Raw genomic sequence first — 72089 nt, forward strand, 5'->3', positions numbered from 1 at the left:
ATGGCTCTCTGAGCCCAACCCTCCAGGACATCTGGGTCGATAGGAGCATTAGACACTTTCGCTAAGAATGCCATTTCAAGAATTTTTGCCAGGGGACCGGAAAGATCAAGAAGCTTATCTTGGCAGGACCTCCAAGCACGGTCAAGTCCGTTTTTGGGATCCCCAGACCATTTTTTCATAAAAGTGACCATAGTAGGGTCAATATCCGGGGTGTCAGTGACCTTACCCTTAAGGTCTGGTCTAGGGCATTCTGCGCGTAACCTGGCTTTCACATCCTTGTGGAATCCGGCCCGGATGTGATCCTGGAGGTATAAAGCTACCTCCGGAGGCGGAGTCCAGCTTGAGGAGCGAGGGTGAATAATATCCTACGGATTAAATGTCAACACCCGAGGGGTCTTGGCGACAGGACTCTTAGCTTTCTCTGTCTTTTTATGTTTGCTTGGGACTGGGCAATCCCGAGGCCCACCTCCGAATAAGAATCAGTGAATGTTTGGAGAAAGAATGGTCAGAGGATTGATCTGTTCCGTAAGCGTCCTGCAATTGCGAGGAGCTATAGCCATGCTCCTTTTGAATGGAAGCAGACAGTTTGTCAAAAATGTCCGAGTGCGCCTACTTCTTGGCCTTCAATTTACCTTTGGAGGTAGAGGGTTGGCTCGTTTGTGCTTCTTCAGAGGGCGTAATGGGAGGAAGCCATCCTTTATGGCACGCAAAGCTCCCAAAATGGTGTGTGAGAGGGCCAAGAGCCTTCGCTAACGCCTTGTTAACTGATAGCTGGACGCTATTATCCAATGCGGCAACCAGGTTTTCTTCAAAAGATGGGGACTCACCCCCAAAATATTAATCCTCCTTATAGGAGTAAGATTGGGCCATGATAATATTGAATACGTCCAAAGGAGCGTAAATTCAGTGGTAGCCAGAGACTACAGTCAGGGGGAGTGCAAAAACCCCAGCAGGCTAAGTACATTTAAATTTAAATATATAAAGTGTGGAGGGAGCAGCCTGCAGCACTCTAGGCAAAGCCTATGCTTATTTTCCGACCCTGAGCCAATCCAGTGGACTCAGGGCGTAAAGGAGCCAAGGTAATGTCAGTACAGGCAAGGGAGGTAGCTTTAACCAGGCAGGAGCACTCGCGCTGGCTCGTTCAGGCTGACCGAACCGTCAAAATGCTCATGAAAGGAGAAAAACAGGCGCCAGAAGAACAAGCGAGCGCGTGTGGATGCTTGTACAACTAGGCTCTACAAAAGAGGCGAAAGCAGCGAAAGCAGCGAAAGCAGCAACGTAACGTGTAAATACGGGCGAAGCCCCGTAAGGAAAAGGCTCCCGCTCCCACTCCACAAATTAAGGAAAGCACGGTCAAACGCAAGGGCTAGCGGCACGACGATCAAGTAAATACAATAGCGGCACAATAAAGTCAATAAAGTATCAGAAAAACAAGAGGCACTTAACTGGCTGCGGAAGCAGCAAAGAAAGAGGAAGTTCATTTGCCTCTGAGGTTTATATCTACTGTATTCTCTATGGTTATACCGGTATTCCCTTGAATGCTGGGATATGTTTCATTTGAATAACATCTTCTCCTATTAGCTGCTGTTGATAATAAAGCATAGAAAGAGAAGCATAATCTGAGCCTCCAGTCCTGACATAGAATTGAGTCTGTTAGCATGTGTGCTTTAACCCTGCAAAGTGTCTCACAAGCATGTGCCTGGTGGGAAATGCATTCTGATGAGATTTTCTAGTCACTGCTATTTGTCACTCCCATGGGTGGTCTCAGCTGACATCAGGTTAGGCACCACTACAGAAGGGGAGTAGTGCACCAGCTCTCTTTGCCCTACACCACCTTTGGGCTCCACGGATGCCAATTGTCACGCATCTCGAGTTAGAATAACACATTTCTGGTTATTTTCCAGAATTACAGCAACGCCTGAGATTGTTACGCAAGTCCTGAAGTGCGGTAAAACCTTCTTGTTGCAGTTTCTCACTTTGCTAGTCAAGCTCCGAGTAGTGTTTATCAAAGGCCACAAGGTGGCGCTGGTGCACGGAAGGTATAGGAGCATGATTTATTAAATATTTATATGGTTCCTTCATGATCATTGCATGATTTTGCTTGCAAGAAATTGTCACTCATAGTCGTTGAATTGTCACTCATAGTTACACTGAAATTATAAAAATGTCACGCATAGCAATCTGAAACCTTGGCAGCTATGCTCTCGTTCACCTCGTGAACTCTTCCTGCCCCCCACGTGAGACGATAACTTCATTGTCCTATTAACATCGTTGTGGGGGCGTCAGTCCTGTTGAGGCCTCTTTCGGAAGGCGTCGGCCCTTGCTCTGAGCTCGCGCCGCTCAGGGCAATGGCGGAGGCGTTCGTGTCTCGCGTTGCCGCAGGTGCGGGGCTGGCGACGGCGCCGAGGTAGTACAAGGCAGACCGGGAAGTCGTTTGCTGCTCCTCCATGTTCCCGTGGGTGTCATAGACCTGGCGGTACCCAGCAGCTACCCTCACTCTGTGCTGTCGGTCGTAGGAGGCAGCCGGGTCTTCAGGTAAGCTCGGCTGGTCAAGGGGCCTCCTGTGGGACCGGACAGGGGCTGCCCCTCTCGGATCTGAACTCCCTGCAGCGGAGAGCATGGCTCCGGGAGGGGGGAGGGGAAAGGGCTGAAAGGGGGAGGAGAGTGAGCGACACTAAAGGAGGAGAGAGGGAGACTCGCCACATTCAAAGTCCCAATAAACAGTTAACCGGACACATTTTTAAAAGAATCCATTTATTTCAATCAAACCATGACACATCCGCTAACAAGTGCTTCTCCGGCTTTTACGAATGGTTCATCTCTGCTATTTTATTTTGGATGTCTCTATTGTAAATGCATTGGCGAAGTCAACAGATCTCGGCAGTGCAAGACCTATTGGCTTTGTCCAATGTGTTTTAGCCATGTTGTGCACCACGTAGTTGCTGTTCAGCATGGCTAAAGGTTTACGGCGTAGAGGACAGTGGAGGGGAACAGAGCCTTGTGGCGTACAGTGGATGGGCATAGAGTGGAGTAAAGTGTAAGGTGTTGTGGAGTGCTGTAGAGTGGCGTTGTGTATAGAGGGACCAAAGTGTCGTACAGTGCAGTGGAGTAGCGTTGAGGGAGTGGAGTAAGTTGTAAATGTATTTAGAGTGGAGAGCCGTAGAGGGGTTTAGAGTAGAGTGAAGTGACAGAGTGGAGCGGCCTAGCGCGGAGTGTCGGAGTAGAGTGCAGTGTTGTGAATTGGAGCTCTATAGAATGGAATAAAGTGTCAGAATAGAGTGGAGTGCTGTGTGGTGGAATGTTGTAGAGTGTCATAGAGTGGGGTGTGTAGAGGGCAGTGGCACAGCGCAGAGTGGAGTTTCTGTAGTGTAGCACACTGCTATTACAGACAACCTATTTTTGGTAGAAATGACCATTATGTTTGGTGAGACATACAGTTTTAGTGAGCAAACTATAGAGCGCATTAACAATATGTAGAAATGGTATCACTAAGTGTATTGAATTGTTTTACTCTTATTAAAATATTTTTCCACCACACTTCAGAATTAAAAAAAATGCTTCATTTGTGCTTTACTAATTCTGAAATATTTGCACAGTTAACTTACAGGCATTTAAATTGTGCTGTGTGCCCCAAAAATATCATTTTACAGTGTTTCCTCTCACATGGGTGCCCAGCATGATTGTCACATAAATCTTCTTACTTTGAAGACGGAGAAAGAAAAGTAAGCATTAAGCTCTGGGAAAGATAGAACCTGATATTTGTCCTGTCTTTTAATGCACAGCAAATGTGACAAGATAAGAACAACATTTAAAGATCTGTTTACAGAAAGCACTTGTGGAAGAATACAAGGAGAGTTGGTGAACAGGCTATGCTCCACAGGATGGACTAAGACGTGGTGGCTGGTGACTGAAAGGAGTGGTGGGGCACAAATACAAGACGGAATTGCACCTTGTGAGAGAGCCTCACTACCCATGTATTTCCATTCACCTACTCACCCACTGCCTTTGGTCACCTACCCATTTGCTCATCCACATTGTCATCCACTGCCATTCACACAACTCTTATACACAGACACCCACATTTTCTCAGCCACTCTGTCAAGCCCTGCAAACACATTCAAACAAACACACATTGCCTCACCCCTCCAGTATCTAGCAGTTTCAGTGCTAAAAGGTACACATTTATTTGAGCTGCAGGTTACATGTTTAATATGACACATCACGTCATTAGTCTGCAGAAGAAATAAAACAATAACTAGCCATGATAAATTACTGGAACCATTACTGCTTTTGAGAGACGAAATCGCCTACAGAGGCAGTGAAAGGAGAGGAGAGCTGAGAGAACAGATTTTTTTCTTATTGTCTGTAAAAAAGATAGAGCTCCAACTTGTGTGCAGGGTTGTCCTAGTCATATTTATGACTTGAGGTCTTCAGGTCACACTCCTGTCTCCCAGAGAGCCCTGGATGGAGTTATTTATTGTATTTATTCCATTTCTCTGCCACAGACTGCTTGTAATGCAGGAAAAGGGGATTTTCTTTGCGCAATGCCACATTCTTTTAATAAAATGTGACCTCTGGTACGTAGACCCTTCTGATCACACCCCACCATTTGAGTAAATAGGAAAGGGTGGAGAATAATATCGGAGTGACATGAAGTTTTCAGAAACCCGGGCTGAACAAAAAACGCTCCAGTCTGTTTACTATCAAGGCTTCTGGTGGAGGAGGAGATAAGCCAGGGACATCACTGCGTTCTGAGAAAACGTAAGGGCTTTGCGTGGGCAAGCCCTGTCAGCCCTACTGTGCAGCTTTCAGCCACATACTGACGCAGGCGCAGTGGGGCTTTTCAAAGTGCACAACTTTCACTCCGAAAATGTGCAGAACATGTTTTACTTTCATCATGTAATTAAATATATGCTAGACTAGAGTGGCCAGAAAAGGCTAGGGGCACAGCCCCTTAGCCCTTGAACACCAGCCGCCCCTGCATGCTGGTCAGCTTAAAACAAATAAAATCAGCAAATAGCAAATGTAAGTTACAAAGCCAAAGGTAAATAATTGGCAGAATACATTCCCAGGGAAGCTTTCAGAATGCCCCCAAGATGTCTTTGCAAACCAGACAGCTGAGCTGTTTGATAGGCTTTGACCTAAAAATGGTTGGCATTCTTATCAGACCAATACATATCCGTTCATGGCTAACAACTGCACCACCACTCCTGCCAGAAACTGCATGCATGATATTCCTGGCCTTCCATAGAGCTCCATTTCTGTTTTTGTTTTTCCTGCTTTTAAGATTGGATAGAAAAAAATAAGATCTAGACAAATTAAAAAATACTCTTCCCATGTTTACGGAAATATATATATATATATATTAAATAGTGGAAATCCAGCTTTAGGATTTTTAAGCGCATTCGGAATTTGAGAAGCCAGAGAAACAGACTGCTTTGTTATATTTGACAAATTACAGATTGCAATTTGATTTCTAGTGGGTGTCCTATAGGGCTCCTGGATCACAATGCTTTTGAAGGCCAGCAGCCAAACAGATTCCTCTGAACATGAGTCACTTTGAAGCTTAACGGATTCACTGAAACATGATGTAGTTACAATAAATATGACTGGCTTCTTTGCAAACAATGAGAATTGTTCCAGGTGCTTTCCTGGACAGCATTGCCGTTTATAAAGACCGTGGGAAGCCCAATGTGAAGGATTTGTTGTTTGGAGTTTTTTTGGGGGGGTGAGGGGGTTACAGCAAGTAGTGAAGCACACGTTTCTGCCATCCTCGCTTTACAGTGAATTATTTCACTGAGCACTGATCAAAGTGGCACACTTTGCTTGGTTTGTTTTACTCCAGCACTGACCTGGCTAACCCCCACCATTATTTACTTTGTAGAAGCAGGAGATTATTTTTCAGGAACGCAGATTGTAAAATAATGTGATACACATGGTAATGCTTTGCCCTCCTCATGGAGAAGTATCACACATAAAAAATGGAAGTGTCACCAAGAAGCCTAGTGCAAACACGGAAATGTCATACTTGGGAAGCTTAAAACTCAGCAGCTATGCCACAGTGTTCCTTGTAGCAAGTCTTAGGCCCTGCACCTCATACACAATCATGACAACTGCCTCTGCGGCTGGTGCAAGGATGCAAGAGAGGTGTGTAAATGTCGGGTAACACACAACATTGCTTCTCAACTTTGGATTTGTAGTGAATATAACCAATCTAACAAACGGGTATGCTGTTGAGTCCACTGTCTCAGTCCAGACTACCACTCATAATCCTGGATATGTTGTAATCCTTGCGGTGTGGGCCAGGGGGTGATCCCGGTCAGTAACTCACCCCCATGACATTTGTGGTCCGATTAACTTTTCAGATGGGAGATTGACGTTTGGTTCAGAGATGTCACGCAAGTTTAGTTCCACTTGCTCCTGAGCTGTCCGGTCTGGCCTCGTAGTGGCCTACCATAATTCTTTATTATCTGGTTTCCTCTCTTATCTTCAGACCTCCATCTCTTGAAGAGGGATACTTTGCATATTATGACTTCATTCTCCGTCTAGGCTGATTCTCATGCCATTCTTCCCTGTAATAAGCCAAGGTTGTTGCTCAAATGGCATCCAAAACTTACTTTCTGCCTTTCGTTTTTGGATTAGGATACGGTCACTTAACTGAATATGGGAATTTCTGGCCAATGGGTGCTCATAAATATTTTCTCAGGGGCCACAAAGTACAGCCTGGGATGTGCTTGAGTGCCACATTGAAGCTGGGCCATCCCCAGGGAGGGATGGGAGATTATCCATACAGTTTTAAAACAACAAAACAAAAAAAAAACTCCTTTTTGAAACTGGGAAATGGGAGATTTAGAAAAACAAAAAAAAACATGGGGTCATGTCTTTTCTCCATAGGCTTATGTTGAAACCGAACCGATTTTAGGTGGGAGATATCTAATCTAACACCATTTTTTACTTCAAAAATCTGAAGCCTCCTGCTTGAATCGGGTCTAAATATAAAAAGGCCAGAACCAGAAAACGAAATTGCTTGGTTAGTAAAAAAAAAATTAAAAAAAGAAGAAGAAAAAAGAAAGGAACAAAATGGAACTCGGGCAGATTTAATTCTCTGCTGGTCTTTCTCGGAAGAATGCCTGCTGGCTGCAAGGGGAGGTCTGCTGGATCATACTTTGAATAACACTGCTCTTGCCCTTCTGGCTTGAAAAGCAGCTTTATTGTTTTTTCTTGTTCCGTATTGGCCGGTTGAGATGACTAACGCAGCACTCAGGATCACATTGGCCACTGGACACTGGGATACCTCAGTTGCTGGCAATCCCCCGCTCGTCATGCAGTGAGGGTGTTCCTGTATGTCCACAAGAATTGGTGGATCTCTGTCTTACTATTTCCCTTATGTTACAAACCACGTTTTTTATGGTTCGCATAAGTCTCTGCACTTTCCCATCAGCCTGCATCCACCTTGAGGTCACTTTCCTGTTGAGTATTCGTAGAGGCTGTAGGTATCGGTGGAATTCCATCCCTTGAAATGGTGACCCTTTGTCAGGCTGGGGCAGTCAAATATTGAAGATGTTTTTTGGTTTCGAACACACATGTTCAGGTAATGGTGCTGCTATTGCTTCAGATACTAGGAATCTGAAATAAGTAAGTGACTCACATCTAGGACGGATCCAAAGACAGCTCTTGCGTCTTTGCCATGGTTTATCACTCTGCTCCTCACTTATAACTGGAGGCAGCGTGTCAGGAGCACTAGTAGTTTGGCAACATTGGCACTATCTTGTCGACTAAGGTATCTGTCGTGGAAACCATGCCTTTTCTCAGAGTTGAACTGCCCCTTGGTGCCCTTGATGTTCTAGGCATGGTACATGGAGGCTTAATTGCCCGGGGTACAAGTGTGTCTCCCTTAAGGATGCCTCTTTCTGTGGCACTATGCACTTTTTGGACTAGCCATAAAACTCTCGGGTTTGTTTGACTTTGCTGTTCTCTTCCATGGAGGTTGGACTTGAAGAATATTCTCTAGTTTGTTTGGGCAGCTAGACATGCTTTTTTTAGGCAGGTGTTTGAGAGAGACCTTTGTTACCTATTCAGAGAGCAGTTCGCTTGGGCAATCTATGGAGACTATTACCTCTACTTACTCTTCAGTCTCCTAGCCCGAACAAGATGCGTTTGGTCACTGGCATGAGAGTGACTTGATATGTTGTGCACTGGGTTGTTGTACTGAGAACTGGTATTTCAGAAGTTGCAGCTTTCACATCTCAATTTGTAGGGGGTGAGTGAGAGAGACTCCCCACGAAGAAGGATAATAGTTGCTTGTGATATGTTGTCACCTAAAGGGGTGTCCATACAGAAATGGAGAACATGGCTGCAGGTCCCCTTTATGGCAAGGGATTCTCTCTTTTTCCGAGAGTACCTTTTTTCGGTGTCAGAGCGGCTCTGCTGTCATACACAATTGATCTTCACTCCTCTCTGTCTTAATGCTGCATCAGAACTGTCCACAGCCTAAAAAGGGCTGTCATCTTCGAATCCTTGAAAGCATTGCAGTAGCCCATTGCTGTGTCATTGAGCATGGATGCTGTGATTTCCCCCCTACGCTAACGCCCAGTTCCATGTCGTGGAGGTTTTTGTGAAAGCCTGTAGCAGTTCCGAGAGGGTAGCTAGGTTTGGGATGAAATTCCCACAGTATGTGGCCATCTCGAAGAAGCTTAGGACTTCTGCACCAACTTGTGGTGTATCAGTGTCTTGGATGGATATTGCAGACATACACCAGAATATTTCCACTCATATTGAGCACCCTAGTTAGTCCTGTTAGTATTTCCTTTTATTGTGTTTTGAAAAATGTATTAAGCTAACTAGATGCCAAAGCTTAAATGTCTTTATCTTCAGAGCCCTACCCGGGCTGAAGATGTGCTTATGTACCTGCGCCTTTTCTCAAATTTGAGCCGGTGTTACCCAGAGTTGAAGTTTAATTTAGAATCTCACTGTGTACTATGAGATCTCATTCAGAGCCTCATCTGTCGCCCACTGATGAAAAATCAAGAACGCAAGGAAGGACACGCTCCAGGAGCGCAGCAACTCTAAGGAACTTTTCTCAGTCATCGGGTTCACAGATTACCCACGCACCCCAAAGCCACCAGCATCACCTCAGTCACAGGACCTCTGCGACAAACTCACCTCCTTTTTCTTCCACAAGACAACTACAGCGGCTTCCTCCTGGAAAATCCTGGCACCAGAACCTGTGACAGACCCCACCCCAGATCCCACCCAGACCATCCACAGCTGGTCCACGCTCTTGACAGACGAAACAGTCAACATCATGAACAGCACACACCCCGGACACCCCTCGGACACCTGCCTGCACCTCATATACATCAGAGCCAGCGCATCCTTTGCCCCCAAGCTCCGTAACGCAATCAACTGCCCCATCAACACTGGCACCTTCCCCAATGACTGGAAACACACCAAAATATGCCCTCTCCTGAAGAAACCTTTGGCCGACGCATCAGAACAAAAGAATTTCCGTCCCATTTCACTGCTACCCTATCCCGCCAAAGTACTGGAGAAAGCAATCAATGCACAACTATGGAATTTCATCGATCCAACAACTCCCTGGACAGCTTCCAGTCTGGCTTCCGCAGCAACCACAGCATGGAGACAGCCTTCTTGGCATCCACCGATGACATCTGATTACTCCTAGACGGCAGCCACACCGCAGCACTCATACTCCTCGACCCTCAGCAGCATTCGACATGGTCTCCCACAGCACTCTGTGCATCAGACTCCACGTCATAGGATTCCTCAGAAGAGCCCTGGAATGGATCCACTCCTTCCTCTCCGGGAGGGCGCAGAGGGTCAGACTCCCACCCTACACTTCCAGACCACAGGAGTCAACTGCGGAGTCCCTCAAGGATCCACACTGAGCCCCTCACTGTTCACGGTATACATGGCCCCTCTTGCTGCCATCGTCAGAAACCACGGTATGAACATCATATGCTGATGACACAAAACTCATAATTTCCCTCACTGAAGCCCCAGACATGGCCAAAAGGAACTTCCATTCAGGAATGGAAGCCGTTGCCACCTGGATGAGAGAAGGCTGCCTCAAGCTCATCTCCGACAAGACTGAGCTCATCATCTTCGGAAACGCCATCCAGCTTGGGATGACTCCTGGTGGCCCACATCCCTCAGCACCCCCCCCCTGCACCGACTGAGCACGCCCGCAACTTAGGAATCATCCTTAACTCCTCCCTATCCATGACCCGCCAGGTAAACTCTGTCGCTTCCTCCTGCTGGCACACACTCCGCAAACTTCAGAAGATCTTCAGATGGATGCCAGCAGACTGTCACAGGACAGTCACCCACACCTTAGTCACTAGTAGGCTCGACTGTGGCAAAGCCCTCTACACCAGCACCCCAACCAGGAACATCAAAAAACTTCAACTCACCCAAAATGCCGCCACCAGACTCATTCTGGACCTCCCTTGCCGAGAACACATCTCCCAACACCTGAGGACCCACCCACTGGCTACCAGTCGAGAAGCAAATCATCTTCAAGCTTCTTACCCACACGTTCAGGGCTATACACAACACAGGACCAGCCTACCTGAACCACCACGTCTCCTTCCACACCCCTGCCAGATCCTCCGCTCTGCCCAGATGCCCCTGGCCACCATCCCTCGCATCTGCAAAACCACCGCCAGAGGACGATCTATCACCTACACTGCAGCAAAGAGCTGGAACAACCTCCCCCTGCACCTCGGACAAAGCCAGTCGCTCACTATCTTCAGGAAGAACCTCAAGATGTGGCTCTTCGGATGAGGCCCCTCTCCTCCCCTCCCCCCAGCGCCTTGAGACCCTCACGAGTGAGTAGCTGCGCTTTACAAATATTGATTGATTGATTAAGATCGTACAGGACTTAAACTCTCAAAGGGCAAAAAATTATTGTTGACAAAAGACAAGCTGACAGAGCACCACAGACTTGCAGCTTTGTATTATTCGGGCACCTGGCTCTTTGTATGGGCCATTTTCAGTGCGGGTTCATGGAAGCACTCAGTCTGGCGTATATCAATTGGTTCCCCTTCTTGCTGACAAACTTTTCCTCATTTTGAGTTTCTCAAAGTCCGGATTCTTTTTCAAGTCAAAATAGTTATTGAGGGTGATAATTACCTGTTTGTAACCGTGGTCATCTGGGGTATTTGAAAGTTTGAAAAAAAAGCTTTAAAAATTAATTGCCAGCTTAGTGGAGGTGAAGGACTTTTTAGTTCTCTACCTGTAACTTTTTTTTTTCTTCAAATAGATGTTGAGGAGAGCTACCCACATATGCTTGCATGGTGCTGCTGTGGCTGGGTCAAAGTCCTCTAGAAGTCAAGAGTGGGTTGGAGTTGTGTGTCACTTACCGTTCTGGCCTAAAGTACTGAGTATTGTTTGTATTGCAAAGGAGCATGGTTGTTGAGGAGCTGGAGCAAATTGTTTCTGCCCTGCAGGGCATGCTGGAGTGTCCTGTTTATCTCCCGTGGTAAGGCCTGGGCAATATTATTTGACCCTACCAAATGAAACCTGCGAGAAGTGTAAAATCTGGAGTGCCTGAATCAAGCTTTTGTACATTCGCAGGCTGTCTGTAATAACCTTGCAGAATTATTTTTTCCAAGGAAAAGATTAGTAAGATTCTGGAGGACATTAGTGACTCGTGACAAGGTATCCCAGTTTAGTCGCCGATGGCCAGGGAGATAGTGCAGGTATAAAGTTATCTTTCTCGAATGAGAATGATATGGCTCTAAATTCATTTTAGACTCATGGGAATAAATTGGAATACTTTTGAACCCTTAATAGAGGACTTCTTCCGAGCTATTGTTATGCCCACCTCCTCTGGCTCACCACTCGATCCCTGTCTCATAGGATCTGAAAAGACCGGCCAGACTAATTATTTCCACCATTATGGAAAATATGTTGTCAATCACTAGAAACTGGCTGTGTACCCCTAGCCTGGAAAAAGGCCATAGTCACCCCTATCCTGAAAAAATCTTCTCTGGATCCAGCGGTCCATAGTAACTATAGGCCAATATCTCTTGCCCTGCCCAGTCTAAATACTGGAGCATTTTGTCATTAAAACACTATTCCAATATGTGGAAGACCACTCAATACTTGAGGAAGAGCAGTTTGGCTGCCGCCCCGGACACGGGCCTGAATCAGCCTTACTCACGGCCATTGACTGACTGATAGTGGTCCATCAGCGGGTCTGATTCTGTTAAATCTGTTGGCTGCATTCGATACTGTCAGCCACAATAAGCTCCTGACTCGACTTGCTTCGGTCAGTGTATGTGGCACGGTATTGGACTCGATGTGCTCCTATCTGTCGGACCGGTGTCGGGTGGTTGCCCTTCCTCCTTTCCGCTCTGACTATCAAATGTGGCATCCTGCAGGGCTCGGCACTTAGCTCAGTTCTATGTAATATCTATATGAGGCCTCTAATCACACTTATTAAATCTCATAATGTTAATCTAATTAACTATGCGGATGACGCCCAGTTTATATTGTCTCTCGAAGGCAACAGCAGGTGACAGTTAACGACTTTAACATCTGTGTGAACAAGATTATCGGCTGGCTGAACTCTAAGGCCCTCATTCAGAGTTTGGCTGGCGGCGGTAGCCACCAGCCAAACGGGAACCGCCACTTGGCCGCTCCGTGGTCAAAAGACCGCGGAGGCCATTCTGGCTTTCCCGCTGGGCCGGCGGGCGCCCGCCGGCCCAGCGGGAAAGGCCCTGCATCAATGAAGCCGGCTCCGAATGGAGCCGGCGGAGTTGCAGGGGTGCGACGGGTGCAGTTGCACCCGTCGCGATTTTCACTGTCTGCAATGCAGACAGTGAAAATCTTTCTGGGGCCCTGTTAGGGGGCCCCACGACACCCGTTCCCGCCATCCTGGTTCTGGCGGTGAAAACCGCCAGAAACAGGCTGGCGGGAAGGGGGCCGGAATCCCCATGGCGGCGCTGCAAGCAGCGCCGCCATGGAGGATTCTCCCAGCCGGGGGTAATCTGGCGGGAAACCGCCGGACCCGGCTGGGCGACCGCGGCTTCACAGCCGCGGTCGGAATACAAAAGGAAGCACCGCCAGCCTGTTGGCGGTGCTTCCGTGGTCGTCGACCAGAATGACCCTCAAGTTCTATGGTGACAAAACAAAGTTTCTGTGCTGCTAAATCTCCTATCCTGCGATCTCCTAATCTCTGGCCGGTACTAACGGATGGAGTAATTTCTCAAACTGAATCGGTCCGTAATTTAGGAGTTACATTTCACAACAAACCTAACTTTGGAGAGTCATGTGAACAAAGCTGCTGGAATCTGTTTTTGCACACTATGGGCTTTCCAGAAGATTCTTCAGTTGTTGCCTTTTACCGCCAGAACGCTGGTTGTACATAGTGTCATTCTAAGCAGGCTGGACTATTGCAACGCCCCCCTGATGGGAGCAGCAGAATTTTTGTCAAACAGACTACACAGAGTCCAAGTCTCGACTGCTGAATTACCACTGAGTAGACCAGGAGAGCTTTAGCTTCTAAGGCACTGAAGGCCCTTCACTGGTTGCTATTGAGACAGAGAATTGTTTTTAAATTACTTCATCGTTTTCAAAGCTCTTCAGGATTACAGCCCATTCCCCTTACAAAATAGGATAAAAAGAAACTTCCCTGGTAGGAGCATTCACTCCTCGAAAGCTAATTTTGCCCATGTTGCTTATTTAGAATAACAAGATAAGGCGGGCAAGCCTTTATAATCAGAGCAGCTCAGCTCTGGAACCAACTGCATGCCTCCCTTTAATGCTTGGCCGATCTACTGCATTTAAGGAAAGCCCTGAAAACCTGGCTGTTTCCTAAACAAGCTCTAGCTCTATTTTAGCACTTTTAGCTGCAGAAGCTAGTCTTTTTTAGGGTCGAGCCTGCGTTGCATGCGCTTGCACATGCGTATCGCAGCGAGGCGCTTTTGTATTTAGAAAAGGGCTCGGAGCCCTGTCAACTTCACGTCAGTGTTTTTTATTGGTTAGTGGGCTTGCCTAGTAAAATCTGCTTGCTTTCATTAGTCGAAGGCAAGCATACGTCATGCTTTTTCCGGTGGCTAGCCCTCCTCGAGCGCAGCGACCAAGTACAGAAAACATGCGAGGCTCGCTGTTTTCCATCGGGCTCGTGGACTTCTTTTTCTCTAATTTACGAGCGCGATCTCGCTTGGCAGAAGTCAAGCGCTTTACATAGTTAATTTCACTTTTTCGGGTTGTGTACACAAAGGCACTTTTGCCCGATAGGTGAAAAGTCGGGTTAGGAGTTTACAACGCGATCAGCTCTAACATGAGCAAACGCGAGACCCGTTGCATTGTAAAAGCTTGTTTTATTCTGGTATTGGTATAGCGCCAGGAAACCAGTTTAGTGGCAGCGCACTTTATAAACGACATAAATAAAAAATGACCACATCTCGTTTCCAGGGTGCTCTGCTTATTTGTGTGTTAGTGTTGCTTTCTGAGTCTTTTGTTCCTGTACTTCAGGTTTGGGGATCTGTTTACTCGCAACTTCTTTGCTCTTACCTCTCATATGTTTCAGGTGTCACATCACCCTTGAGTCCAGATTTCACCGTGCTTGTGGTGGTGGCCTTTCCTTTCACTAGTTGCTCTTTCGCTCTCTCTTGTGGAGTAGCATGATGCTGCATTTGTCAGCACCTAATATCAATGATGGTGAATAGATATACTGCTTCCTAGTGGACAGACGCTGTCACCACTCCTGCTGCAGTAAACTTTTAAAGCAGTAGGAAGGCAGCTTGGAACTGGGGGCTGCTGCACTTCTTCACTGCCTGTCCATTGCTCTCACACTTTGCAGCACCATGGGCCCCTTTCTCGTGGGGCAGTTCAACTGCAGCAGCAGGGCAGCAGTTCAAAGGTGCCTCAATGGCTTTCAACGTATAATAAGTCAGGTGTATGATGCATGCTGAGAGAATGAGGCACAGCTGCGTGGGTTCTCTTCGTTGGCAATGTGAAGAGTGCTCACTTGGACTGATGGCACTTCTACACTGCTTGTACTCGTAACAGTCTCTGGTGTTAAAGCACACCAGGGCATCCATTTATGCACCTCTCCTGACATCCCATCCAACGTCAGGATGCATGAGTTGTATGTGTATTGAGTTAGTCCCGGTGAACATACTATAGCAATTTTGCAACATCTGAAAATGTACAAGGTAGTGTGATAAACCCTATCTGTTATAAAGCCCTAGTCAAAATGAAGTGCTAGTACTTCCTAAAAGCACATGCATGCAGAGAAGCTTCTGGGATTGGGAAACCTGCTCTTGGCATGGAAACGTTTCCTCTCTTACCCTTTTGGAAATGAACCAACTAACTGACATGCCCCAAGTTGCATACTGATCAGCATCTAGTGCTCTAGGCCTAAAATACTGCCCTTGATACCACCCATTTCTTGCAAGGGACTAACTACCATGCCCCCTGCAGATTATATTTCAATATGTGAGAACAAATAAGAGATAGATGTAATTTTTCCTCTCAGTTGCATTGAATTGGATGATTTCTTTGGAGTACAAAATAATGCAATTTTAGTGTAAAAATGGTGGGAAGTAATCTCTCACCAATGTAGGGAGTATCGGCCCAGCTGACATGCTTCCTGGAATGAAGTAACTGTGCTGGAGCCCATCTGTGGACTTTTAACCACGCCCATCACATGCCCATCACTATCACTTGTTCATGGGCTTGCCTTAAAAAAATACTTTACCATTGGTAAATGCTTTATGTTTGTCCTTCCTTGAGGCAGTTTTGTTACCGTCTTGGCCATTGATCCTGTTACATGGATAATTTAATGTTTGCCGATACGTTTGACTGCAAGCAAACTTCTTTATCCTATTGTGTCTCTCCTTCGCACTCACGCTCATGGCGGCAGTGTCGTGTTGAATTAATTTGCTTATGTCAACTGTTATACTTTTCATTTCATTTTTATTTTATGTGGCAAGAAAAGTCCAGTTAGGAATTTACAACACTAATAGCTCTAACTCGAACAAACTCGAGACCCATTGCATTGCAAATGCTTGTTCTCTTTGGGAGCAGGGACTAACTACTGTATAATTGTGCTTTGCCATGTTTATCTGTTCTTTGGGGGACCTTTTTTTTTTTTTTTTTTGTTTTGGTTTCCTGCTCGTGTTCGGCGAAGCTTCCCTTTTCATTTGCAGAGCATTCTTGCTCTCGGCTACCGTAACCCTGTTGTTCCTGCTTACACATGCTTTACTTAATCTAGCATTCTTGGAGTGTTTGCTTTTTCCAGGAGGTTGCTGCTGCTGTTCCCCTTCCCCCCCCCCCCCCCCCCCCCCCCACACACACACACACACACACACACACACACACACACACACACACAAAGACCAGCATATTACTCTTGTCTCCCCTACCTCCTAACCGAAATGCGCACCATAAAACTTTTCGCCAAACAGGCGCCGCACTTCATTTTTCAGCACAACGCCAGAAAGTCATTGGGGATGTGTGGAATTCAAGATTGCAGGTTGCAATACCTTGTGGCCAAAAGAGGTCCCTAGGGACAGCCTGTGGTACCGCACCCTTTCTCTGCTTCATGCACATTAGAACGGTAAATGTTGCAGGATTTTTTCAGCCAGCATACTATAAGTGAAAAGGCTTTAATGTAACCATGTTCTTCCTGGTTACATTTCACTTGCTTTACTTTTTTTTTTTTTTGGTCCATGCTATCCAAAGTGCTCCCACTGTAATTAACACGCTCTATCAATAGATGTCTCAAATGTGGCATTGCACCAAAGCTGCTCCCTTTGTAACTGGGCTACAAGTTTCAAGTATTGGTGTCAGTTCACCATCCCATGATTCCGGGCAATTAACTTAATCTCCCCATGCCCCCCAAAAAATATATCTGCACTTGTGTAATATAATTAGTGCTCCTGTAAAAAGTGCTTTGACGCCTGCTGGTCGAGTTTGTACTATATAAGATTGCAAAATAACTGCTGTGATTTTGGAGAAGATTTTAAGCCATAAGTGAGCCAGCACCAATAATATATACCCTGCCATCCCTTGTGGCATGGAAAGGTGCTTTCAGTCGGGTATTGTGCGGTGTTTGTCAGATTTCACCAGAAATTTTTACACACAGGCAAAAACGCGTCCACACACTCTCCTTCTCTGTGTTTGGAAAGACTTAAAAAATGTTGGTCATTTTACAAAGTAATGTGCTTTATCCCACTTACTACACCTACAAATCCGCATTCCTCTCTTTTTACGATGCCCCTTAGGCCCCTCTTGTGCGCCCTACTTACCATATAATAGTATGTTTTAGCCACTGAAAGCGCGGGATGAAACTTTTTTTTACACGGATTAGCACTTGTCACATGGTTAAAAGACGCCCCTCCAGTTCCAACTTCTTCTTAGTAACAACAGCAAGGAGATGTCAACCATCATGACTCAATTTTGTCCCATGTAAAGCTCCACGTCGGTCGTAAACTCTTTATTGAATGCTTTTCAGGTGAAGAACCATCTTTGTAAGATATACTCCCCCAGCTACAGACAACTGCAGCCTAATCCACTTCCCTACTTGTATAACCACATTTATCATACTTTTGCCCTAGCTCTCCCTGGGGGCATATTAATTTTGAGGGGCCTTGGGCCGCACTTATTTTGGGGGCCCCTGTCCGTAACAGATTTGAATTTATGATCAAGTTCTAACTATTTCTCTCCCTCTTTGGCCAGGTCACTGACAATGCACAGGCACACCCAACCAAGTTATTTGTGTTTACATCTAATATTCAGGCATAGTGATATTTTTTTTCAATACTTGTAAAATAGGAGCAGCTCACTAATATCACTGTAAATAACGTCTGTGACAACCTCCCATTTCTCATGTGCGATGCCCTGTTTTGGTCTTAACCTTTTCTTATGGATGCTTCATGAAAAAAAAACAGCATTTCTCTAAAAATGTCACTAACAGTTCCTCACACATCACCCACATTAAAAATAAATTACAAGAAAACAGTGCTAAAAACTATTTAAGAAATGTTTAAGGTCATCAGGGCAAAACTCTGCAGTAGATGGAAGTACTTTAGTTACATGCAGGGTCACTGGAATCATGTGGCAGAGAGGACCAAATTATGCAGCAGGGTTGACCCAATATATGTGGAAAGAAAAGTCCAGTTACGTTTTTACAACGCCAATAGCTCTAACTTAAGCAAATGCAAGAGCTGTTGCATTGCAAATGCTTGTTTGCATTTGAGAACATGAACGAAAGAACTCTATTAGATATACAATTATCAGATGCATGAACCTTAATATCGTGGTGTATGAAGTTTAATAAGAAAAATAAATTGGCAAAAATTATGTTGTTTCATGATCGTGTACAATAAGATACATTACTCAGCCTAGACAAATTATAAAGAGTGGATAATGATATTGCTTAGGAACACAGTCTTTTTCTCTTACATGTTCCAGACCCAAGAACGCTAGAGGCTCCAGAAGCAATTTCAGTGATACTTAGAATGTTACACATGAGACAATAACCATTAATTGAAATTAATTGTGGCTGTATGGTTCAGAAAGGAAGAGAAGTTTCACTGATATTCCCATTATAAATTATACAAGTCTGCTTTTAATATCACAAAAGGGAGTTGTGAAGGACGCTGCAGTTGTTTCATCGAAGAAACAAAGTGGATAACCAAAATATTGCTCACATTGTAGACTGCATGACAATAAGTTATGGATGTTCATGTAGAATATTGATCCAAAACTTGCTCAATAAATGATTTGATGTATAATTGGGCATTGTTGTGGACAGTTGCATGTATGTTAAATATATTCTCAGAACATGAGTAATGAAGTGAGTAGGTGAATGAAGGGTAAGTAATGGGGATTAACGTATATGGTGGTGGTCAATTCTGATTAATGTATCAATGAAGGTAGTACATTTGAGAAAACATTTTTAAAGGAAAGCCATGAATATGTTTGTTCTCCTTTGCTTGGTAAGAGCTAAGGGTGTAGAATTTTATAAAACATCTACATGGCAAATTGACAGTGTGGTTCCAAAATCTTCTTGTACTGTAGGAACGTTCATTTGTTCCTTTTAGCACCATTCAGAGAGATTATAACAGCATATTCATTATAGAAAGACTCTGATATTATTAGTTTCTATGATTATGCCAGGTTCATGTTATATCGGGGTTTGGATCCCAGCAAGGGTTTGACATTGACGCTTTTCTTCAAGTCTGCCAAGTGAGAACTGAGCAAAATTTCAATATGGAATTCCCTGTTTTCCTGTTGCCGCCCTATCTTGAGCCATGTCACCCAGGGAGCATGTAATGCTCTCCCCTGCTAGACTACAGTCTTCCTGCTCTCCCCCACTCTACCCACAGTCCCCTCTCCTACTCTCTCACCGTGCAACAGCCTCCATGCTCTTAGCAGAGCAATAATGCCCACAGAAAAGTGAATCTCAACAGAAATTACTCCTGGTTGTACCAGATCTACACAGTTGTTCCATAGGGGAAATCTTGTAATTGCATGATACTGTTGGTGTTACCACATGGTACTAGTTTTTAGGAGTACAGAATTACCAACCGGCCAGCATTGTGCAACTCGTTATCTTGACCATTTGAGGGATGAAATTAGGAGGTAAAGAGTTTTTCCAGAATTGAAATACTGCGAGTAAAAACTTGTTAAGGATATTCACTAACTGCTTTCCAATAATTTTCACATTAGAAAGAATTTGGACATTTACTCCTGGCAGGCAGGGGTGTGTTTTTTTTTTTTTTTTTTTTTTTTTTTCATGGCGCAAAAGGAGTATAACGAAAGTAAATGTGCATTTGCTCAGCAGGTTTTTGCCCAAGCAAATATTAGTCTGTACAGTTGCATATGTGAAGTTGGAATAGTTTACTAGATGTACGGTCACCAGGCCTACTTCTGTAAACTCTTAGAATTCCCTAAAGTTGTAAATCTGCCTTCTTACAAGGGCATATACATACTTGCAGGTGCGCTTAGGATAATATTTTTTTTGCTAAATTATTTTTATTCAATTTTCATGTGAACAGCAAACAAAATAAGCACGACAAGCAGAGCAATACGACCAAGCCAGGACCTTATAGCCACATTATTGCCATGATCATTAGAACCATCTCTAGAGTCCCACAAAGTTCCCCAGGTTTAGCGATGTTTATTGGGGCAGCCACGCACTCCGTACACAGGCTCTTCAACCTTTACACACCAGTCTGTTGCCCTGTGTTCAGATCCTGGGGTGAGGCTGAGGTCACGTTCCGGGCTATGTCTCGCTTAGCAAGCAGAGTCCCCAGGCCCACGAGATATCTGTCCGATCTCTTCCCACCCAAATCCTCCAAGAGGCCCAGGAGTGCAATGCGAGACGAGCAGTCCACTGGTCTCCTCAACACATTAAACATAAATCTCAGTATCTGGGAGCTTGACACAACCTGATTACATGATAGAAGTCAGACATCTCCGCCTTGCAGCAATGACAAGCGGACGGCGGGAGCCGACCCGCCTTCCGAAGCTGCAACGGGTTCATGTATGTAGTATGTAGTGTGTAGAAAGTTCATTTGAATTAAGCAAAGTCTGGATGCTATAGCCAGTTTCCTAGGCGGCTTGAGCACTTCCCTCCACTACCCATTTTCTAGGCTACCAACCCAGGATTCTCAGCGTGCAGGTAAGGGGGAGATCAGCCCCGGGGAGTTGATAACCAACGACAGATATGTAGTGGAAACATCACCGTGACCCCATGGGCCCATGAAAAACTTAGCCTCCGTGAGACAGAATTCGGGAACGCACCCCAAGGAAGGTACGATGAGACTACAGGGTGTGCCAGAGCTGCAAGAATTTGAGAACTTGGGAGCGGTTTAGCTGGAAGTAGGCGTGCAGATCCAGAAGGGGCTGCATGTGCGTCCCTTGCCATATGTCACCCAGGCGGGAAATAGCGATAAGGTCCCAATTCCCAAACCAGCTCCTGGGGATAGGAAGGGGGAAATTCAGCAAAATATACACGATTCGTGGCAGAACCATCTGGACGATTTCATTCCAAGACCAGAAGCCACTATTATGCAATGACCTTTTATTGCTGCCCCAACATGCAGCCCTTTAAGGAACATAGTTACATCATAAAACATTATAATGTTCAGTAAAGAATAAACATCCAGCGCAGTCACTGTTCTTCCTCTTTTATTCGCTGCTCCTTAACAGAAGAGTAAATTTTTTACTTTCATGTATAAACCTTGTTGTTCTTGCTTTGTTGTTTTATATATTTCTTAATGCCACTCCGATTTATTGTTGGGCTGGGTGAGTATATATTCTTTTGGCTTACTAACACTTTTTTATCTTTTCTCCACTAACGATCTCTTTTTTGCCAAAAATAGCGAGAGATTCATCTATTTGAATCCTCTTCGGGCTATATCTTGTTTGGAGCTGCTCCTTTGCAGCTCAGGCATTTGTTTGTCATTCCCCCGTAAAGCCGTAATTCAGTGTCCTTTTGAGGATGAGACGCGACAGTGTTTCCCTTGCGCTCGCACTCAATGCCTTTTTAGTGATACCTCAAGTGTTGCTTAATATAAGAGGAAAGGAAACGCTTTGGCATCGTTGCATCTTTAGCAGCATTGCTAGGAGGCCTCCTTTGGTGTTTCAGGCAGCAGAAGCCCTCATTCTTTCCTTTTCAGAAGACGCGTTGACATACGCGTCACCTGGAATTTGTTGCAGTTTGAAAGGACGGGCGGCAGCTTCCGTTGTTGCCTTTTTAACTTTTCGCTGAAAAGGACTACATTTTATCCTGGAGCTCCATCTGCTGACCTTAGATGGCATTTTAACTGCGCATTGCTCAGTTTAGAGCTCATTTTGAAGGCTCATTGTCTACCATTAACGCTCTGAACCTTAAGTTATTTTCAGCCCAGACCCCAGTTTTTTTTTTTTTTCTTAAAAAAAAACAAATAGCTAGATAGAGATAGATAGATATAGATAGGAAGGGCCTAACCCAAGTGGTGACTGACTTTATGGGAGAGTCCATTAAAAAAACCTTTGAAAGAGGAACTTTGGTCCTTTTTAAGAGAGGCAGTGGATGCCGCACTAGCAAAGAGGAAGAGGGGCCTCCACCTTCAGAGGAGAATTATTTTTCCCTGTCAGATGGGGACTCCCCTTCTACATCTGAACCCCGAGGTGGGGGAAGGGTTTCCCATAAGAGGAAACACACTGAGAAGGCGATAAATCACGCCTGTGGCGCAGGTAGCCTTTGCGCTGCAATAGAAAGTGGTGTTACTAGCAGTACAAAAAGAAAGGGCCACCTTGACAAGGTGCAAAGAAAAGTTGCCCTTAGAGGCATGTTGGAAAGAAGTGACATTCATGGCACAAAAGAGTTACGGGACAGTCTAAACTCCACTGTGAATGCCACTGACTTTGATGACATGGACTGGGACGAATATGTTTTTGATCCATAGGAGAGTTGTGATCTGTTGGGAAGCCTGGATGACGACCTTGAAATGGCCTCCACCTACAATGAAGTAAAAGACACCTTTAGGGGAAAAATGTTTAACCCCACTATGATTAAGCATCCACATAGCACGGAGTGGTGGCCAGTGGACCACTTGACTAAATAATTAAAGCTTTGGGTCAGGAAATCTATGGGTTAGGAAACCCAGAATTTACTTTGGGCTGAATATCTTAGACCCTCTACTTAGGATACAATTTGCAATACCCCTAACCTGGACCCGTAACTAATAACGTTTCTTTTTAACTTTGGCAAAGATCATAGGAAGGGTATTAAAAAATGCCTAAAACAGTATAAAGATAAGGTCCTCCTGGGTCTGGTTACACACATCCTTGATATGGCTGTGGAGGCCAGGTTAAAAAATAGTAGAGTTCATATAGGTCTCTTGCGGGGTTGGGTACAGCATGCCATTTGCATGCTAGGAGGTTTCACTGCGAACCTCATAACTGAGAGGAGGAAAGTGGTGCTTATGAGAATGAACTTTAACCTGGCTGGCCTGTCCACTATAGAGGACATGGTAGATTCAAAACGATTCCTCTTTGGGGCTAGTTTTGTGAAGTCCTTGGGGAATTATGTTTCAACATTTACAGCCTTCAGTAAGGCACAACCTAACATAAGGGTCTTCTGCTCCAGGGGAGTTTTTGGACGGGCTGACAGGAGGAGACCAACTGTCAGCCGGGGGTGTCTTCAAGTCCCAATTTTACTCACAAGAACCAATAAACTATGGTGTCTATCGTAGGGGCTACCACTCCAATCCAAATTTCTCTCCTCCTCCCCCCCACCCCCCGCCAGAGAGAGAGAAGATCAAGAGGCCGTGGAGGAAGATACAGATCTGCAGGTTCTGGATCACAAGGTGATTGTTTCTTCCCAACTAAAAGTAGGAGGAAGGTAAAAATATTTTACCCACAATTTGGAAAAAAATTACAAAAGACATTTGTTGGTTTCAAGATAGAATTTTGGGAAAAAGCAGTTCAGGTGAAACAATCCAAATAATTGACTTTAGATGCAGAAAAGATGTCTCTGATATATTCAAAGGCAACTCAAATGTTGCAGAAAGGGGAATTGATTCTTGTTCCAGATCAGGAGGATTTGTGAGAACCGTTTTCCTGGTAAAGAAAAAAAAAAAACAAGGGTTGGCGACCTGTGACAAATTCAAAGGAGCTGAACAAATTCCTGATTTAAATACACTTCAGGATGGAAGGCATCCATCTTTTAAGAGATACATTGCAGACAAAAGATTGGTTAGTGAAGTTAGATCTGAAAGACACCACCCATGGACGAGGCCAGTCAAAAATAATTGTTTCAGCTGGGGGGGCATCTTCTACCATTTCCTTTGCCTAGCTTTTACGCTGTCCTCGGCCCGTGTTGTTTCACCAAGGTGCTACATCCAGTGGTAGCCTTTCTCAGACTGAAGGGAGTTCAATTAATCGCCTACTTGGATGACATTTTACTAATGTCTCATGACTAGCTTTTAGATCATCTTGGTTGGACAAATAAGCTTTTAGAGAGTCTAGGTTTCCTAGAGAATACAGGGAAATCGGTCATAGTTCTACACAGAATCTAGATTTTTTGCGATTTCAGGTAGATATGCTACTATTTCAATTAATTCTTCCTCTGAAGAAGGTAACAAAGATAAAGAAAGACGTGGGATCAGTATTGTCAGAGAGAGAAATATTACTAAGAGTGTCTTGCCCGAGTTCTGGGGCTTCTGTTGTCCTCCATTCAGGCAATTTCTCTTGCCTCTTTACATTACAGGGCCCTCCAGAGATTGGAAGCTTGGGGATTGAGAAAAGGCGTATGGTAGGTTGAGTCTCTTCCCCTGACTATGGATGCTCAAAAAGACCTAGCCTGTTGACTGAGGAATCTTGTGGCTTGAAATGGCAAGACAATTTTTGTAAATGTGCCTGACCTAATTTTAGAATCCGATGCCAGCAGTTTAGGCTGGGGAGCTCGCCTGAACGATTTAGAAACAGGTGGAAAATGGTCCAAAGAAGAACAGACCCTTCATATGAATTGTTTAGATATGTTAGCTGGTTTAAATGCTTTAATGAGCTTAGAGGAATATTTGATTAATTCAGTCACTTTTATTCAATTTAGACATCTTCACAGCTGTATGTCATATAAACCGTTTGGGCAGTTCAAAGGCTTTGGCAGGTTTGGTGAGGAGGATTTGGTATTTGTTTTGGGAGCACAAGATTGTGTTAAGAGCGGAGTTTATTCCAGGACTTCAGAATGTGAGAGCAGATTGGAATTCCAAGTATCTCCAGGATTCGAGCAATTGGAAGTTGAGTCCAGAGATTTTCAAATTGATTCAAGCATTATGGGGTCTGATTAAAGTAGACTTATTTGCTAGCAGGTTGACACATGATGTTCCCAGCTATTTCATCTGGAGGTTGGATCCAGAGGCAATGGGTGCTTTTCTACAAGGTTGGAGAAGGAAAGGGAGTTTATACCTTTTGCCATGATTCAGAAAGTTTTGAGGAAGGTGGAGTCAGAAGGTCACAGCATTATACTGGGAACCCCCTTTGGTAAGTCACAAGTTTGGTTCTTAGGGGTTATGGAATACGCAGTTGCCATACCTCGGTTGCTCCTGGTATTCAAACGGGGAGGAACATCCTTTAGTTTTAGAGGGGAAAATTAACTTTCTTGTCTGGAAGATTTCAGGGGTGCAAACAGATATTCAGGCCTTTCAGGAGAAGCTAAGGAACGACTGGATGAATCTTGGTCCCCGGGAACAAGAAAGAGATAAGCTGTTTGGGAAAAAATGGTGTAGTTGGTGTATGGAAAGGGGATTAGATCCTGTGGAAGTTCCTATGCATGATGTAGCCAACTGTCTAGCTGAATTGTTTAACTCAGGCCTAACATATAGGACAGTTAATAGATCTGCTATTTCCGCAGGTCATGCAATGGTTGATAATTTTGCTATTGGAACTGACCCTTTAATAAGACGAATTATGAAAGGTGTGAGAATAAGGAGACTTCCCAAGGCTTATGTCAGCTTAATTTTAAACTTTTTACTTCTTGGCCGAGTAATAATTGCTTTTCTCTTAAACAAATTTTGTTAACGTGAGCAACCTTACTTTGTTCAATTTCTTTTAGAAAGGTTTCAGACATTAACGCTTTAGCAATATTTAACAAGTTTTATTCCCTAGAAGGAGTAACTTTTGAAATTTGGAAAAAAAACATAAACAATATCTGAATCAGTCTTTCACCCTTTCTTTCGTGATTGTGAAAAGTTATGTGTAGTGCATTGTATGAGACAAAGATTTTGAAGTTAAGAGCGCATGGTGTTGATCAGTTGGAGTTGTCATATATAAGACCTTATAAAGCAATATCTACAGCTGTGTTAGCCAGATGGGTTCATTTGGTTATGAGTGAATCTGGTGGGAATCTTTCATGGTTTGGTGCCCATTCTTCAAAGGGTGCTATGTCTAGCAATGTCTTTTGGGCTGTTGGATCATTACCCGAAATCTTAAAATCAGCAGATAATTATAGCCTTCCATCTTGTAATGAAATGACAATTTCTCCAATTAACATACAGAGAGAATCTTGATTTCATTAACGACAACAGAGGCTAACATTATCCCACCGACCTCACCCTTTGAGGGGGAATAATAAAGGAGTATTTTTAGTTGGACATGAAATATGTGTTTTAAGATTCAAAATTTTAACTCGTTTTATTGATTTTGTTATATTTTATTCTCAATTGATGTTGCTTTTTTCGAATTTTGTTGTGCTTAATAGATTAATTTGAAATCTTATATTTTCAGAAAACTAAATGTAAGGATAGAGAGAAGATGTTTTACTGTTTCTGCGCAGCTTAAAGAGGACGAGGACTAACTGTGTTTGATTGTACTTTATAATGGTCATGACGTAACTATATTCTTTAAAGGGCTGCATGTTGGGGCAGAAATAAAAGGTTATGGCATAATGTTATATACATACGCACAGTACACTGTTCCAGAGAAAAGATGGAAGAAAACATAGGGGTGACCCTACTGTTAGAAGCACAAGCCCTCACACATCTAATTGGATGTCATGCTTCATCATAGGGCATGCTCTTCGTCAGACCAGCGCTGCCCCCACAGTGCCAGAGAGAGGGGATTGGGCCCTTAATGCCCCACAACATTCCAGGGAGCCATGAGCAGGCAGGAGGCAACAAGATAAGTCCGCATTGGCACCCAGGGCTGACTGGGGAAAAGAGCCTCAGTCTGCAGCGAGAGACGAGCTGAACTACCTGCCCACGAACCCACCCGCACTCGCCCCACTAGTCCTCCCCCAGCAGTGACAGATTTAAATATGCAAAGACTGCCGCAGAGGCAGGCCCTACAGGAGATGAGCTCCCACAGTCATAAGAGGTTGGAGCAACAGGGCCCGCTGAGCTGCGCACTCACTGCAGCTGCTCAAGCTGAGCGAACAAACATAGGGGTGGCCTGAATGCCAGGAGGCCCTCCACAGCTTCACCCCCGAGCACTCCGCCAGGCTGCCACAAGTGTCCCCGTGGCAGCCTCTGCATCAGGGATCACACTACCAACGCAGAGGGCTCACAGGGTGGCTGCTATGATAGGTGTGGCCTGCCAGCACAGGTCCAGGCATCTCCACGCCGCCTCAGCGGCTTGTCAGAGAAGCAAAGGTCACCATGGGGCCTCCAGGGTGACAGGAAACTGTATTCTCTCCCCCCCCCCCCCCCCCCAAAGAAGGCAGAAGGTGCCAGAATCCTGGATGGTAGCAGAGTCTTGACTGGCGAGCTGGGAGGTCATGGAGGAACGACAGCCAACTTGACTGATCGCAAGATATTTTTTAAATACTAGCATGCATCACATTGATAAATGATGTCTCAGAAAATGGTATTTAAGGCTACACACTAGTTTATCAAAAAAATGTTATGGAGTTGCTTTAAATTGTACCCCAAAAAAATGCAATCTACAATCGTGCTCATGCTTCTGCATATATATGCAGATAATCGGGGAGCAATCTGGGAGAATTCTAAGTAGCTTCAAATTGTTAAAACGTGTACACTTGCCTGAGTAGCTGACAGTCCTCTTTCGCACATCTGTACTCTGGTATGGCACAGTAAAATGGCAGCCAAAGCGGTTCCTGCCAAAGTGAGAAGAAAAAACCCATAAATACTTGTCCATCAACACAAACAATATGTCCCGGCCATCAGGTGATAGGAATTCCGCACCCCTGAAAAGTGCATGAAATATGACCATAATCTTATTGGTGCCTGTTACTGCCCTTCAGTCCTAAAGCAAGACTATTGTGTGGGTATAATGCTGGTATAAATTATTTGTTGGAAGTTGGGGTCCATAGTGGATGGACGGTGCGTTTCAGTTGGAACACCAGCCCTGGTCATATTGGTTGCCATTAATGTACAGGTACATATAAAAACAAAACAAGATCGTGTCAAGGGTCACAGAGTTTAATATTGCCATTCAGAATTGAGTCACAGCGTGGGTCATCTTGTAAAAGATTGAAATCAGTGTCGCAATTCACAAACAATCATTAATCCAAGACTAAATATACAGCTGTAAATAGTTCTCAACTAGTGGTCTCTATAATTCCTAATATATGTTGGCTCACATGTCATGCCTGGTTGAATATAATGCACTATATTATCTGTAATAATCATTAGTCAATATATAGGTTCAGTAGAATTCATATTCAATATTGATTAGTATCCATAATATATAGTTTCTAATCTTATAGACATGCCCCAGTGGCCTATCTCTAATCCATAGAATACACAATGCATTACTATTATGTATACCACCTACTTTCTTCATGCTCATAAACGCTTGGATTAGCAATCCTCCCATTTATCATGGATAAATATAGCAACAAAGTAACTCATCAAACTGCACACTAATCTTGCAGGTTCTGAAATTACAAATTTTTAGATCTAAATGATTCATTGTCATCACAAACTAACTCCACATAAAAAACTTCTCATAACATCAGTCATCTATCCCGTCTGAAAAAGAACGGAACAGAGCGGGGATACGATTATGTATTAAAATTAACCTATGATTGCAAGACTGGTGATGGGGGAAAAAGAGAGGGAGATGAGAAAACTTACAAGCAATTTGCTAATATGAGCGTACCCGAAGATTATCTTCAGTTGAATCATTTAAAATTTGTTGATTTCTTTAACTGTGAATATTTTGGGATCTGCCCTACATTTTTTGTAATCAACCACGTTAGTAACCTAAGAATAATGGTAGCACCGAGGGTCAAACTCAATGTCTGTTTCATAATACTGCCTCGCAAAGAACAGTGGGAGAGCACCACATGACAAACAGTGTTGCTACTATATGGTCCTATGAGGTAATTTGTGAAATTGGTGGTAATAATCGTTTTCTTATTTAAAAAAAAAAAAAAAAAAAAAAAAAAAGAGGATCTGACACCATATTGCAATGTTTTCCTTTATACCTCTAATACTTTGGCTACTGTGCATTTTGAAGCCTTTTCTGCCCGTGGACAGATTAAACCCAATATTTACCGTTAGTGTTAATTTTACAGTGTAATGCGTTTTTTTTTTTTTTTTTTTTTTTTTTTTTTTTTTGTATCTCACTTCTGGTTTCGCAAATTCGAATCCTACAAATATATATTCGGATAACTGTAAGAAAAAAAACACATCTCAAGGTAAGTAGATCTATCCTTGACACAATAGAGTACACCACTTGGAACCATGACCTATGTGGTTCGCTTTCAACTAAGCTAGTCTTTGAAAATTGTGTTGCAAGCTCTTGCTGAAGAATGTCCACTGATCGCTGGCAGAGAAGTGGCATAGATAAACTACCTGTGTTATTGTCCTACACAATATGGGTTCCAGTTTGCTGCAGGCTGTCTTACGGTGGGGCCACCTACCTTCGTTTTTGTTGTCCTGCAGAATATAGCAGTCTTTGCGCCTATTGAATCTGAACTGCGTCCAAGAATATTTATAATTCTTTTTTCGTTCATGATGAGCACCATGTCACTGAATGTCTGTCATTATGACACAGAGCTTGACCTAATATGCTAGGTTATAGCTGTTGTTGCTTTTAGTATTTGTGCAGGGATACGTTGCACACTTCAGCTGTTTTTTGGTATGAAAGAAGATTGGTAATGATCACTCAAGGGGGAAGCCCAGATGTTAGGTTGCGGCAAATAACCCTCTTTCTATACATAGCGTCTTTTGTATCTTGTACCCCAAGTGTTGAGCATTGGAAAAAAAAGGAAAGTTTCTTTATTAAACTGCATCACTATTTATGTTTTTGTGTTGCAGGTATTGTAAACATGGAGAATTACACCAAGTCTAAGACGGTGGAGAAGCCATTCCCGCTTCCCTTCCCCAGCTTGCCCACAGACATCACCCACATGAAAGTGAAACTAGGCAGCAGGATTCGAAACCTGATGAGTTATGCTATGGCTAAAATGGAGTCTGAGACAGTGCGACAAATCCTTTTCAGTGCTACGGGGAAGGCAGTCGGCAAGGCCATCACCTGTGTTGAGATCATGAAGCGAAGGCTGAAAGGGCTCCATCAGATCACCAAAATTTTCTTCTGGCAGATTGAGGAGATTTGGGAACCTATTGTGCCAGAGGCTGGTCTAGAGAGTTTGACTGTGAAGAGGAACTTGCCAGCCATGTGTGTACTGTTGAGCAAAGAGGACCTGGACCCTCGAGAACCAGGGTATCAGGCACCAGGCTGTTTTGACAGCTTGTGGATTGAAGCATTGAAGGAGGAAGAATCTCAGAGCCAGAAGAGGAGAAAGCAAGGAGGTGGGAGGGGGAGCAGCAAGGGGGGCAAGTATCCCCGTTCAGTAGGAGGACGTGGAGAAGGACAAAAAAGGAAACTTTGATGTCATTGAACATTGGCCTATCACTGCACTAACCTGGGGATGGCATATAAGATAGCACGTAATTCAGCATTTTTCAAAGTGCCTTCATAACATTTGCTGCCAAAAGTTGAATGTAATGTCACCTGTAGATAAAAGAACCAAAAGAGTTGCTTTTCAGTTCCCATCTAAGGGTTGAGGGTGAAAAAAAATGAAAATTACTTCTGGTACCATCATAGTTGCTGAACATCATTTCTGTAAAATAAAACAGTTTTCTGATTCCAAATTCTGCATTCATTGCTCAGTATTTTTATTTTTAAGACCGAAAGTGAACTTATCAAAAACATCGACATTTACAGCCCACCTATTCCTTAGCATTGGTTGACCTAATTGTCACTTATTGGCTTGATTATTAGTCAATGATTTGGCTTGTTCATCTTGTGTTGGCCCCTCCCCTGGAACAAATCCTTTTTGCCATCTCTCTGATTTGCTGGCTTCTTTCTTTCAACTGTGCAGTTTTAGGAAACAACTTTTTTCTGTTTGTTCAAGCTCTCCATGAGAGGGGGTGTGTTTTGCAAATCTCTTCCTTCTTCTGCCAAATATCTGCCCCTATGCGCTCCATGTTGCTGTCTCCCTCCAGTTCCAAATTCGGTCTCGTGAATCCCCCAAGCCAAGCTCCCTACCCCACACTGTTAGTTGCTTTCTTGTATGTGTGCTTTTCCCATCACACCCTATGTTTCTGTCCCTCGTGTGCTGCTTTTAGTCAGTCTTCCCCGCCTGTTGCCACAGCCTTTTTTAAATGTATTTAATATTGTGTATTTTTTTTATTTTTTATGGAGGGACCAGACAACAAATTTATGTTGGCCTCTCAGACTTAAAAAAAAAAACCAGAAACACTTTCACCTGCGCCATCTTGTAGCTAGCGATGCATGTGCGCGCCTATGTCATCACGCAAAGTGCACCTACAAAATGACACCACCATGTCATTGCTCCTTTTTGTGCATTTTTTTTCCTTTGGACTGGATGGCACAGCATCTTGTGGTGCCCACCAGCATTGGCAAAACCACTGAGCCCCAAAGGCGAGACTGATTGGCTTTACTAGTGCTTGTTTTGCAGCTTTCAACATGCATTATTCTGACTGTGACTTTTTTAATAACTTTTTGCAAATCATGTCTTGCCAATATATTTGTTTTTCTATGAATTATTTTTTCTTTAAATGTTTTTTCTACCCCATTGCCGTATCTCTGCCACTTATATGGCTGCAAAAGTTGTAAACTGACAGAAGTTCATCCTGTGTAAAAGTTTCCAAAATATAAAAAAATCTGTATTTAAGAGTAGATTTAAGAGCATATCCGTTTACCAGAGTTTGTGTCACCACATCCTCAAAATATATACTTACATTGGGCTTCAGGGTAGGATTATCTTCTCACGGCATACTATTTTACTGTTTGATGTAACGCTCCACCTCCTGTGGAGTATAATTTTACAGTGCATGAGGGAACGTTTCACATCTTGAAAAGAACTATCATATTAACTATTTTATTTTGCTTATCCTTTCTAAACAGAACAGTGCATTTTGTTGCTTTTAGGTCTGGCATTAGCCAACGACCATTTGATTTTTACAAAAATTACATAGAATATATACTTACAGGGACTTTGAGCCAGCTCTCTTCTATTGGTCTGTTGTATCATTCACATGTTCTTCCGTCCTCTACATCATAAAGTATGGGGCAATGGACCATCCCAGTTCAGCCATTGGCTATGTTCTCCGTGAGTGATGCATTCTGCTCTTTCACAAGCAACACATCTGCACACAAGGTAATTTCCGTTGGTACCTGTTAGTACTATGGAAATAGGTGCTTTCTGAGACCAAAAGATAATTTTACTTTCATCCGATTCTATTTTAATATTGTGGAGGACTCCAAAACTCTCTTCCCCCACACCCCAGCCCCCCACACACTTAAAATGTAACACATACTATGAAAAATAAGCATTGACAAAGTCGAAAGGCTGGCAGTAGACACCAAACCCATTGACTTTGCTAATGCTTGTTTTACATTGTTACCAATACATTAGCATGGAGCTTTATCGCAGTGTGTGTTTGCAGTCAATGGGGGCGCCACTTTAATGCCACCAGGTTTATTCATTTCTCTATTATTTTTAACAGAAATAGTCAATACATTAATTTGAAGACGAAGCCATGTCCTCGGACAGTGTACAACACTGCATGCAAAAGAGTTTAAGCTGTGATCGACCCCATGTATCAGCCTATGGTGTGCACATATTGGCATGAATGGGTTACCCAGCTGGCATCATCTTCTTTAAGCCTTCCCAATGGCAATTGGAATTAGGTGATTTTGCAGTCCTGCTTTTTCCTCATTATTGGGATTTGGTTTCACCACACCCACCACTTAATGCATTATCTGTGCATAAGTTGCAGATTTTAACAAAAAAGCTTATTTTCAAAATTACTAAATAGAAAATTCCTGCTGCTAAAGAATGTGTGGCATCATACTTCTTAGTTTGCAGCATAATTTGGGCCTTCTGTGCTGCATAATTCCAGTGGCCCTACCTAAACTTAATCATTATAATGTTCTTTCCTATTGAGAGTAGGAAATACACCCCTCAGCCACAAGGACCCTGTTTTTTGTGTAGTACTACCTACTGCATGCTTCTGACATGTTGTACTATTAATTATGGCTGTGTTAATTCTGGTTCATTGCTGTAGCGTTGACAATGAATATATATTCCAGGTAGTTATTGCCGAGTATTATGCATTATATAACACAAGGGAGCCTGAAATTCCTGTATAAAGGCCCTTCTCTTAATTTCCTTATCACACGTCGCCTGTAATAAAAGAAAAATGACGTTGCAGCACAGTTGTAAGAAGTTATTACAGTTGGCCTCTGATGTCACAATGCCTGCTGGCTCTAGCCGAGTGGAAGACAGGTTATAAGTTAATTGCTGCGGTTTAAATAAGGAAAAAGGGAACTTCCTTTTTCATCTCATTATGTTTTTCTAAAGTGCAAAGCAAGCATCAGAGAGCAGATGTTCATGGCAACATGTTCATTTTTTGAACAGCATAGATCATTACAACAAACAAAATCTCTGCATTTTTCAACACAATCTGAGCCACAGCATTTTTTAAATTGTATGTGCATTAAACTGATCATAATATCTTTGTGCAAAAATTACTGCCAGCTGCTTTTTGCTGTGTTTAATTTTGCATACAGATTTTTGTTTTTAATTCTTCAGGATTGCAGTGAACATGAAGGAACAAGACACCAAGGATTTAAGCGGGATAGTGTGAACACGTACTATAAGGAATAAAGTACCCTCTGCCATACATTATAATGATATTGAAAGTCACCTCTGAGTTTCATGACTTTATACAGCAACTCAGCCTTTGGTCTTTTCCTCTATTGCAAGTTACTTAGGAGCTCCATGACCATATAACCTTATAACGTACCGGAGGAGGCATTTTATCTCGTATATTATAGTACATTTCAAAAATACATTTATGTACTGAATCAAATTGAGACGTGGGGCAAAGAAAAAATGATGAGGGTCGTAGGAGGGACCTTCAAGAGTAGATGATGTTAAAGGCCTCCAAGATGCTAGAAATGTGCAGTAGGATTCATCTTTGGATTGCATGCTTGTGCTCTTGGTAATGGGTGGCTTTGTTTTGACCTTCAAAGAGTTTTAGCTGGACAACTGATAACTTAACGTTGGGTCTCGTGGCATAGTGGACTAATGTGTCCACTGTAGGGGCCTGTGTTTGACCACATGGTCACAGGTTCAAATCCCAGCGGTCCACTTAGCCTTTCATCCTGAGGTTGATAAAAAGAGTATGATTGAGTTGGGTAACAGTAAATATCTGTTCCTCAGCGCCAAGATAACCTTCTGGGTGAATGTGCGTTTTACAAATAAACAAAAACATAACGTAATGTGATGTTAACTATTATCAATGCATCTCTAATTACAGTTGGTTGCAGTAAAGCCCTATTGTGTGTATTCCCTTGACATTTGAGCACCATCAACACTCAGGCCACAGTGATTATAGTCTGAAATTGTGGTGACTTCAGTGGCATTTGAGCACTCCATTATCCAATCTGTACTGACTAGTCAGTTATGATTGTGTCCAGTTGTGGTGCACTTGTGACACTTGGGCAGTATTAGGCAGTGACCTGATCTGGTCTCAAATGTTGTTCAGTTCTGGTATCAGAGGTCCAGAGTTTTCTGCTCTGTTAACTTGGGAAATGCCAGATTTTAATTTCCTTCCTGAACTTTAGATGGCTTTGTACATTTCCTTTCTTGACTGGAAAGTTCCAGAGTTGTACTGCCTGTATTATTCAGTCAGTGCTATTCTCATAGGCAGGGAAGTAGAGTGAAGCTCAAGCCTTGAGAGTCCTGTTCTGGGGATGTATGCCATTACCATGCAGCCTTTACCACGCATCACCTTTACCACGCAAATGTTTACCACACATATGCCTACCACACATATGCCTTTACCACCCACACCTTTGCAAAGTTAGTGTAAGCCTATGTCAGCTAATTGAAAACCCTTTTTTAGACATATATATATATATATATATATATATATATATATGTTCGATGGCATGTGTAGCTGCAGATACACATGCTGTGCATTATCCTGCCATCTAGTGTTGGGCTCGGAGTGTTACAAGTTGTTTTTCTTCGAAGAAGTCTTTTCGAGTCACGAGACCGAGGGACTCCTCCCTTTCGGCTCCATTGCGCATGGGCGTCGACTCCATCTTAGATTGTTTTCTTTCCGCCATCGGGTTCAGACGTGTTCCTCTTCGCTCTGTATTTCAGTTCAGAAAAGTTAGTTAACTATCGGAAAATTAGACGTACCGGGTTAGTGCTAGCACATCGACACCGAAGAAAGAAGCACTCCGGCGGCCCTTCGGGGCTTCCACTCCTCGGCGGGGCCTGGTCGGCCCGACCGCGTCCATCTTCAAACCTCATGGACCGGACCCCCTTCCGCTTCTGCCCCAACTGCCACGCAAAGTATCCTTATACAGACCAACACTTGGTCTGTAATCTGTGTTTGTCTCCCGAACACAAAGAGGATACTTGCGAGGCCTGTCTGGCATTTCGATCCAAGAAGACACTGCGAGATCGAAGAGATCGAAGACTCCAGATGGCGTCGACACCGACCGGGAACATCGACGTCGAAGAAGAGGAGAGAGTCTCCATTCGAGATTCGGACTCGGACGAGTCCGAGAGTGAGCAGCCGAAGACGCAGCAAACCGTGAGTAAACCAGCCCTGGCAAAAACTCACTCCAAAATAATGAAGGCCAAGGGGACGCCACCGCCAACAGGCCATGGCTTAACCCGAAAATACGGTGACCAAACATCGGCACCGAAAAAGGCCTCCCAGCAGCCGAAAAAATCAGACTCCGGTCGAGATACCGGCTCCGACCAAACTCGACACCGAGAGTTTGGCACCCTGAAAGTCAAAAAGGTTTCCTCGGGGCCGAAAAAGACTGTCGAAACATGCGTCCTCGGAGCCGAAACCAGAAGAACAAGGCCTTTCAACTCAATTACAAGGTCACAGATTTGAACAAGAACTGGGCATGGGAGAGCCAGACCACACCCAGAGGAGGTTACATATACAAAAAGACACGGGGAAAATCCGAAGTCTTCCTCCAATAAAGATGAAGAGCAAGCTCGCATTCCAAGAAACGGAAATGCAGCCAAAAGCTAAAGTGGCTAAAGAAAAGACACCACCACAATTCTCACCACAGCAATCGCCATCACATTCGCCACATCTGTCCCCGGTAGCAACACCCCCAATGATGCAGTCACCAACACACACGGGGATGACCCAAGATGACCCGGATGCATGGGATTTGTATGATGCACCGGTCTCAGACAATAGTCCTGATTGCTACCCGGCAAGGCCGTCACCACCTGAGGACAGCACTGCATACATGCAGGTGGTTTCAAGGGCAGCTACATTCCATAATGTAGCATTGCATGCAGAGCCCATAGAGGACGACTTTTTGTTTAACACCCTGTCATCTACTCACAGCCAATACCAAAGCTTGCCAATGCTGCCAGGCATGTTAAAACACGCCAAACAAGTGTTTCAGGGCCCAGTAAAAGGCAGAGCCATCACGCCTAGGGTGGAGAAGAAATATAAACCTCCCCCTACTGACCCTGTATATATCACACAACAATTAACTCCTGATTCGGTGGTAGTGGGAGCAGCCCGGAAAAGGGCAAACTCCCAAACCTCAGGAGAAGCACCACCGCCCGACAAGGAAAGTCGGAAATTCGATGCAGCAGGCAAGAGGGTGGCAGCACAGGCAGCCAATCAATGGCGGATTGCCAATTCCCAAGCTCTACTGGCTCGATACGACAGGGCACATTGGGATGAAATGCAACATCTCATTCAAAACCTTCCCAAAGAGTTCCACAAACGTGCCCAACAGGTTGTTGAGGAGGGCCAAGCTATCTCGAACAACCAAATAAGGTCGGCTATGGACTCCGCAGACACGGCGGCAAGGACAGTGAACACGGCAGTAACCATTCGTAGACATGCATGGTTACGGACCTTCGGATTTAAGCCAGAAATCCAGCAGGCTGTGCTGAATATGCCTTTCAACGAACAACAATTGTTTGGGCCGGAGGTGGATACGGCAATAGAAAAACTTAAAAAAGTCACGGACACGGCCAAAAGCCATGGGTGTGCTCTACTCCCCACAGAGCAGAGGCACTTTTAGGAAGCCGCACTTTAGAGGGGGGTTTCGTGCCCAAACCACAGAACCTTTCACCTCGCAAGTCAGACCCACATATCAGGGCCAGTATCAAAGAGGAGGTTTTTGGGGACAATATAGAGGTGGACAGTTCCCTAAAGCAAGAGGGAAATTCCAGAGCCCCAAAACACCGCAAACCAAACAGTGACTTCAATGTCACAAACCCCCACCACACAACACCAGTGGGGGGGGGGGGGGGACTTACCACATATTACAACAACTGGGAACACACAACTACGGACGCGTGGGTCCTAGCCATTATCCAACATGGTTATTGCATAGAATTCCTACATTTGCAACCAGATGTGCCTCCAAGAGCACATAATCTGTCCAAACAACACTTAGACCTGTTACAACTAGAAGTCCAAGCATTGTTACAAAAAGAAGCAATAGAACTAGTACCCAACCATCAAAAAGGAACAGGTGTTTACTCCCTGTATTTCTTAATTCCAAAGAAGGACAAAACACTGAGACCCATATTAGACCTCAGAACACTGAATCTTTACATCAAATCAGATCACTTTCACATGGTGACACTTCAAGACGTGATTCCCTTGCTCAAACAATAAGACTACATGTCAACATTAGATCTAAAGGATGCTTATTTCCACATACCCATACATCCTTCCCACAGGAAATACTTAAGGTTTGTAATCCAAGGCGTGCATTACCAATTCAAAGTGTTACCATTCGGCATAACAACAGCCCCAAGAGTATTCACAAAATGCCTTGCAGTAATAGCCACCCACATCAGGAGACAGCACATGCACGTATTCCCTTACTTAGACGATTGGTTAATAAAAACCAGCACTCAGCAACAGTGTCTTCTACACACAAACTATGTCATAGAAACCCTACACAAACTAGGGTTCTCTCTAAACTACCAAAAATCACATCTACAACCGTGTCAAAAACAACAATACTTAGGAGCAACAATCAACACACAAAAGGGGATTGCCACTCCAAGTCCACAAAGGGTACAAGCCTTCCAAAATGTAATATTAAACATGTACCCAAACCAGCACTATCAAGTGAGGTTTGTAATGAAACTCCTAGGCATGATGTCTTCATGCATAGCCATTGTCCCAAACGCAAGACTACACATGCTGCCCTTACAACAGTGCCTAACAACACAATGGACACAAGCACAGGGTCAACTTCAAGATCTAGTGTTGATAGACCGCCAAACACACTTCTCGCTTCAGTGGTGGAATCCTATAAATTTAAACCAAGGGTGGCCATTCCAAGACCCAGTGCCTCAATACGTGATCACAACAGATGCTTCCATGATGGGGTGGGGAGCACACCTCAACCAGCACAGTATACAGGAACAATGGGACGCTCAACAAAGGCAACTGCATATAAATCATTTCGAACTGTTAGCAGTGTTTCTAGCATTGAAAGCATTTCAACCGCTAATAGCCCACAAACACATTCTTGTCAAAACAGACAACATGACAACAATGTATTACCTAAACAAACAAGGAGGGACACACTCATCACAACTGTGTCTCTTAGCACAAAAGATTTGGCATTGGGCGATTCACAATCACATTCGCCTAATAGCACAGTACATCCCAGGGATTCAAAACCAGTTGGCCGACAATCTCAGTCGAGATCACCAACAAACACACGAATGGGAAATTCATCCCCAGAAACTACAAACTTACTTTCTACGCTGGGGAACACCAGAAATAGACCTATTCGCAACAAAACGCAAAATGCCAAAACTTCGCGTCCAGGTATCCACATCCTCAGTCCAAGGGCAATGCGTTATGGATGAGTTGGTCAGGGATATTTGCTTACGCTTTTCCCCCCCCTCTCCCACTCCTTCCTTATCTGGTAAACAAATTGAGTCAAAACAAACTCAAACTAATACTAATAGCACCAACCTGGGCCCGTCAACCATGGTATACAACACTACTGGACCTGTCAGTAGTACTTCATATCAAACTACCAAACAGACCAGATCTGTTAACACAAACAACAGAAACCAGCATCGCTCAATCTAGCAATCTGGCTCCTGAAGTCTTAGAATTTGGACATTTAGACCTTACACAAGAATGTATGGAGGTCATTAAACAAGCTAGAAAACCTACTACAAGGCATTGTTACGCAAACAAATGAAAAAGATTTATTACTGCCATAATAATCACATTCAACCACTACATGCTTCCTCCAAAAACATTGTAAGCTACTTATTACACTTACAAAAATCAAAACTAGCATTTTCTTCCATTAAAATACATCTCACAGCAATATCTGCCGATTACACATTCAACATCACTCTTTAGAATCCCAGTCATCAAAGCATTTATGGAGGGTTTAAAAAGAATCATACCCCTGAGAACACCAAAAGTTCCCTTGTGGAACCTCAATATTATATTAACACGACTCATGGGTCCACCATTTGAACCCATGCACTCTTGTGAGATGCAATACTTAACCTGGAAAGTAGCCTTCCTAATAGCTATCACATCTCTTAGAAGAGTAAGTGAAATACAAGCATTTACTATACAAGAACCCTTTATACAAATACATAAACATAAAGTGGTTCTCCGTACAAATCCCAAATTCTTACCAAAAGTTATATCACCGTTCCACCTAAACCAAACAGTGGAACTCCCAGTCTTTTTTCCACAACCAGACTCAGTAGCTGAAAGAGCCTTAAAAGAGCACTAATGTATTACATTGATAGAACAAAACAGTTTCGCAAAACAAAACAATTGTTTGTAGCCTTCCAAAAACTTCATGCAGGAAATCCAATATCCAAACAAGGCATTGCCAGATGGATAGTGGAATGTATTCAAACCTGCTATATTAAAGCAAAAAGAGATCTACCTATTACGCCAAAGGCACACTCCACTAGGAAGAAAGGCGCCACAATGGCCTTTCTAGGAAATATACCTATGACAGAAATCTGTAAGGCAGCCACATGGTCTACGCCACATACATTCACAAAACATTACTGTGTAGATGTGTTAACAACACAACAAGCCACAGTAGGACAGGCTGTATTACGAACATTATTTCAGACAACTTCAACTCCTACAGGCTAAGCCACCGCTTTTGGGGAGATAACTGCTTACTAGTCTATGCACAGCATGTGTATCTGCAGCTACACATGCCATCGAACGGAAAATGTCACTTACCCAGTGTACATCTGTTCGTGGCATAGGATGCTGCAGATTCACATGCGCCCTCCCACCTCCCCGAGAGCCTGTATCCGTCATAAGTTGATGAAACTTGTACATTTGTAAATATATACTGTTTTTATACAGATTATGTACATACATACTTACTCCATTGCATGGGCACCTTTACTATATACACAACTCCTACCTCACCCTCTGCGGGGAAAGCAATCTAAGATGGAGTCGACGCCCATGCGCAATGGAGCCGAAAGGGAGGAGTCCCTCAGTCTCGTGACTCGAAAAGACTTCTTCGAAGAAAAACAACTTGTAACACTCCGAGCCCAACACTAGATGGCAGGATAATGCACAGCATGTGAATCTGCAGCGTCCCATGCCACGAACAGATGTACACTGGGTAAGTGACATTTATTTATATATATATATATATATATATATGCAAAAAACAAAGGAGAACTCTGGGAAGTTCCCAATTTTAGGTGGAGAGCTGCTCTAGTAAGGAGCACCCTGCAACACCAGCGACACTCTAAATTTGCTCACCTCAAATGTCTGCTTATCTAGCAAAGTTTTTAGGCATAGGATTAGCACAGTGCTATCCTCGCCGAGCTAGATAGTGACAAAGTCTTTTGCCATTTGTACAGCAAAATCTTTAAGCATAGGATTGACATAGTGTCATCCTCACCGAGCTGTAAAATGACAAAAGCCATTTACCACTCCAGGCACAGTATTACAGCTTTGGACTGGTCAAATACCGTCCAAGCCAACCTGGAATGAGTAAAGCAACCCCTGACACGTGTTTCGCTCTCATTAGAGCTCTTCAGAGGGGTATAGCTTTGTCCAGACACAAGGGAGCACCCAGTATAAGTCAAACCAATTTAATGAATTAGAGAGTAATTTAGAGTTCAGCAGAAGATGTGAAAAGTCATGCTAAATGTGTAAAATGTTGTTTTCCTTGTATATAACCAACCTATCCATTTAAACCAGTGATACCCAAAGTACGGCCCTCGTGACCTTTACATGCGGCCCCTTGGTCAGGAGCACTGGCCTGCTGCTTTCTTATCTCAGCACTAACACTGAGAAGGAAGTTAACTAAAAAGACAAGCCTTAATTTAAAGGTTAATTGAAGTTAAAAAAGGGAAGCAACTAAGTCATCCCGCTCTAGCTAACTTTAAAAATAAATGTGTTTCTAAAGGCATCCTGCAGCAAAAATGTAATAAATGTATTTAAAATTCCAAAGAGTATTTCATCAACAGGTAGAACTGTGTCACCTTAGTACATCACATTATATTATATCAGTGCATCCTCTGTACAGCCACCCTGCTGGCATCAATGCGGCCCTCGGTCACATCACAGACAATACCTTTTGGCCCCTGGAATAATGTTTGTGAGTACCCATGATTTAAACAATGGTGGTGGTACCACGGTTAAAAAAAAAAAAAAAAAAAAAAAAGCGGAGATACTGCTCATCATATTTGGAAATTCTTGCTCATTATAACCATCAAAAAGTTGGTGCTTATTTAACTCTTAAATGAAACTGCGATTTCAAAGCTTCTTCTGTCGCCCAACCACGACCATTGCAATGCTTCCCGTGAGGTCAAACATTTCCTGGACAGTAAGCTGCAGCCACGCTTGTAGCCAGCAGTAGCTTTTGCTAGGATAGCTGTCTGGCTTCCAGTGAGACATATCACTAGTTATTGAATTCTCCTTCAACTGAATAGCTGCCTGGGGGAAGGTCAATTATTGGCAGGATTCGTTTGTAGTGCCCTTCAGAACCAAGGTTATTTGGAATGGGTCAAAATATCTATAAATATGAATGCAATGTCAAGTGAAACAAAAATGGGAAAAATAAGAACTGTTCTGCAAGGGATAATTCAGCACGTGAAGGGCAGTTTAAAAAAAAAAAAAAAAAAAATGGCCTCATAGTTCCAAAAAGAACAGATGATGGACGGAATGCTGAACAATGCAAACATTCACCCCAAGTCACAAACATTGGGGTTTAATCCATAGTTTTTTTTGCTCACCACCCCACCCAGTTCGGACCCAGCCATATACAAATCAGTCTTGACCCTGTTCCTCATGGGAACAGTTCCAGCCAGAACTGCCAAGCCAGGTCCTCCCTGGACCAGAAACAAGCACCCTAGTACTGGTTTTGAGGTATCAACCTTCATCAGCTAGGCTAGCTTGAATCCAGTGGCGCAATGAGCATGGGACCCACATCTGGCCATGCCCTTCCCACTTGGGGCGACAAATGCAAAAAGAACAGATGATGGGTGGAATGCTGAACATTCACCCCCAGTCACAAAGATCTGGGTTTAATCCATTGTTTTTTTTTTTTGCTCACCACGCCACCCCAGTTTGCACCCAGCCATATGCAAATCAGTCTTGACCCTGTTCCTCATGGGAACAGTTCCAGCCAGAACTGCCAAGCCAGGTCCTCCCTGGACCAGAAACAAGCACCCTAGTACTGGTTTTGAGGTATCAACCTTCATCAGCTAGGCTAGCTTGAATCCAGTGGCGCAATGAGCATGGGACCCACATCTGGCCATGCCCTTCCCACTTGGGGCGACAAATGCAAAAAGAACAGATGATGGGTGGAATGCTGAACATTCACCCCCAGTCACAAAGATCTGGGTTTAATCCATTGTTTTTTTTTTTTGCTCACCACGCCACCCCAGTTTGCACCCAGCCATATGCAAATCAGTCTTGACCCTGTTCCTCATGGGAACATTCCAGCCCGATCTGCTAAGCTCATTTATAGTTGGGCAGTAATGAGGTAGCCTCCAAAAGTTAGCATGTGCTCTTCCTGCCCAGACCGTGCATTTCCCACCTCATTTATAGTGCAATGGATGTCTGCATTCCCTCTGGCAAAGGGACTGCTGGCTCCTTGATTGGGAAATCTGTCACCGCTTGGCAATCCGGGCTATCAGAGCAGTCCACTATCGCCAGGTCAGGTGTTATTTATTTCTTTGGTTTTTTTTCTGCCCGGCACCTCAGTGGCTTCATGAAATAATGGGCAGGTGTAAATCAAGTGTCCCTCTTGTTGGGAGAACACACCCAATGCGTGCATTTTATTTTAAAAAATCAAGCCCCTGCTTAGTTTGTCATCTTTTTTTCATAATGGATTCCATCACAAAATTGCCAAAAGCTTTATACAGATGACGCAAGTGTGTTGAGCTTCAATAAATCTCAATAGAGGTTACTTTAATTGCTTTACCTTACCTGATTGCACTTTATGAATTGCTTTTATATTCATGTAGATGTTTAAATACTTTTATGTCTTAATGAACTGATGGTATCAAATATTTTTTATTTTGGCTTGCCTCATTCCACGTTACATTTGTTCTCGCTCTTAGATCGCATATGTGGCATCAAGGGCGCAACTAGACCCGAACTTCGGAGGGGCTAACAGGTCAACAATAGAGACGAGGCTAACACTTCAATCAATGGGGCGGAGCTATCCTTAGAGCCAATTCTAGAAACTAGAGTGATAAATTGTACATTTTAAACATACTTGTCAAACTGAATACAATTACATCAATAAATCATGTGACAATATTCACAGGCTACTGACAGAGGGCCCAATTTATATGTTGTGGAGAAGGAACTCTGTCACAGTGGCGATGGAATTTCCTCCCTGCCAACACAGTGGTCCATCCCCACCCATTTTAAATGTGGGCAGACCATATCTTTGACTAAGGTGGTGACTACTCCATCACCACCACCGTAGCCAAACATCTCCAATGGCCTGATGGAGTAAGGGATTTTTGGAGCACTGGCTGTATGTCCGTCTGCCCACTTAGGATGGGAGGACATATGGACTTTTTTTTAACTGCCTCTCACCACCAGGCAGAGGCAGTAAAAAGGACAGTCTGTAAAGGACAGTGGAAAAACAAAGAATGCCACCTTCCTCAAGGGATTTTACTCCCATGGCATAGGTGACACTGTGTTTATCTTACAAGGTACGGATTGTGGTAAATGGGTTTGATCATTTCACCACTTTGTCTGCGCTGCTCTAACCACCAGGGGGATTTTCCCCGTTCAGTTTGGGACAGCAGAGTACTCAGGATGTTTTGACGTGCCTTGGTAGGGTGGAGGGTGGAGGGTGGAGGGTGCAGGATTACTGGGCTTGTCCCTCCCTAGTGATCCCAAATTAGACTTTTAGCATGTTACTAGCAACATAGAAGGGAGCAAGGACAAGAGAGCCCTACTGTGGAATGGATTAGTAGTGTCCAAAGATACTATCTCCAGAGAATGGAATGGAAAAAGTCACTCTTAAGTTTGGCCTTACCCCTAGAAAAACTCACAAATTTGTTTTTCACTACTGTGAGGTATACCTCTTCCATAGGATAACATTGGGTTACCTTTTTGCATTTAAGAAGTGCTAACGTTTGAGTGGTAGCAGGTAGAAAAGACATGTTTGGTATTTGAGGAATTGTATTTTAAACTCCTCTATATTGTAAAGTCTGATTTAAGTCACTATCCTGAGAATGCCCCTGTTAGACAATTCCAAATTTCTTGTCCTAACCATCTGGTGCTAGTTTCCTGTTCCTTGGTCACCTGACTAGAGGTGAGTGGCAGTTGGCCAATGGATATTCCTCCCTGACAGCCACACAAAGGACGGTGTGGCTGTTGGCTGGATGGGTCATCTCTTACTTGATAGGTGTGGAGCTGTCTCATACCACACTTGCACTTGAAAGACACTGGCTCAACTGACATGCAAAGGACTTCACACTACCCTATTGTGCCCTCAGACAGAGTGAGAACAGATCAGGGAGGCAGTTAAATCTAAACACTTCTGTGAGGAGAAGCCTGTAGAAGCTTCTCCCACTTCAAAGGAGGCACCAGGTATACACATGGGATCTCAGACCCACTCTTCAGTATACTTCTGGGCCTGTGGATACTACCGAAGAAGGACACTCAGCTGCTTTCCTGCTTGAGGCCTGCCCAGTTAGCCAGGAAGGAAGACTGGACATGCCCCTTCATGTCTGAGCTACAGGGACACAACAAGCTCCAGGGGTCTCCCAGCACCTGCCCAGCTGACCTGCTGCACTGGACCTGCCTGAGCTGTGCTGGCCTTTGCTGGAGTGAATTCCTGATCCCCAAGTGGTGCACTCAGGGCTGACACACATCCTTTTTCCATCCAGATCACACTATAAACCAACACTTAATCAATGATGCACAACATATGGCATAGCTAGCTACCCACCCATCCACCAAGAAGGTCTTTGAAGCTTCCTCCAGGGCATAAGGCTGTAAAAGAAAGCAGCCACACTACAGTACAATCTGTGTGTTACATGTCAACTTGAGCTTCGTCAAATGTGCATTCGCTTTAATGAATGCATTGGGAAAAGCAAATGTACATTCATAATAAGCAATGAGTGTTAGAACCCATTAGGTATATATATGAAGCTATGAATGTACAATTGCACCAATGAATATAAATTTAGTTTACGGAATGTACCTTTACAGACTAAAATTTGCATTTGTAAATGTGTATCACATTTACTTGAGGGAGATTATTATATATAATAAATAGAGCATAAAGAAACCAAGGGCATTCTGAAAAAACATTGCATGCCCATATTTCGCTAAGCAAGCGTGGAAAATGACATGTACTCGGTCTACACAGCACCGTACTTGGCACTACATTACTGTACTCGTGCCCAAATCATAACTGCTGCAGAGGACAGTGCTATATTTACCACACCTGATAAAATCCAATGACGGGATCTGAATTTATTGGATGTGAAAATAGTACCCATCATGATCTTGCCCAAAAAACGGGGCATAACATGCTGTTTTGGTGCTTTCTAATCCTACACTCTGGTATTAACTGGACCTTTTTTGCCCCCTGGTAAAGTTTGGCAGGTTTGACATTCTGAAAAACTTAGGTGCACTGCTAGGTGCAAGACTCGTCATTCTGATGTCCTGTATTAGAAGTTTTCGCAAATATTAGAATTACCTATGCTAATCGTAATCAGGGCCATGTTTACTGAAACTCGCTTAATGTAAACTTTTAAACAACAGTTAGTGGTACAATAGTGTAGGCTGCAACTCTTAATATCTTGCATATTTTTTGCAATGCACTTGATACGAAATAACTACAATTACTCCACAACACATGACATAGCTCTATGCATCTTTTCAGGAAGATTTAAAGAGCTTAAAAATCACTTAACTGATGCCTTTCAGTACTTTCGAGAATTTATTTATGTGGTTTTGAAGTATACAACATGATATAACTTTACGTTGTCTTAATCTGTCTTTTTGATTTAACAAATACATGATGTATATTTTACAAAGTTATGCAAGACTACAAACTTTCTGTAGTGTTACACATTCTACCAATACCAGAAGGATGAAAGTCTGAGATGCCCACACTCTAAATCAAACTCATGTTGTGGGGACTTAAATGCTCTGCAGAAGGCGCATAGGTCTATTTATATACAGCAGCATATTTTTGCATATTTCTCAATGACATTTAAATAGCACTTCTTACCCCCTTATCTCAGGATGCTATATTCACTTTCTACTTATGTAGTGGTGCTGCACTGTGTGAGTAGTTTGACACTACTACTAAAATAAAACAAACTGATTCTAATAGTACTGTTTTCATGTACACTGTAGTTCTACTTTCAAAAGCATTTACCTTACCAGGTAAAATCCTTCAGCTGCATCTCTGTCTAAATTGCCCTTTTTTAGGGATTCATTGCTGGGCTTTTACTGCAGTAGGCGTGCAAACCTTTTATAGAAACAACATAATAAACTCAGTTTATTATGTTGTTTCTATAAAAGTGGGTGGGCCATGGTCGTGACGTGGACGGCGGGGGAGTGCACAGCACTCCCCCTCAGTGCGCAAGTATGTTTGGCCGGCTGTCTCAGGCCAGCCAGACATACATGCGCACTGTGGTCTCTGCAGCCCAGCACTGTGTTGCCGGACTGGAGAGAGCATACCTAGGCTCCCAGTGTGCCTTGGAGCGCCCTGGCTGGGTGCTCACAGCCAATCCTAACGCTGCTTTGAGCAGCATCAGGATTGGCCGCAGAGCAGGCTGGGAGCCTGTGCCTGCAGCCTGCAACGACAAAGCAGAGCGGGGGGAGCGGCGCAGGAAAAAGGTACGTTTTATTTTATTTTTTTTGGGTCCCCCTGCCACACGCCGCCCCTCCTGCCTCCTGCGGGCTGCGACTGCAAGTAACTGTTACATTATATACAGATTTCAACCTTGCTCATTTAATTTGTTTGGATTAATTTTAATATTAAAATCTTTGGTGTCTGCATGGGTAGCACATTTTTATAGTTACAAAGAGCGCATGTAATTAGTACAGTGCTCAGAGTTTAGCTTTGATTCTTACAAGTTGCTTTTTTTTTATTACTCTTTAATTTTGGACACTATGATTTAAGAAAATAAAATACATATTTTGTTTCTCTGCAGACAGAAAATATTTGTTAGCAAACACATTTCCACATGCACAAAAGCACTGCATGCAACTGTAATGCACAAATCATTTGAACAAGAAAACATTTCTCTATTTCATATTAATGCCTTTGCTGTGAGACTTCTGATGGGAAGAAACAGTTTTTTCTTTCACAGATGTCATTTGATAAAAATGCTTTCATCAGTTAGTACAGAATTGCAATTAATTAGCAGCTTCACAAGGCTTTTGTGCACGGACACACTTGGAACTTGAATTTACGAATAAATAATTATTTGTGCTATCTCGCACATAATGTTTTGGTGCGCGTTTTAGAACATCAAATACAGCGCGGGTGACTACAATGGGTAGGTAAGTTAATTACGATCCTATTTAGGTTTTGGGTGTAACGTACTTTGTATCTTAAGAAAAAATGCTTTAATTAATCTCTTTATGATGCTCCTTTTCGTAACATTTCAATTGTGTTTCTTTGTATAAAGACCATAGCATTGTTTGAAAGCAGAAATTGATATATGAAAATAGAGTGCATGGAAATGTGTCGTGCCAAAGAATTGGAAACTGAAACTTGCATCTTGTCTTATCCCTTTTACACATAACTGATAGCTCATTTATTGATTTATACATCTACTGCATCTGAGTTCATTCCCCAGGAGACTTCCATTACAAAAAATAAATATTTTGGGCATTTAACACATGCACTGTTTCTGGAAATAGTACGCCTTTATTTCTATGTCGAACTAATGTTTCTTTCCTTACATGTTCAAATACGTTTGGTATTCTCCTTTCACATACATTAAATGCACTCTATGGCCATGTTAGTAATTACTCTGGTAGGCTGGGCAATTACACACAGAGCACGAACATTTCAAAGTACAAAACCTGCATTTGAGTCTCAGTGTCACCTTAACATATGGTGATCTTGGACACTTCACACTGTTTATATCTCATTCACTGTCCAGACTTAGAGCTATTGATGCAAATGATAACGTCTCTTCACAGGAGACAGGCAGCCAGCCTTTAACCCCTTCGCTGCCAGGCATTTTCCCCCTCCTGTACCAGGCTTTTTTTTGCCTATTTGGAATAGTTCTCGCTTAGGCCCTCATAACTTTTTGTCCACATAAGTTACCCACACCAAATTTTGCATCCTTTTTTTCCCCAACATCCTAGGGATTCTAGAGGTACCCAGACTTTGTGGGTTCCCCTAAAGGAGGCCACGAAATTAGCAATAATACAGTGAAAATTAGTTTTTTTTTAAAAAAATGGAAAAAAGAGCTGCAAAAGAAGGCTTGTGTTTTTTTCCTGAAAATGGCATCAACAAAGGGTTTGTGGTGCTAAAATCACCAGCTTCCCAGCTTTCAGGAACAGGCAGACTTGAATCAGAAAACCCAATTTTTCAACACAATTTTGGCATTTTACTGGGACATACCCCATTTTTACGATTTTTTTGTGCTTTCAGCCTCCTTCCAGTCAGTGACATAAATGAGTGTGAAACCAATGCTGGATCCCCGAAACCTAAACATTTCTGATAAAGTAGACAAAATTCTGAATTCAGCAATGGGTGATTTGTGTAGATCCTACAAGGGTTTCCTGCAGGAAATAACAGCTGAAATAAAAAAATATTGAAATTGAGGTGAAAAAAACAGCCATTTTTCTCTACGTTTTACTCTGTAACTTTTTCCTGCAATGTCAGATTTTTGAAAGCAATATACAGTTACGTCTGCTGGACTCTTCTGGTTGCGGGGATATATAGGGCTTGTAGGTTCATCAAGAACCCTAGGCACCCAGAGCCAATAAATGAGCTGCACCTTGCAGTGGGTTTTCATTCTATACCGGGTATACAGCAATTCATTTGCTGAAGTATAAAAGAGTCAAAAATAGGTATCAAGAAAACCTTTGTATTTCCAAAATGGTCACAAGATAAGGTGTTGAGGAGCAGTGGTTATTTGCACATCTATGAATTCTGGGGTGCCCATACTAGCATGTGAATTACAGGGCATTTATCAAATAGACATCTTTTTTACACACTGTCTTATATTTGGAAGGAAAAAATGTAGAGAAAGACAAGGGGCAATAACACTTGTTTTGCTATTCTATGTTCCCCCAAGCCTCCCGATAAAAACGGTACCTCACTTGTGTGGGTAGGCCTAGTGCCCGCAACAGGAAATGCCCCAAAACACAATGTGGACACATCACATTTTTCCACAGAAAACAGAGGTGTTTTTTGCAAAGTGCTTACCTGTGGATTTTGGCCTCTAGCTCAGCCGCCACCTGGGGAAACATACCTGTTATGTTGTAGTTAGCGTGAAGCGTCACCTTGGCAATAGAATGTACTGCGGATTCGAGGGAGGACGGTTGGGGATCGAGAGAGAGGAGACACCGGAGTCACTGGGAAGAGATTGCTATTTATGCTGTTCTGGGTGGATGTAATAAAGAAGACGTTAAATAGAGGAAAGAGTCTCCGTGTCAAGTGGCGACAAGCTGCATCCACCCTTCATCGGACCCACGTGATTTAGGTGAAATCTGAGCGCTGCGCATCTCAGACTGTATTCAGTACTTCAGGACGACAGCTGATCGTAACAGCTGATTGTCAACAACGTGTTTTGTTTCCGGCACACGCACGCATATTTTGTGAAATTTAAGCGCTGCGCATTTCAGACTGTATTCAGTGCTTCAGAATGACAGCTGATCGTAACAGCTGATTGGAAACAACGTGTTTTGTTTTCCGGCACGCGCACGCATACAGCCGTGTAGGATGGCAGTTGATCGTAACAGCTGAATGTAATGCGTTTTGTTGAAATACACGCGCGCACCTCTCTAAGCCGTTTTGGTGGATACAGCTGATTGTGAACAAAGTGCATTTCTACAAACCGATACGCGCGCAGAATACAGCTATTTGTGTGTTTCCAGCTTTTGAGAATGACAGCTGAGCAACGTGTTTTTTTCATCAGGAATAGATGAAGTGCTCTACTGAACACGCACGCACCTCGTACTGTTTTAAACCTTCTACGTCAATTGTCTTCATTTCTGTCTGTTGCTGCCATATGCATATTATTATGATTATCACATTTTCAACAGCATAAACCTACTGTATCCTGCTCCCATTGACATTCATGAAACATAGTTTTTACAGGAAGTTCCTTTACGACAGGAAATGAATAGAAACTAGAGTGCTAACATAACAAGAACTTTGGCACATTCAGGAAGTACAACGAAGCATATTCAGGGAGTACAACAAAAGAACTTTTTACCAGAAAGATTTACCTACATTTGATATTCTTGATTATTAACAATGACTCATCAGTCTCTCCTCAGCATGTCTCAGCCTCCACAATTTTTATCTGAACGAGGTGAACCAATTCTACCATGGAAAAAATTGATACATTTATTTGATTCATACTTAATTGGTATTGGTGGAGAGAAATTTTCCCCTGCAAGGAAACAAGACATTCTATTACACAATTTAGGAGTTGAGGGACGAAATATTTATGACAGCCTTGATTTGATAACTGTTGGTACAGCTGAGGGTGAACCTAGAGATGTTTATGAAATGTCACTTATGATGCTCAAAAAACATTTTGGTGGTCGCATAAATGTTGTCATGGAAAGACACAAGTTTTTTATGAGAGTGCAAGCTAAAGATGAAAGGGTTGGCAATTACATTGCTTCACTCAAGACATTGACTCAAACATGTGACTTTGCTGAACTCACGGACTCCTTAATACGTGACCAACTGGTGCGTTGTACTAACAATCCCAGGGTCCAAGAAAAACTACTAGCCAAGAACTCAACCTTGCAGGAAGCTCAGATCATCGCTGAGAGCATGGAACATGCCATTTTATGGGCCAAGGAGATGAAGGGTGCAAGTCATGGCATCCATGCTGAATCTGCACTTCCGGGTTCTTCTTGTGATTGTGTTCAGGAATGTGACTTTGTGCAGAAAGTGTCCAGTAAAGGAAAAATGAATAATGGGACTGTAGAGAAAAGCAACGTCAGATGTTACAAGTGTGGCAATGTTGGTCATTTGGCTAATAACCCAAAATGCTTTGCTAGAAATGTAAATTGCAGGAATTGTGGGAAAAGGGGGTATTTAGCGAAAGTTTGCAAAAGTTCAAAAGTGAATATGGTCAGTGAATCAACAAGTGCACAACAGATGATTTTGCATGTTGATTATACCAATCAACAGTGCAATGAAAATAAGTTAGTTATGCCAAGGTGTGATATTGGTATTGATGGGAAAACTGTCCCAGTACTTGCTGATTCAGGATCCCCGTTTATGCTAATTGGGGACAAGAATTGGGAAAGGATCTTTGCAGGTGAAAAGATTGAACTAGTTCCACCTGACATCGATCCTATTGGATATGGTGGACAGAAAATTGATCTTATTGGTTACTCTGTGATGACGATAGAATTTAAAGGGCGTGAAACAGTTGGAAAGGTTTACGTAGCAAAACGTGGCAACAATCTGTTGGGGTGGCGCCATCAAAGAGATTTAGGAATTGTTTTGAACCCCAATACTCCTGACCAGGTCCTTTCTGTTTCTGTTTTGGGTGATGATGAAGAAATTGTAAGCAATTTCCCAGAGATCTTTAATGATGGGCTTGGACTACTGAAAAACTTCAAACATAAAATCATATTAAAATCTAATGCCAGTCCGGCTGTATTCAAGGTGAGGAAGGTGCCTCATCTGATGTTGCAGCCCTTGCAAGAGGAGCTTGACAGATTACTGGGTTTGGGTGTTATTGAAGAGATTGAAGCCTCAGAGTGGTTAGCACCCATAGTTTTGGTTCCCAAAGATAATGGGAAAAAAATCAGATTATGTGTGGACCTCAGAGGTCTCAATCAATGCATTTGGGTAGACCGCCAGCCGTTGCCTAATATCAATGAGACTTTGACCATGTTAACTGGGGCTAATGTATTCAGTGTTTTGGATCTCTCTGCAGCGTATCATCAGATCCTGCTTGATGAAGATTCAAGACATCTTACTTCTTTTGTTACTCCTTTGGGGGCGTTCAGATATGTTAGAATGCCTTTTGGTTTGGCATCTGCTGCTGCTTGTTTTCAGAGAATTATGAAGGAAGTACTCAAAAATCTTGATTCTGTTTTGTTTTTCCAGGATGACATTCTTGTTTATGGCAAAGACACCGTCACGCATGATACTATGCTTAGGGCTGTTCTTATGAGGTTGAGAGAGAATGGGTTGACTGTAAAGAAGGAGAAATGTAAGTTTAGAGTTGGAACTGTTTCTTTTCTTGGTCACACTATATCTGGAGATGGTATCAAACCGAAGGTAGAGTTAGCGAAATCAATTATGTCAGTACCAATACCAGTAGATAAAGATCAAGTACGATCGTTTCTTGGTCTTGCAGAATACTACTCTAAATTTGTTAAGAATTTTGCGAGTATTGTGCAACCATTAAGAATGATCCTGAAGAAGAGTGTGAAGTATGAATGGACTCCACAGTGTGAGGAGGCGTTTAATGCAGTGAAAAATGACATAGGAAAGATGCCCACCTTAGGCCATTTTGATGTTAAGCGCAAAACATTTTTATCCACTGATGCTAGCTTGAAAGGCCTTGGTGCAGTTCTCTCGCAACATGTAGATGGAGAAGAAAGAGTAGTGGCGTTTGCGTCACGTTCTCTTAAAAGTCAAGAGGAACGGTATTCTGTGATTGAGCGTGAAGCGTTGGCTTGCACTTGGGCTATAAATCATTTCAAATATTATTTATGGGGTTTACCCTTTGTACTCAGGAGTGATCACAAACCCTTAGTACAGTTGTTCACTTGCCGAAACATTGAGAGTACAACACCACGGATCAAGCGTTGGGTGGAGAGCCTGTTAGACTTTAATTATTTGGTGGAGTATTATCCTGGAAAGAAGAATATTCCTGCTGATTTCCTGTCTAGACTACCAGTGGTTGGTTGTAGCCTTGCTGAGCATGTTCCTGTGTTGTGGATCAAAGAATCTGCTCTAGACAAAGTGGAATGGGATGGAGAATGTGGTAGAGACCCGGTTTTAAAAGTGGTCATGGAATATGTGGTTCAAGGGTGGCCATGTTTGAGTGATTGTCATGAAGATACCAAAGTTTTTTGGAACGTTAGGGATGAGTTGAGTATCATCTATGGCAATTTGTTCAGGAATAACAGATTAATTCCTCCATCTAGTTTACGTGAGAAGCTGATTAATTTAGGTCATGAGGGACATCTAGGTAGGAACCTCACAAAAGCTAGTATCAGAGAATGTTATTGGTGGCCGGGTTTAGATAAACAGGTTGAGGTTGTGGTGAAGGACTGTTTACAGTGTGCTGGAAATGATAAATCCTGGGTAGTCCGGACTGATCTTTTATCTCCGGTTTCCATTCCTGATGAACCATGGGTCAAATTGGGTTTGGATTTGGTGGGACCTTTTGAAATGTTATCATACAATGAAAGATTTGTGATTGTCCTTGTTGATTACACTTCTAAATGGGTCACTGCTTGTTGTGTACACTCTATTACCACCAGAACTGTGATAGATTTTTTGACTGATGTGTTTGCCTGTGAAGGAATTCCTAGAGTGATAGTGACTGACAATGGTGTTCAGTTCACTTCCTCAGAAATGAAGGATTTTCTTAAGAGTTTGGCAATCTCTCATTTTCGCACAGCATTTTATGCACCCCAAGCTAATGGGTTGGTTGAGAAAATGAATCAGTTGGTGAAGGCAAGTGTTCAAGTAGCTTTGGAAAACAGATTTCCATTAAAAACTGTATTGAGGGAGAAGTTATGGGCCCACAGGAATGCACCAAATGTTGTTACTGGTATGTCTCCGTTTCGCATTCTAAAAGGCAGATTAGCAGGCTCAAAGCTGAATCCTTCGTGGTTGCATCCTAAAACTCAAGTTAGAGCAAAGTTCAATGACTTAAAGAATATTCGAGCTAGAGTAATTGAGAATCAGACGAAGTATAAGAAGCGATTTGATGAGAAGCATTGTGTACGTCAGAAGAGTTGGTGTGAAGGTGATTTGGTGTTTATTAAGAAACCTGTGTGGTGTCCTAAAGGAGAATCTAAATATATTGGACCGAAGAAGATTATAGAAGTAAAGAAGAATGTTGTTGTTCTAGAAGATGGCGAAGTTTGGAGTATGTCGCGACTAGCCAAGTGTTCCAAATTGTTGGATGAACATGTTGCTGTTAGGTCTGATGTAGATGTGAATGTAGGAGTAAGAAGGAGTGGAAGGAGCTGCACATATCCTAGACATCTCAGGGATTTTGTGAGCTAAAAATTATACTTTATTTATACCTTAAGAACTGTGATTAGATCCATTTCTATAAGTTGTTCTGTAAGTCCTACTTTATGTTGCTTTTTAGGTAAATGTATATAGTTATGTTATTAGTTGGTTATCATATTTTTTTTCCCATTTATTTATTTATTAAGAGGGGAAGATGTGTTATGTTGTAGTTAGCGTGAAGCGTCACCTTGACAATAGAATGTACTGAGGATTCGAGGGAGGACGGTTGGGGATCGAGAGAGAGGAGACAATGGAGTCACTGGGAAGAGATTGCTATTTATGCTTTTCTGGTTGGATGTAATAAAGAAGACGTTAAATAGATGAAAGAGTCTCCGTGTCAATACCAAACCTGTGCATTTTTTAAAACTAGAGACATAGGGGAATCCAAGATGGGGTGACTTGTTGGGCTCTCACCAGGTTCTGTTACCCAAAATCCTTTGCAAACCTGAAAATGTGGCTAAAAAAACACTTTTTCCTCACATTTCGGTGACAGAGAGTTCTGGAATCTGAGAGGAGCCACAAATTTCCTTCCACCCAGCGTTCCCCCAAGTCTCCCGATAAAAATGGTACCTCACTTGTGTGCGTAGGCCTAGTGCCCGCGACAGGAAATGCCCCAAAACACCAAGTGGACACATCACATTTTCTCAAAGAAAACAAAGGTGTTTTTTGCAAAGTGCCTACCTGTGGATTTTGGCCTCTAGCTCAGCCGCCACCTAGGGAAACCTACCAAACCTGTGCATTTTTGAAAACTAGAGACCTAGGGGAATCCAAGACGGGGTGATTTGTCGGGCTCTCACCAGGTTCTGTTACCCAAAATCCTTTGCAAACCTGAAAATGTGGCTAAAAAAACACTTTTTCCTCATATTTCGGTGACAGAAATTTCTAGAATCTGAGAGGAGCCACACATTTCCTTCCACCCAGCGTTTCCCCAAGTCTCCCGATACAAATGGTACCTCACTTGTGTGGGTAGCCCATGTGCTTGCAACAGGAAGTGCCCCAAAACACTATCTGCACACATCGAAATTAGGAAATAGAAAACTACCTGTTTTTGCGGGGGCACCTGCGTTTTTGGTCCTGGGTTCAGCAGCCATCTAGGGAAACCTACCATTTATTTGGGGTGGGGTATGGCCATACCCCCAACCTCTTATTTTGAAAAAAAATCTTCCCTGGTCTCTGGTGGGCTTTCTGCCCCCCTTGGGGGCAGATGGGCCTTCCAAAATAGGCCCATCTGCCCCCAAGGGGGGCAGTTATGGCCAACAGTAATATGCCCCCATGGGAAGAGACCCTTGCCCAAGGGGCTGCTCCCTCCAAACAAAACACACACATACACACACACCAATCCATGGTGTCTAGAGGTTTCTGCCCCCTTTGGGGACAGATTGGCCTAACAAAAATAGGCTGATCTGCCCCCAAGGGGGCAGAAATGGCCTAAATACAATTTGCCCCCCAGGGGAGCGACCCTTGCCTAAGGGGTCGCTCCCCATACATAAAAACATAAAGTAAATAAAAAAATATATATATCCCTGGTGTCTAGGGGTGGGCAGAAATGGCCTAATAATAATTTGCCCCCCCCCCCCCCGGAGCGACCCTTGCCCAAACATAAAAAAATAAAAGTAAACATTTTTTTTTTATCCCTGGTGTCTAGTGGGTTTCTGCCCCCCCCCCCCCGGGGGCAGCATGGCCCCGGGGGGGAGGCAGAAATGGCCTAATAATAATTTGCCCCCCCTGGAGTGACCCTTGCCCAAGGGGTCGCTCCCTAAACATAAAAAAAACAATAAAGAACTCCCTGGTGTCTAGTGGATTTCTGCTCCCCCGAGGACAGATCGGGGGGGGGGGCAGAAACAGCCATAAAATGATTTGCCCCCCTTGGGGAGCTGCCCTTGCCCAAGGGGCCGCTCCCCTTATGTGTACATCTAAAAAAAAAAAATCCCTGGTGTCTAGAAATGGCCTAGAAAACTTTTTGCCCCCAGGGGAGCAAGCCTTGCCTAAGGGGTCGCTCCCCACAAATAAAAAAACAAACAAAAAACAATCCCTGGTGCTTAGGGGGGTTCTGTCCCCCCGGGTGCAGATCGGCCTAATTGTATTAGGCCGATCTGCCCCCGGGGGGGGCAGAAACAGCCCAAAAATAAATTGCTTCCCTGTAGAGCGACCCTTGCCCAAGGGGCTGCTCTCTTTATGAAATAAACAAAACAAAAAAAAAATCCCTGGTGTCTAGTGGCATTTCTGAGAAATGCTCAGAGAAGCCTGAAAGGCCTTTCCTCTCCTTCCAGGCTTCTCTGACCTCCTCCACGTGATCGGAGGAGAAATGCAAAGCATTTCTCCTCCGATCCGGCGCTGGAAGCTGAGCTTCCAGCGCCGGAGGTAAGGCCTCTGATGAGGTCAGCGCGCAAAAGCGCGCTGATGTCATCAGACGCCACAGGAGGGTCACAGGGGGGCGGGGTGGAAGGGGAAGCGATTCCCCTTCCATCCCTGCCTAGGGGAGGGGTGTGCCTGGCCATCGGGGGGAGCGCTAGCGCTCCCCCCGGGGGCCCCTAGCAGGACGAGGTGATCTCGTCCAAGGCACCGGGGAACCAGCGCCTTGGACGAGATCACCTCGTCCAAGGCACAGTACAGGTTAACACAGTCTCAACAATGCATGCTTTCACATTTCCACTTTGATGTTCAAAGGACATGGTTCAGCCTTAGGACAGTCTGTGCCAAGTACAATGCTTGGCTCAGTTCTTATTTTACAAAAATTGGTAGGCAACATCTGCTCTTATTATTACAATAATACTGAATAGATCATTTTAGGTTAATTAGAAATGGTTTCTTAACAAATACATATGAACTACTTCCTTAAATCCTGGTTTGTGGGAAGTTGCGTGGATCCGTGTTGAAGATGCATCACGCAGCTAAAGCGATGCTTCTGTTATGAGATGCGGTGACAGGTCCTGTTGCACTGTTGCATTGTCGCTAAAGATCCCGCCAATGAGGACTTGCCATGCAAAGTGATTCTTGATTCGGGTATGTCCCATGCAGCTGGGGCAAAGCATTGGTTCAGGGGAGCTGTGAGGCTTTGATGTGGAGTCCGGCATCATTGTTGATGCTACCATTTCCAAGGAATACGAGGGCCTACACTGGAGAGGTGTTGTGCCGTGATGGTTCCGATGGGGGGGATGGGCTGCAATGCAGGTCTTTGCAGTGGTGTGGATTCATACAGTAGGAGCAATGCTTCTGTTCTGCTTGGGGTTGCACCGTGCAGCAGAGGAGGCATGTCTGTTCCTCTGGATCCACAGAGGCTGGCAAAGCACCACTTCCATGGGTCCAGAACTGAGGTGGCACCACTTGCCAGGGTAGGCTCACAGATGGCGGAGTCCAGGTGCCAGTGCAAGGTTATGTCCCTGAGGCTTCAGATCAGGAGGCCAGCCTACTAGCCCTTGGAGTCACTAACTCTGTGTTCTAGGATTAAGAAATGCAGGTCCAGTCCTTTTCACCCAGTCAAGAGGCAGCATTTCCTTCAGAGCAGCAGTCCATCAGAAAGGCAGTCCTTTCAGCAGCACAGCAGTCCTTCTAACCACAGAAATGTACTGAAGAGTTGGTGTCGGGGGTCCTTTTTTTATACACAGTTGTCTATGAAGTGGGGAGGATGCTTCTAGAGGTTTCCCTTTGAAGACCTCAGGCATCCTGCCTTCGCTGCGTAGGCGCCAGAGTAACTACAGTGAGTATGCATCCTTTTGTGTGAGACAGGACACAGCCTATACAAGTGTAAGTAGGGCTGTGCCCAGCTCCTCCCTCCCATCCAGCCAATGATGCCCCACCCAGTCACACCTAGACTCCCATTATGTGTGGTTGTCTAGGAGGAGTACACAAAGCCCAACTGTCACCCACGCATAGTCATGTGACCCAGAGACAGACTGCAGACACCAAATGGCTAAGGCATGAAATGCCAACTTTCTAAAAGTGGCATTTTCAGAATTGCAATTTAAAATCCAACTTCACCATAAATTAGGATTTTAAGTTGTGATTGCAGAGACACCAAACATGAGCTGATCATCCCTTCTTATTTGGAAATTACACTTATAAAATGTAAAAAGTGAACTCCAATGTTATCCTATGGGATAGATATGTCTTTTGCTAGTTAAAAACAAATGTAACAGTTTTTCACTACCAGTACATGTAAAATGTAAAAATACATCTCCTACGTTTTAAGTACATTACACCCTGCCCTCTGGGATGTCCAGGGTGTACCGTAGGAGTGATTTACGTGTCTTAAAAAGGAAGGTTTGGGCCTGGCAAAAGGTTTATTTTGCTAGTTCAAAAGGGCTGTTTAAAACTGCACACACATGCTCTGCAATGGCAGGCCTGAGGCATGTTTAAAGGTCTACTTAAGTGGGTGTCTTAATCATTGCTGCAGGCCCACTAGTAGCATTTTATTTACTGGCCCTGGGTACTTGTAGTGCACTTTACTAGGGACTTATAAGTAAATTAGATATGCCAATTTGGTATAAGCCAATGTTTACCTTTTTTACCCGGAGTGCACAGGCAGTTTAGCACTAGTTAGCAGTGGTAAAGTGTGCAGAGTCCAAAGGCCAACAACATGAATTCTGCAAGAGGTAGGAAGAAGAAGGCAAAATGTTTGGGGATGACCTTGCAAAAAGGGCCAGGTCCAACAAATGCTGATTAATTAATCTAAGTAAAACAGATTCTGGTGATCAGAAATGATCTCACTCATTGGATGTCCATCCCATGGCCTTCATACTTAGGCACACACCCGGAACCCAGACATTCTGTAAAAAGTCTACGTGTTAGAATTGATGTTAACTTAAAACTTAACTTGCAGATTTCTTCTGTCATCTCTTCTGCTCTTTGATCATCCCATTCTTCCCATGCTATCCTTGGATGTTTTAAAGAACCATTGTGTCAGCCACCGTTTGGTCATGCCGCGATTTTTGTAACTCCCAGATTTTTGTCTTGTCTAAGAAATAACTGAATAGATTGCAATCTATCCAAAGACCAACATGGTCAAACGCACGTTCAGACGTCTCAATACTCCTCGTCAAAAACCTATCTGCCGCTTACTACATTGGTTAGCTGTTCACAAGAAGATCCATTTCAAGTGTGTGCATGGTACACAGGAAATATGCCACATTTTCTCAAGACTCATTTCAAACTTTGCACCTCTTCTCGGGTATTATTTTTTTTCTTCCAAAACTAATCTTTTACCTGTCCCACGTTTTTGAGAATCCCTCCCAGGCAGCAAATCATTTTCCTGCTTTCCGTCTAGCCAGTGAAACAGGCTTCCTCATTATCTGAGGCTGATCCCACCCCTGCTTCGTTTCAGAAAATTATTAAACACCATCCTCTTAATTTAATTTAAATTATAATTTCTCTCCTACTTTCAGTTAATGCGTGTTAGCACCAAGAGACCTTTGTGTGGACGTAGCACTATATAACTTGCCATTAACATAACATTAACTTAATACTGTGTATTTTGGTAATTAATTTGAATGTGCTATATAAATATTAAACTGTTGCTACCGTATTATGATTTCTTTATTCTGCTTGGTGATGAAATATCATATAATAATATATATTTTCGGATTCTGCCCATTTTGCTAACCTACTTTGAGAACTCCGGAGACTGGGCCGAATTCCCCAAAATTTTTGATAACTGAACTGGCGGCTGACAGCTATTGAAATTACCTTACAATAACTTTATTAAGGCCCGGCTCTTCCAATGAACTACTTAGCCAACTTAGATTTAATATTTTTCCCCAAACACGTTGTTAAAAATGTATAGATGGCAACAGCAATACTTCTCTTAATGAGTGTACGACCAAAGCTGCGTGTAGCCAGTAACTTATTTTGGGGTTTAGGCATCTTGGAAAACAATTGTCGATACTCTGATGCTGTGTTAGATTTCATATTCCCTTTCTCCCCCTGGCATTCAGTAACCTCAGCCCATTGGATCCTGCAGATCATCCATGTAGGCTATGCCATATTCTTTCTGGACAAGTTTCTGCTGGCCTTGAGCCACAAGGGCTCGGCTTGGTGGTGTACCTGGATCTGCAGGTCTCTGTGTACAGACGAACACCAATGAAAGTCATTAGAGAGGTGGAAGATAACACAACACTTACGCCCTGGTGAAATAAAAGGGGTTATACCCGTTTGACAAAACACATGTTGGTTGGTTGGTTGGTTAGCAGGCTGGCTGGCTGGCTAGAACATTACTAATCAGAATGGAATAAAAAGGAGATGAGTGAAGCATCACTGAAAAGCGTATTGTTTGTAGATTTGTGTGCGAGGTACATCTTAAATATGTGACACATGGTCTGAATGCAAAAGTGAGATATATAGATGCACTGTCAGGAGGAAATCTAGCAGTTACAAGATACTCTCAAAATCTGTAATAAGACAGCTTGAAAAGCCTTGATCCGCTTGGTATTGATAATGAACTAAAAATAGTTGTTGATTGTTCATAAATCTTTAGTTAATTGATTTGTATTTGCAGATCATGTTGCTACAATCATGTTCCTTTTGGCCGGTTCCCTGGCTGACCAGTCTAATAATCTGCTTGCATAGTTTACGTCTTTAAATACCCACTGTTTGGGACTTTATCATTTGCTTCTGCAGCTTCAAATCTTTATTTTCAGTTGTGCAGTCTACTACTTACTATGAAAATGCATCGACTCTGTACTAATAGAAACTTACTGTAGCTCCCTAAGCTGTGAATTAAGGTGTTGAAATCCCAACTCAATCATTACTGTTTGTTTGCCCCTACTAATTTAGTCAACAAAGTTTATAACTGTTTTTAAACGGCGGCCTAGTCAACATGATTGGGATGTTAAAGAGATGCAGCAACTTGGATAGAGCTTTCATTACAATCAAGGTAACTTTGTCCATGATGGACAGTGGCAATGGTGTTCATCTGTTAATCGACTCCTGTAGTTTAGAGACTATAAAGCCATAGTTGTCTCTATACCCAGTGGTCTCTATCTGTCTAATAATTCTCAGGTAGTGCGCTAAGTCTTCTTGTTATTGTGAAGACACACAATTGCAGATTGAGTTTTGCACATTATTAAAGGGCATATCTCAAACTTATTCCAACTTAGATATTCCTCCAAATTCAATATTTTCTCTGGTCACAGGTGCAAAAGTGCACTATTCTCTTATATTCATTCGTATATTATCCACATACAATGAGTGCAGATGGTAGAGGCCATATAGCTAGTGCTCTCTCTCAGAGTGGTGCAGGACGAAGCCCAACCTCTATGTCAAATAACAACAGAGATAATGAAAATCCCTGTCTAGTACTTCTAAGTATGTCAGTTAATCGTAGCATATATCAAGTCTTCTGGTGGATACTTATAACAGCAGAATCCTCCCTTTGTGAATTTCCCAGCAGTCCTCACACTGGACTAGAAACCTAAAAGCAGTACTCCTGTGCACCAGTAGGTGGTGTTGTGCAGCTCAGTGCCTGTCCTTAATCTGAATGTGAATTTCGGGGTGCACGTATGCTCCATCCAGGACTGTTGACATCCATACCTCTCTTTCCGCAATTTCAGGCACTGATCCGGAGCTTACTTCTCCGTCTTTGACGAGCATTTTTCTCCTACAGTTTCTTTTCCCTGTGTGCCAGGGAAAGCATGTCACATGCCTGGGGTCGGAGCACAGCTCCAGGGCCTGTTACAACTGCAGCTAGACAAACTTGAAGGCTGTACAAGGCCCAAAGTGAAACTATGTCACCAAGCACCAGAACACTCTGTAAGGTGGCTAGTAGAGTGAAAAGGAAGGTCCCATTCCTTCTCCAAGAGTCGTTCCCGTGCCAGGTTTTCTTCACAGTGGAAGTCTTGGAGTGATTCCAAGAAGTTGAAGTGCAAATCGGCCTCTTCCTGCCACTCGAACTCCTGAGATGGGCAAGGGCTTCAACGTGCTTTTTGTTCTCCCTCCTGAAGAGTCGATTACGAATTTAATCCAGATACAACCTGAGTTTCGGGTCTGTCGATGACATTGCAGCAAATAGAGGCCTTTCAAGAGGTCATGGCCATGCAACTGCTCCCTCTGGCACACATTTGGGCCCCAAAGATCCACAGATGCCCCCAGACCGTATCCTGCAGTTTGGGACACCCTCTGCGCCGTCTGCCCTCTTCTGCACCTGCTTCTGTGCCAACTTCTGTTCCAGCACCACTCTCTGGTTCCTTTCTCACCTTCACTCATGCACCAAAAGAGGCATGATTACCTGTAGTGCTCACTGACTACAAACCAGCTTCGACTCCATCAAGGCTACATCTTGATCCTGTGAGGACACGGCCTATTACCAATGCTTCAGACTTCAATACCATGACCGTACCATGCTCACAGCGCATACCTTACACCGGCTATTTGGATACATTGCTCTGCTGCCTAGAATCTTTGTCTGAGCCCTTCAAGGTTTGTTTTCACACCCACTGGTGACACAAGTAAACTTAGTTCAATGCACCAATGCTTGAATGTGAAATACAGATTTTTGTAGTCCCCCAAATCCCCACACGATACATAATCATAGTAGTGTTAATGCTTTTGGGTTACTAACAGGAAGCTTTGGTAATCCAAACAATTGTTCATTAATGATTTACACACTCAAGAGTACTAGAAACAGAGTATGCATTTCAACATAATTATTTTAAAATACTTACTTTAAAACACTAGGATCTAGTGCACACAATATTGGTGACATCACAGAAGATACAAGACAGCTAAGGTTTCCAGTAACTATGAAACCAGGGAAACATTGTAACATCACAATTCATAGCCCTTAACTCCCTTGTGCTATCTCTAAGCTAGTTCTTCCAGATGAATAAATTAGCCTGAGTTTCATAGGTGGTGAGCATACCTGGACAACATGATTTGTTGTCTGGAATTGCTTGCCAGCTATTTTGTGCACAAGGGCAAGGAGATCGTGCCTACTCAAGAACACAAGTGTGGCACCAGTTTGTGAAGGCAGAGTGGAATTCTTCACAGGGCTTCGGAAAGGCTTGTTGGAGGCTTCTTCAGTCAAGATGGAATCTGGGGCTGTGCTCATCTGGAGCACCTGTGACCTGTTTCAAGTTTCTCTCTCCTGACAAGCAGCAGGCCTTCTATACTGTATATTATCTAGGATGGAATTTACAATGTCATCTTAGGAATGTCAACATAATCATTTTCATCAGATGTGCTAAGGTAAAAACATATCAATTATAGTTGTTACTTAACCTATTAAAAGGCACCCGTTCCAGAATCATGTTGCACTAGGTGTTGTTTTCTAAGTCATTGATGGTGAGATGTGACACTTTTCGAGGTCAAAAGGACATGACATGTTCACAGTTCCTTTGGAAGATAAAGGCCACCATGTTTTAGACCTAATAAGTTAAAGACCACCATTTGCTAGACAGGCCTATGACAAAATGGAGTATGCATTTATATGTTCAAGAACCTAAAACTGAAATAGAGAATCCTAAAAACAAGTGAATAAACTAGGTAAAATAATAGAATTATGGAGGGAAACGTCATACAATTTATAATATTCCTGGAATAGTTTCTGAGCTAAGCAATCATTAAATAATTACTGAATGTGTTGTTGACTCATCTTGCTTATCCACATTTTATGAAAGCGCATTTGATGAAATAGTAATTCATCACTTGTTATATGTTCAATAACACCTCTTCAAACTGAAATATAAGATGGGTCACTATACTGGGAGACATGATCTTTACAACTGCTCCTTTCGCAAATATCATCTGGACCCACAGAAAGAAAGGCATCTCTTATGCTGATGATACCCAGCTTTTAAACCCTCAAGATCCTGAAAAAATGTGTGACTGGCTCCCAATCAACACCCGTAGAACCGTCATCCAGGTTCTCATCACCAGCAAGCTTGACTACGGCCGACTCTGTTGGTATCTCTGTCGAACTGTGCAGAAGGCTTCAGACCATACAAAACGCAGCAGCCAGACTTACATCCAAGCTCCCACCCTGCACACACATCACTCTGTACCTCAGAGACCCTTACTAGCTCCATTCCCACAAACATGCACTCTTCAAGCTCCTCACACACATGCAAAGCCCTGCACAACTAATACACATACTCATACACGCAAAGCCAGAGCCAGCAGACGTGCCTTTTTACACATCACTCCCAAAACCTGGAGTGACCACCCCGTACACATCAGAGCCTCCTCCTTAGTCTTTGAGTTCCGCAAGAAACTGAAAACATGGCTCTTTACCTAGACTTCAGATATGACCAGTACAGTCCCCCTTTTTTAGCACCAGGATACACTTCCAGGTGAGTCGTGCACTCTACAAATTACAATAACGTAACTGATTCCGACACCAGTGACTGATTAAGAGGTGAAATTCACTCCTCCTTACGATGTGAGCAATTGTAATGCAGAGCTACGGGATCCCAGTGGTCTGGACATTCCTGAGACTCTGTGCTTGCTTCTCCCCCTGGTCCTGCCACTGAGAAGAGTGCCTCTTTTGTTGTGGTAGTTAGACAGGCTGCAGAGGGCCTTGATCTGCAGCTTCTTACAATGGAGGACAAAACTAGTGTCTTGATGGATGTTCCTCAGCCTGGCCAGGGACCTTCTCTGTTGCCAGGTAAGGAGACCTTAACAGATACTCTCTTAGGCACTTGGCAAAAGCCATGTCCGGTGCCCCCAGTAAATAGGCAGATAGCTCGTTGTCACAGACCGGTACTGTACGATCCCTACTTTTTGACACAACATCCTATGCCTGAGAGGCTGGTGGTCTAGGCATCCACCAGCAGTCAGTCCTAACATATTTCCCACAACTCCTACAGACCGTGAGTCAAAGCGGATGGAAATTTTGGCAAGCACATGTTTTCATCGGCCAGTCTTGCGTTGTGCTTAGTTAATGGCATTTGCTTTCTAGGCTGCTACAGTCACGCTTTATGAGATGCAGTTGGTCAAATCCTGCCAGCAGTTCCAGATTACCTACAGGCATCTTTAGCTGAAATCCTACAGGGCAGCTGAGGCGACAAAGTTTGTTATACGGTCTGCACTCTATAAAACTAACTGCCTGTGTTTGTTGACGGCACACCTTTATGAAGTCTACAGGCTTCTCTGGGGATATCCAGGCATCTTTAATGTCTTTGTGGTCAAAAAGAGAACTTGGCCTTCAATGCTTTAAGGAGAGTTGTGCAACAGCATATTCCTTGGGACTGTCTGGTCTTACTAGACATTTTCCTCAGCACTTTTGGCCCTTTTGCAGCTATGCTAGGGTTTTCAATACTGCCGATTCCAGGCCTTGCTACCGGCACAAGTGTCTGCTGAGCCATTTCATGGCCAAGGATGCAGCACCCAGACACAACTGTCAGGATGTCTGGGATAGCTTTCAGCTCAGTCCCTCCCACCTCCAGCAACCACAACTGCAAAACCGCTTTAGTATGTCATTTTTTTTTACTCCCATCCACCTTGTAGGAAGCAGGATCAAACATTTCCTCCAAGGCTGGCAAGATATAACCAGATGCATGGGCCCTCCAAATTGACATGCCGGGCTGAGCACTCCCCTTCCTTTCTACTCACTTTCCTTTCTAATCCACCGTACTTACCACCCCATCAACGTGGCTGATGGCGGAACACATGTATGGCTTGCAGTAGGATGTGCAATCTCTTTCGGCCAAAGGAGTCAGAGAGAGAGATCCAGCCTAGGAACTAAATGATACTCCTACTACTTCCTGGTTCCAAAGAAAGATGAAGACCTTCGTCCTATTTTACATCCCCCTCCGCTCTATGGCTTCTTGTGGAAAGACAAATTCAAGATGCTCAGGCTGGCTCGGGTCCTGTCTGCTATGGGTCCCGGAGACTGGAAAGAAGCATTGGACCATCAGTATGTATATTTCCATATTTTCGTCCTGCAGGCCCACAAGCATTACCTGCGGATCACAGTGGACCAGGAGCATTTCCATTTTGCAGTGCTTCCCCTTGGCCTTACTAGTGCCCTTTGGGTGTTGATGAAAGTGATGACTGTGGTCGCAGCGCATCTTCAGAGGTTGGGTGTAACAAGCTTCCCTGTACCTCAATGACTGTCTGTTGAAGGAGGGCTCGCCCAAGGCAGTCATGGACCAATTCCAAAGGATGGCAAAGCTCCTAACATTGTTGTGATTCACTTTGAACATGCATTCCATAGTCACACCTGACTCCTTCGCAGATGCTCCTGTTCATTGGAGCTATCTTGGATACAGTACAGTTTTGTGCCTTTCCCCAGAGCGGAGAGTCCAGGACATTTGGACTATGATCCAGATTTTTCAGCCTCTGTTCTGGATCTCAGTGAGGATGGCATTGACGCTGTTGGGACCCTTGGCTTCCTGCATCCTGCTTGTCCAACATGGCAGATGGCACATACGGCCTCTGCAGTGGGATCTCAGGCCACAGTGGGCACAGCACCAAAGTAACCTATTGGATTAGATCCAGGTTTCTGAGAACACTGCAAAAGATCTGGAGTGGTGGCTGTTACACTACGATTGTGCCAGTGGCAGATCCCTATCCTTATCCCATCCAGAGCTGACGGTGATCACAGATGCATCACTAAGGGGTTGGAGAGGCAATCTGGTTGAGGTGGAAATCTGAGTACTTTGGTTGCTCTCCAGCAGAAGCCCGCCTCCACATCAGTTTGTTGAAGTTGTGGGTAATCCGCTTTGTGTTGAAGGCCTTCCTACCATCCATTAAGGAGAGGCTATTACAGGGACTCATGGACAATACTACTGCCATGTGGTACTGCAACAATCAAGGCAGAGTAGGGATTTGGGTCCTGTTCAAGGAGATTCTATGCCTCTGGAGGTGGCTAGCTCGCCAGGGCATTTCTCTGGTTCTGAACCACCTGGTGGGATTTCTAAATGCCAGGGCAGATGAATTCACTCACTAACGCATAGGAGAGCACGAATGGCAGCTACACCTGTAGGTGGCGCAAGGCTTTTTCCAGCAATGAAGAGAAACCAAGCTTAATCTTTTCACCACTGCTGAGAAAGAGCAATATCTGTGTTTTAGTTCACTTGAGTTCCTGAGACAACTCTAGTTTAGAGACGCATTCTGCCTAGATTGGAGCTCGGTCTCCTGTATGCATTTCCACCTCTACTCCTCTTGGCTCGAGTTCTGAATATCAAGACCGACCAGGACCAAGTCATTCTGGTGGCTCGAGATTGAGCCAGGAGGGTGTGGTATCAAGAAATTCTAAAAATGAGCATCTGTCCTCTGATCAACCTGCAGCTTCAGGAGGCTCTACTGTCGCAGCATAGAGCAGGGCCCTGCACCTGGGACTCTGAAACTTCAAGTGTGGACATTGAGTGGTAGCAGCTAGTCTCCTTCGATCTTCCTCCCAAAATTGTTGATGGAATTCAGGGGTCTATCCATGAAATCAGTTGACACAAGGCACTGAGACACGTTTCTGGCTTTAGAATTAACCTGCGACAAGCTAAACTGCCTGAGGGGCTGTTATATTTTTGTTGTTGGCCCAGCAAAGACTTGCATTGGGCGCTGTGAAATGTTATTTGTCGACTTTCATGTTTTTGCGGTTCCAACCAGACATATTTGTTTAAATCACCTTTTTTATAATGAGGTTTCTTAAACGTTTTCTACACGTTTCCACGTAAGCTGTTTGTGATGCCACACAATTGACCCTAAACATGTTTTTTCTGGTCACAATCACATCATCTCATCATTTGAGTGAGCTGCAGGCCCTCTCGATCCATCTGCTTTATACATTATTCTACCCAGACAAGGTGGTGTTGAGAACTGGAACTGCATTGCTGCTGAAGGTAGTAACACCTTTCCACATCAGGCAGGCTATCACTCATCTGACTTCCTTTGCCCTGCCTCACCCCTTATAAGTAGAGCAGAGACTCCATTGCTCTGTCCCCTCAGTTTCTACATTGATTGTTCTAATCTGTCGTCGGTGGACAATCACTCTTTGTGAGCTTTTCGGGAGCAAAGAAGGGCTAAGCAGTGCAGAAAATATCCATCTCTAAGTGGATACTCCTATGCAGGAAAATATGCTATGTATTAGCAAAGTAGCCACCACCTGTATAAATGAGCACTCATTCCTCTTGACCCAAGAATGCTGCTAATGCACTTGCACGCTTAGTACCTATCCTTGGTACTTGTCTGGTTGCTACATTGGCACCAGTGAACACGTTCACGAAGCACTATTGCCTTAACAGTCAAGTCTATCGGGATGAGCATTTTGTCCGTTCGGTCATACCAGGCTTTTTGGCTTGAGCCATTCCACAGACCCTCCAATGGGGAAGGTACTGTTTTGATATCTATTCAAAAGAGAAGACTCTGCAGTTAGAAGTATCCATCAGAAAAACAAGTTACTAATGTTCGGTAATGCTCTTTCTGGTGGATACTCTATCCAATTGCAGATTTCTCCTCGACCCTTTCATCTCCTCATTCTGTGGAATGGATTCTTTCCCATCTAAAAAGGTCCAAAACTATAGATCTGCACCCTGGTCAATCAAATTTGCTGACGGGGCTCTACATCCGAGCGTGAGGACAAGCCTAACAAAGCAACTGATGTCAGCACACGTGGGTGGATTTGGCCCGCTTCACACTTCGGTAGCAGAATGACATTAACAGTAAGCTGCACAATGCCACCTGCTGGCATGCAGGAGTATTGCTTTTAAGTTTCTGGACCCAGCCCGATGCGTGGGGAAATATTCACAAAGTGCAAAGTCTGCAGTTAGAGTATCCACCGAAAGCGTGTTACCAAAGTTAAGTAACTTTTCACACAAAAAAATATTTGTATTGGCTTTTTCTCTGAACGCAAATACAGATACAAGCAACATCTTGATTGAACTATCCACCCCTGTTCCCCCCCACCATATCTGCCCCACCCCCTGTGTTTTCCGCGCTGACTCTTTCGGGATCCTCTGTATTGACTGGTTCAGTTCAGAGGTAAGTCTTTCATTACTATTCTGGTTGTGCTCCTCATTGCTGTTGGGCTCACCGGAGAAGGAGGGCAGGTCCCCCGCCTCAGTGTTTGGTTCCTTTAAACAATCTAGCAAATAGTCCCATTTCCTTGCTGTTTCTATTGGGCCTCAACCCCTTGCTGCTTCTTGATGTAGGGCTCGTCCCTCCGCCTCGGCCCATTTTATTAATGTGTCCCTCCACCTATGGAGGTGCCCCTGAGTCTTTCCAGTGTTGTGTGATTTCTCTTTTAGCCAATATCAGTGCCAGGTCAATATATTTATTTGTAATTTTTTTGGCGCTAGTGCGGGGGAACTCTCCTAGTAGGGCCGTCATTGGGGAGGCCTGAAGCCTTTGTTCTGTTACTTCAGTTATGCTCTGGAACACTCCCTCCCAATAGTGCCCAATCCTGGCGCATCCCCATAACATGTGTACAAGGTCTGCTTCTTGTACAGAGCAGTGGGGACATCTTGGCTAGCTTATGAGGGGTGAGGTATGTCCTATAAAATATGTAGAAATCAATCAGTTTGAAGCGGGGATTTCTAGATACCGTGTATACATGTGCTGTGACTCTGGTCCACTGTTGTTCATCTATGGGTGCCCCTATGTCCCCCTGCCATGCCATTCGTAGCTTATCCAACAGGAGAAGAGTGTTTTTCTTCAATGCTTTGTATAGTGTAGATTCAGCTTTCCCCTCCCCGCCTACTGTGCAGACGGCCTGACATCCTGTATGAGTGGGCGGTTCACGCAGCCCTTGTTTCCAATGACTTTGTACGAGGGCTACCAGTGATCTGTGCATAAGAAACAGCCCTGGGGGGACTTCGAATTGTTCTATTAGGGCGTCAAAGGTCAGTAAGTCCCTGTTGCTGAACAAATCATACATTTTAGTAATGTACTCTGCTAGCCTTAATATTCCCGTTATGGCCTGACTGCCCAGGAGCACACTTAGCCCGCTTTGTGGCATGTCCGGTGTATATGGTGAAGCGGTTCTTGTGCCAGCAGCTGCGCAGTGTGAGTAAATCTGGCTGGTTCAATGTACGTTGTCCTCTGGGGTTCAATAGGACCCCAAAGAGGTCTTTTACAGAGTGCTCTGTTCGATGTTCCATGTTCGAGCCTGACAGTGGTGTTTGTGTTGCCTTTGCAAGCCATTGTAACTGCAGGCCAGATAATAGAGTTCCACATCCAGTGCTGCCTTCCCCCCTTTGGCTGTGGGTCTTTGGAGCTTATGCAGTGCTATCCTGCGTCTGCCCTTTCCCCAAATGAAACTGGTCATAATGGAGTTGATATCCCGGAATAAGGAGCAAGGAATGATTAATGGTAGGGTCGAAAAATAGTACATTAATCTAGGTAGGGCCACCATTTTCATTAGTGCGATTTGTCCTGCCACCGATAATGGAAGTGTTTTCCAAAACTGGACATCCGCCCTCAGCCTCTGGATCACCTGGCCCACATTACCCTCAAGTAGGTCTGCAGGTGTGTGGTATATATGCACTCCCAGATATCGAAAGGTGGAAGTTATCCACACAAAACCTCATTTATTTCCCACCTGTGGAGCCCCCCTCCTCAGGGGGAAAATGTGGGATTTCTGCCCTGAAAATTCCCCAAACTTCTCCAGGAGAGCCATTGCGCCCGCAGTTCTTTTTCTGCATCGCTTAAGAAGAGTATCATATCATCTGGGTATAATGCGATTTGGTGAGTTTGCCCCCTAATGCATAACCCCTGGTAGTAGGCGCATGTTCTCGCCGCCTGTGCCAGTGGTTCCATTGCTATGGCAAATAGTAGCGGTGAGAGAGGACAACCTTGTCTGGTGCCCCTACCAACCACATATGGCTCCGAGATCGCACGACCTGTGCGGACGCGAGCTGTTGGTTTCGTGTATAACAGTTTTGTCCACTTAATAAATCCCTGGCCCAAGCCCATCCGCCCCATTACATGGCCCAGAAAATCCCATTGAAGACTATCAACAGCATTTTCGATATCTACTGCTATGATTGCTGCATTTTGTAAGTATGGGGACCTATAATGTAAGATCCAGACCAGTCGTCTGATGTTAATAGCCGTGCTACAGTGACAAATGAACCATGTCTGGTCCCGTCCCGGTGAATCAGTGTTGACATATGAGGCAGAAGCCATGTGGCCGGGTTCCGACTCAGTATTTTATAGTCCATGTTTAGCATGGACAGGGGGCGGTACGAGCATACATCTGTTGCGGGGCGTCCTGGTGTTAGGAGTGG

The 72089-nt window shown here is 43.8% G+C and overlaps 1 protein-coding gene across 1 annotated transcript; it reads left to right on the plus strand.

Moving 5' to 3' along the window:
• Window positions 1-2279: 2279 nt before the first annotated feature.
• Window positions 2280-30590, plus strand: RPP25L (ribonuclease P/MRP subunit p25 like). The gene is made up of 2 exons (XM_069215210.1): window positions 2280-2535; window positions 29754-30590. The coding sequence occupies exon 2, from the start codon at window positions 29765-29767 to the stop codon at window positions 30326-30328; it is 564 nt and encodes a 187-aa protein (XP_069071311.1). The 5' UTR covers window positions 2280-2535; window positions 29754-29764; the 3' UTR covers window positions 30329-30590.
• Window positions 30591-72089: the final 41499 nt, after the last annotated feature.

The sequence above is a fragment of the Pleurodeles waltl genome, chromosome 1_1 (assembly GCF_031143425.1).
Source record: "Pleurodeles waltl isolate 20211129_DDA chromosome 1_1, aPleWal1.hap1.20221129, whole genome shotgun sequence".
NCBI classification, from domain to species: domain Eukaryota; kingdom Metazoa; phylum Chordata; class Amphibia; order Caudata; family Salamandridae; genus Pleurodeles; species Pleurodeles waltl.

Bases quoted from the DNA above. Each gene is read 5' to 3' on its own strand.
- RPP25L (XM_069215210.1), top strand. From the start codon at position 29,765: ATGGAGAATTACACCAAGTCTAAGACGGTGGAGAAGCCATTCCCGCTT.